This window comes from Triticum aestivum, chromosome 6D (genome assembly GCF_018294505.1).
Source record: "Triticum aestivum cultivar Chinese Spring chromosome 6D, IWGSC CS RefSeq v2.1, whole genome shotgun sequence".
Taxonomy (NCBI): Eukaryota; Viridiplantae; Streptophyta; class Magnoliopsida; order Poales; family Poaceae; genus Triticum; species Triticum aestivum.
In genome coordinates, this window is record NC_057811.1 from 111590184 (window position 1) to 111662272 (window position 72089).

Here is a 72089-nt window from a genome sequence, read left to right on the forward strand (position 1 = left end):
GTTCGGTGACGCTAGAGTTGTTATGGGAAATAGTATGTGGTTACCGAAGGTTTTTCGGAGTCCCGGATGTGACGAGGAACTTCGGAATGGTCCGGAGGTGAAGACCGATATATTGGACGAAGGGTATTGGAGTCCGGAATTGTTCTGGGAGTACCGGGTGACGACCAGCATGACCGAAAGGAGTTTCGGAGGCCCCGACAAGCGTTGGGGGGCCTTATGGGCCAAGGGGAGGGGGCACACCAGCCCACTAAGGGGCTGTGCGCCCCTCCCACCCCATCTCACGTAACCTGGAGAGGTGGGGGTGCCTCCCCTAGGGCACCCACCCCTCCCGGCTTGGGGGGCAAGTTTCCTAGGGGTGGGGGCGCCCAAACCTATCTAGGGTTTCCCCTGTGGCCGTCGCCCCTCCCCTAGGGAGACCCTAGGGCGCCTCCTCCTCCCCCTTCCCCCTATATATAGTGAGGGAGAGAGAGGGCAGCCACACCCCCTTCCCCTGGCACAACCCCTCCCTCCTCCAACACCTCCTCCTCCTCCTCCATAGTGCTTGGCGAAGCCCTGCAGGAGAACCGCAAGCTCCACCACCACGCCATCGTGCTGCCAGAGCTCTCCCTCAACTTCTCCTCTCCCCTTGCTGGATCAAGAAGGAGGAGACGTCCCCGGGCTGTACGTGTGTTGAACGCGGAGGCGTCGTCCGTTCGGCGCTTGGATCGGATCTTCCGCGATTTGAATCGTCGCGAGTACGACTCCATTAACCGCGTTCTTGTAAGGCTTCTGGTTAGCGATCTTCAAGGGTTTGAAGATGCACTCCCTCTCTCTCGTTGCTAGTATCTCCTAAATTGATCTTGGTGACACGTAGGAAACTTTTGAATTATTACTACGTTCCCCAATAGTGGCATCATGAGCTAGGTCTATGCGTAGATTCTATGCACGAGTAGAACACAAAGTAGTTGTGGGCGATGATTTGGTCAACTTGCTTACCGTTAGTAGTCTTATCTTGATTCGACGGCATTGTGGGATGAAGCGGCCCGGACCGACCTTACACGTACGCTTACGTGAGACTGGTTCCACCGACCGACATGCACTTGACGCATAAGGTGCCTAGCGGGTGTCTGTCTCTCCCACTTTAGTCGGATTGGATTCGATGAAAAGGGTCCTTATGAAGGGTAAATAACAATTGGCATATCACCGTTGTGGCTTTTGCGTAGGTAAGAAACGTTCTTGCTAGAAACCCATAGCAGCCACGTAAAACATGCAACAACAATTAGAGGACATCTAACTTGTTTTTGTAGGGTATGCTATGTGATGTGATATGGCCAAAAGGATGTGATGAATGATATATGTGATGCACGAGATTGATCATGTTCTTGTAATAGGAATCACGACTCGCATGTCGATGAGTATGACAACCGGCAGGAGCCATAGGAGTTGTCTTAATTTATTGTATGACTTGGGAGTCAATGTAAACGCCATGTAATTACTTTACTTTATTGCTAACCCTTAGCCATAGTAGTAGAAGTAATAGTTGGCAAGACAACTTCATGAAGACACGATGATGGAGATCATGATGATGGAGATCATGGTGTCATGCCGGTGACGAAGGTGATCATGCCGCGCCTCGAAGATGGAGATCAAAGGCGCAAGATGATATTGGCCATATCATGTCACTTTATGATTTGCATGTGATGTTTGTCATATTTACATCTTATTTGCTTAGAACGACGGTAGCATAAATAAGATGATCCCTCACTAAAATTTCAAGAAATGTGTTCCCCCTAACTGTGCACCGTTGCGAAGGTTCGTTGTTTCGAAGCACCACGTGATGATCGGGTGTGATATATTCTAACGTTCGCATACAACGAGTGTAAGCCAGATTTACACATGCGAAACACATAGGTTGACTTGACGAGCCTAGCATGTACAGACATGGCCTCGGAACACGAGAGACCGAAAGGTCAAACATGAGTCGTATCATAGATGCGATCAACATGGAGATGTTCACCGTTGATGACTAGTCCGTCTCACGTGATGATCGGACATGGCCTAGTCGATTCGGATCATGTATCACTTAGATGACTAGAGGGATGTCTATCTGAGTGGGAGTTCATTAAATAATTTGATTAGATGAACTTAATTATCATGAACCTAGTCTAAATTGTCTTTGGAAATTATGTTGTGGATTAATAGCTCACGCTTTAGCTCATTGTTTTAATACGTTCCTAGAGAAAGACTAAGTTGAAAGATATTGTAAGCAATTGTGCGGACTAGGGCAGTAGTCCGAGGATTGTCCTCACTGCTACACAGAAGGCTTCTGTCCTTGATGCACCGCTCGGTGTGCCATCCCCTCTGGCATCGTATGTGGATGTTGTGAGCATCTGGCAGACACGTTCTGATGACTACCTGATAGTTTAGTGCGCCATGCTTTCCGGCTTAGAGTCGGGGCTCCAAAAGCGTTTGGAACGCCATGGAACATATGAGATGTTCCAAGAGCTGAAATTGGTATTTCAGGCTCATGCCCGTGTTGAGAGGTTTGAGACCTCTGACAAGATCTTTGCCTACAATGTGGAGGAGAATAACTCAACCAGTGAGCATGTGCTCAGAATGTCTGGGTACTTCAATCATTTGAATCAAGTGGGAGTTAATCTTCCAGATAAGAAAGTGATTGACAAGAGTTCTCCAGTCACTATCACCAAGCTGCTAGAGTTTCGTGATGAACTATAACATGCAAGGGAAGATGATCCCTGAGCTGTTCGTCGTGCTTAAGGCCGTAAAGGTAGAAATCAAGAAGGAGCATCAAGTGTTGATGGTTAACAAGACAACTGGTTTCAAAGAAGGGCAAGGGCAAGAAGGGAAACTTCATGAATGGCAAGCCAGTTGCCGCTCTAGTGAAGAAACCCAATAACCCAAACCCGAGACGAAGTGCTTCTATTAGGGGAACGGTCACTGGTAGCGGAACTGCCTCAAATACTTGGTAGATAAGAAGGCTGGCAACTTCAAAAAAAATTATTGATATATGTGTTATTGATGTGTACCTTACTAGTACTCCTAGTAGCACATGGGTATTAGATACCGGTTCAGTTGCTAATATTGGTAACTCGAAACAAAAACTACGGAATAAACAAAGACTAGCTATGGGCGAGGTGACGATATGTGTTGGAAGTGTTTCCAAGGATGATATGATCACCATCGCATGCTCCCTCTACCTTCAGGATTAGTGTTGAACCCAGATAAATGTTGTTTGCATTGGTGTCTGCGTTGAGCATGAACATGATTAGATCATGTTTATTGCAATACGGTTATTCATTTAAGTCAGAGAATAATGGTTATTCTGTTTACATGAATAATACCTTCTATGGTCATGCACCCAATGTGAATGGTTTATTGAATCTCGGTCGTAGTGATACACATGTTCATAACATTGATGCCAAAAGATGTAGAGTTGATAATGATAGTACCACTTTCTTGTGGCACTGCCGCTTAGGTCATATTGGTGTAAAGCGCATGAAGAACCTCCATGCTAATGGACTTTTGGAGTCACTTGATTTTGAATCACCTGACACATGCGAACCATTCCTCATAGGCAAGATGACTAAAACCCCGTTTTCTGGAACAATGGAACATGCAAGTGACTTGTTGGAAATCACACATGCTGATGTGTGCGGTCCGATGAGTGTTGACGCACGCAGTGGATATCGTCTTCATCAACATCACCATCCTCATCTCTTTTACGCGGTCCACTCTCCCACACCCCGCTGTAATCCCTACTTGAACATGGTGCTTTATGCCACATATTATGATCCAATGACGTGTTGCCATCCTATGATGTTTTGAGTAGATATCCTTTGTCTTTGGGTTGATTGATGATCTAGATTGGTATGAGTTGTATGTTTTATTTCGGTGATGTCCTATTGTGCCCTCCGTGTCGCGCAAGCATGAGGGATTCCCGCTGTAGGGTGTTGCAATACGTTCATGATTCGCTTATAGTGGGTTGCTTGAGTGACAGAAGTATAAACCCGAGTAAGGGGGTTGTTGCGTATGGGATAAAGGGGACTTGATGCTTTAATGCTATGGTTGGGCTTTACCTTAATGATCTTTAGTAGTCGCGGATGCTTGCTAGAGTTCCAATCATAAGTGCATATGATCAAAGAAGAGAAAGTATGTTAGCTTATGCCTCTCCCTCATATGAAATTACAATAGTGATTACCGGTCTTGTTAACAATTGCCTAGGATAATTCCGCACACCGACCCATCATTATTCCACACTCGCCATTTATAATATTTAGTAATATATTCTAAGTTTATGATAACATCACCTACTTTTATGTTTTAGCTCTCCGATATCATGCAAAGTTATCCTCTTCATACCCGCAACATAGTTTTCTTTCTCGTTTCTAGTTGGAAGTAAACGTTCGGTGTACGTAGAGTCGTATCAGTGGCAGATAGGACTTGAGAGAATATTGATCTTATCTTTAGCTCCTTGGGGGTTCGACACTCCATACTTATCACTTCCACCTTTGGGAATTGCTACGATGATTCCCTGCACTTGGGGATTATCACCATGCAGGCCGGATTGATAGTATAATCTCTAACTTATAGTTCGTGCCCTCACCTGCAGCTACAAAGCAAACAATATGTCACTTTGTGCTAGATTTCAATGTCGAGCTCATCAATGCGAATCAATATGTTGACACACCGATTCAACCGAAATTCTTCTAATATACCGCAACAACGCGGGGCATTATCTAGTTAATAATATGAATAGCACCAATAGTATAGCAATTATTATCATCACAACTTTCCAAGTTGGTGCCAAAAAGATTTTCAAGATTATAACAATTATCATTACTTTCCCAATCATAATAATCACATTGAGTAATAGGCATAACAATAATAGGAGCAACATCATTTCGAAGAGATACCCTTTTACCTTTGCTTCTCCGTCTTTTCTTTTTCTTCTTCACATCATGAGTGGGTTTTATCACCCTTTTGGAGCTCCTTATTGCTGAGATTGGTTGAATAAAAAGCTCCTCCTTATTACCTGATTCATCATAAGAGAAAATAGGGGGATATTGGGAAACCTCTTCCCCTTCATTAGTATTCTCTTCATCTTCTATTTGTTTTCTTGTCTTTAAGTAATTGGCAATATAAGGATTCTCAATGCAATTCACCGCACAATACATATAAATTTCCTCTAGATCAAAATCAAGAACTCTCTCAAAATAATATTCTGAAATACCCTTAGTTATACGTTTCATTTCTTCATATCCCAGAAGCAAACTAAGTTCATTATGATGCACAAGGGAAATCAAGTCATCACAAATTTTGGACACGATTCGATCATGAAACAATTTGCATTGGAGATTTAAATGACCATGTTCATTGCAAAGTTCACAAGGATGGTGAAAAATATTAAACTTTTCAGCACAAACATCTAGCCTCTCTTGCAACCATTTAGTTTCTAAGTACTTATGCCTCTTGCAAAATCTATCTTCCCTATTTGGTATGTAGCAGCAAACTCTATGCACTCCACAGAAATTGACATGCTTGTAAGAAACATTTTTATCATAACTAGTGCAATCATCATTAGTACCATGGATATTCAAAGAATTCATACTAACAACATTGCAATCATGCTCTTCATTCAAAGATTGTATGCCAAACATTTTATTGAATTCTTCCTCTAGCAATTGAGCACAATTATCGAAATCCTTATTTTCACGAAAGACAAAAAGATGAAGCATATGTGGCAACCTCAGTTCCATTTTTTTGTAGTTTTCTTTTATAGACTAAACTTGTGATAAAACAAGAAACTAAAATATTCGATTGCAAGATCTAAAGATATACCTTCAAGCACTAACCTCCCCGGCAACGGCGCCAGAAAAGAGCTTAGTTGACGGGGTGTTAGTGCCGCTTACCTAGCCTCCCCGGCAACGGCGTCAGAAAAGAGCTTGATGTCTACTACGCAACTTTATCCTTGTAGACGTTGTTGGGCCTCCAAGTGCAGAGTTTTGTAGGACAGTAGCAAATTTCCCTCAAGTGGATGACCTAAGGTTCATCAATCCGTGGGAGGCGTAGGATGAAGATAGTCTCTCTCAAACAACCCTGCAACCAAATAACAAAGAGTCTCTTGTGTCCCCAACACACCCAACACAACGGTATATTGTATAGGTGCACTAGTTCGGCGAAGAGATGGTGATATACGTGTAATATGGATTGTAGATATAGGTTTTTGTAATCTAAAAATATAAGAACAACAAGGTAGCAAGTGGTAAAAGTGAACGAAAACGGTATTGCAATGCCTCGAAACAAGGCCTAGGGCTCATACTTTCACTAGTGCAAGTTCTCTCAACAATGATAACATAATGAGATCATATAACAATCCCTCAACGCGCAACAAAGAGTCACTCCAAAGTCACTATTAGCGGAGAATAAACGAAGAGATTATTGTAGGGTACGAAACCACTTCAAAGTTATTTTTTCTGATCGATCTATTGGGCTATTCCTATAAGTGTCACAAACAGCCATAGAGTTCGTACTAAAATAACACCTTAAGACACACATCAACCAAAACCCTAATGTCACCTAGATACTCCAATGTCACCACAAGTATCCGCGAGTTTGATTATACGATATGCATCACACAATCTCATATTCATCTATTCAAACCAACACAAAGAACTTCAAAGAGTGCCCTAAAGTTTCTACCGGGGAGTCAAAACGAAAACATGTGCCAACCCCTATGCATAAGTTCACAAGGTCACAGAACTCGCAAGTTGATCACCAAAACATACATCAAGTAGATCACGTGAATATCCCATTGTCATCAGAGATAAGCACATGCAAGACATACATCAAGTGTTCTCAAATCCTTAAAGACTCAATCTGATAAGATAACTTCAAAGGGAAAACTCAATCCATTACAAGAAGGCAGAGGGGGAGAAACATCATAAGATCCAACTATAATAGCAAAGCTCGCGATACATCAAGATCGTGCCAAATCAAGAACACGAGAGAGAGAGAGAGAGAGAGATCAAACACATAGCTACTGGTACATACCCTCAGCCCCGAGGGTGAACTACTCCCTCCTCGTCATGGAGACCACCAGGATGATGAAGATGGCCATCGGTGATGATTTCCCCTCCGGCAGGGTGCCGGAACAGGGTCCCGATTGGGTTTTGGTGGCTACAGAGGCTTGCGGCGGCGGAACTCCCGATCTAGGTTCTGTTCTGGAGGTTTGGGGATATATAAGAGGTGTTGGCGTCGAGAACAAGTCAGGGGAGTCCACGAGGGGCCCACAAGGTCGGGGGCGCGCCCTAGGGGGGGTGCCCCCCACCCTTGTGGTGGCCTCGGGACTCCTCTGGTGCATCTCCGGTACTCCGTGGGCTTCTTTTGGTCCAAAAAACAATCGTCATAAAGTTTCAGGTCAATTGGACTCCATTTGATATTCCTTTTCTGCGAAACTCAAAAACAAGGAAAAAACAGAAACTGGCACTGGCACTGGGCTCTAGGTTAATAGGTTAGTCCCAAAAATCATATAAAATAGCATATAAAACATCCAAGATAGATAATATAATAGCATGGAACAATCAAAAGTTATAGATACGTTGGAGACGTATCAATTATCCAAGACCTTCAAGCGTAGCTTATAAATAACACTACATATCGAAATTGGTTTATATCGACTTATATTACCGCGGTTCTTTCCCATCGGGATTAGTAGAGTTACCGTCTTGTTCACAACATCTGACATGTATCCCCCTTGCAGAAACTGTAAGTGCCGTCATAGTTACATCGTCCTCAACCAGTGCCTAGTGACACTGGTAAAAAAACAACGTTGAAGCCATCGACTCCTAGAGCCTTAGACGAGCTCATAGCAGACATGTCTTGCTCTACTTCTAACGTTGTAAAAGCCTCGCCAGGGCCTTGTTCACCTTGGTCACAATCTTGCTAGGTACATGGTGGAGCACCGCGTCCATGTCAGTCTCATTCTGATGAGTGTACAAACTCATATAGATACCCCGCATTTTGGCATGCACATCGTGCTTACTTTCACACATATTGCCACCTGCAATTGTCCTGCGAAATAATTATGTTTGACTTTGTCGCGTCAATGCTCGTGCATGAAAGAACTTGGTATTACAATCTCCCACACATAACCAATCCACCTAAGATCATGCTCCAGCCAACAACTCTTCTTTACACAGCGGGCCGCTCAATTATCTTGCCATCTCCCGCTCTCGACGAGGGACGCCTCTGCAAAACAAACTAGCACGCTTCCGCTCGAACTCCCTTCGCACCCTCTTAAATTTTCACTTGACATCATCATTTTTGGGCTCTTCCAATTTGTTAAGTGCACTTTCATGTTCTAACACATTATTTAGGCCCATAAGGCCTTCGCTACCTGAACTAGTGGTCCATCCCCGCACCACCACGTCATCATATGATTCTTCCCTCTGCCAGCCTTCTTCGTATATGAGTCTTCTTTGCCCACTCTATATGCTAACCTCCACACTTTCGTGACAGTGTAAAGTCACAAATTGCATATTGCGACAGTGCCAAATATGCAATATTTCACTATTGCGGATAAGAAGAGATGGTTTTAAATAGCTGCGGCATATGTTCCAAAATGATCATGGGCTCATTGTGATATCAACTAGAGCATTCATCGCCTATTTCTACACACACGTTGACGATGTAAATCTTGTAAGTGAAAAAATGCAACTTATACATAACCGTTTTGCCCCCGCCATAGGTACAGGTGGACCATGGCCCTCTCCATTGTACACTTAAACTTTCATTTATCATTCTAAAGATCCCAATCATCAATTCCTTATGTTATCTCTTTCTCTGACACTTGCTCTTCTTGATCGCAAGAAGGACTGAATAAATTGTTGTGAAATGCTAGAAGAATAATTTTTTATCGGGAAGGATGTTTATGATGTTGTTGTTGCACCAACCCAATCCTTCAAGGAATGCTGAAGGATTGAAAATTTTGGTTCACAGATAGATTCATATAGTTCAGATGTCGAGAAACCCTTTATGATAGACTAGCGATCTTTCTTTCTTTGTGCTTGAATATTGTTTTTCACCCATTTTCTGATTTCTCGTGCTCGTGGTTAATTGTTTGACACATATTAGAGTTGTAGAACTTTTACTCTCGCATAATCACACACATGATATTCAAAAGCAAACATGTCAAGAGTGCCCCATAGCTATGTGGCTGATACTCTTCACCATTGCTTTAAAGGAGTGGAGTGAGCATGATAAGATGGATGTTAGGTGGCACTAAGGAAGTTATGCAAACACATTTCATATATCAACGAATGATTAGTATTGTCTCTATGCGAATGCATGAAGATGGGCACAATGGAGTCCTCACAAACTTCATCCCTACTACTAGGATATCCGTTGATTGTAGCTTGTGATTAGAGACAAGCTCGAGCACATGTGCAATTTTTTTTACACGAATATAGATGATACGGCTCGCCATATGCCTTTGGTTCAAGATGCAAAGTTCTTAGAGGAAGGTGATTTATTGCGTGGTCTGAGGGGTTTTCGTAATAGTTTTCCGCCTTGCATGACGTTTGCTATATCGAATGATTATAATAATTTTAATTAATTAATATATAGGTGGAGTTTTTCCACTAAAAAAACTCTAAACTCGTCGCTCCAAGCTACGTCCTCCACCTCGACATCAGCAAACTAGGGTCAACTCTCACGAAGCGAATCCAAGAATCCACAGGGTCACCCATGCAAAAGCGCAGAACGCAAGGAAGCCCACTCTGGCTCACCATACTGAGCACTCCCTTTTGCGGAAAAGGCCCTATAGAAATTCACATTTTTATCCAATCGCCCCCATGAGCTCCCCCCCCCCCCCCCCCCCCCCCCCCCCCCGCATCTCCCCGTTGCTTCCTTCCAGAATTAATCCAGATCCCTCTCTCCTCTCGCACTCCTCCTCGATCCGACTAAACCAAAAAAGGCTTCGCACGCACGCTAGAGACCAAAACATTTCCCCGAATTCCGATCCCCCTCACGCGATCTCCCCCCACCTCGTCTCCACTCCTGTCACTACCCGGGGATCGGGGCCGGGCTGGGTTGGATCCGGAGCGAATCCCGCGGGCTCGTCGTCTTCCCCGCGAGCGCGCGCGCAGGCGGAGGTGATGCGCTGCTCGAACTGCTGCTGCTGCTGCTGCTGCTAGCCGCGTCCGATCGGGGGCGATGAACATCGTGAAGGGCGTCGCTGATCTCCTCCGCAAGTCGTCGCCCTCCTCGCCGGCCTCCGGCGGTGGCGGCGCCGGTGCCGGTGGAGGTAGCCCCGGCGGAGGCGGGGGCGGCACCGGCTCCCCCTCCGCCGACAAGTTCGCCGCCGCGCCCTCCCCCAGAGTCCGCTTCAGGTACACAGCCCTACTCCCGAACACTCGCGAATTGCCATTGGCTCGTTTGCGGTGGGGAAACGCGGCTTGCTCGTGTGAACTGCGTGGGTGGATGCTCAAGTTACGTTGCCTAATTTCGAGCTACTGTTGGATGGTGACGGATGGGTTTTTGATTTTCTAGTTTATTACTTCAGTCTGTTAAGTTGTTCGTGCTTTTGTTTGGATGAAGCCTCCAGGTGGGGGTAATGGCTTAGCTAATTGGAAGTAGCTACACCTGTTAATTTGTTAACTGATAGTAGAACGGTAACACTATGATCCTAGAGATTTAAAATATTGATTAATTTGTTCATCCTTTTCCATTTCACTAGGTCTGCTCAGCATTTTGCTGGAGACACACTAAATCATTGGCAATTGGGTAGTTGAATGGATTACCCTGGTTCCTTATACCTAATTTCACCAATTGTAAGCTCATAACGTACCGTGATGTTACAATGTAGAAAAACAACTAAACTCTGTTGCACGTTTTCATTCACCATTACTGTTTCTTAATGAAATGTACCAGAAGCTGGTGCAGTATTGCTAGTTTTGCGATCGAATGTGGGCATTTTATCCTAATCCTGTGTTATATGGTTCCAGTGACACTGGTGAGGAAGGAATCTTAAACACACTCTGGCAGAGGTACGAGAATGCCATCGACAAGGTACTCACCCCTTTACAGAAATTTTCACTACTATATCTAAGATAGTGTCACTGGGTCCTTCAGTTATATCACAAAAAACCTCGCGTAGTGCAGATAGTGTCACTCATTCCTTCGATTAGTAGCGCAAAAAACCTGGCGAAAATGCAGACCGTAGCCTCAAACTTGAAGTTGTCAGCATACATCTCCTGATTTTGGTGCAACATGAAATATTTCCTAATACTTGAGTATCTCTTGTTGAATTTACTGAGTGAGTAATTGGACTAATATCCTCAATAAGAATCCTGTATTATTATGGAACTTGGTTGGGTAAGTCTCTGAGGGCAGAGCCTTGAGAGATTGTCCTCATCTTGCTGCTGGCAAGGCTCTTCACTGTCGTGTAGAGTTGCTTTAAGACTGAAAGAAGGGTATATGGAGAGACTATAGAGAACTTATGCATATTCTTTGTTTATTCAAAAATAGCTGGCAATGCCGTGCCTATACTGACGGTGACCTGAAAAGGATAGCTAGGACAACCAAAACACAAGATCAAATCTGAACTATCTTCTTAACATAAATATACACTTCTAACTAATTAGGATACCTTATGCTGGTCATTCCTATATTTTAACGAACATAACCCCTTCTAAACCAATAGTGCTTCACACTTATGCACTGATTATTGCCCCTTGCACGCACGCCGCTGCACATAAACATAAATGTATAAAGAGAGGAGATGTCCAAGTTCATGAATGAATCAACGTATTTATATTCTAAATCATGTAAATTAGTTTAAGCACACATTTGTATTTTTCCAACTAGATAATAATACCGAGGAGGTACTTATGATTTATAACAGTATTTAAACCCTATAATTTCTCTATAGCACGTTTCCTATTTATTTTATGACAATGTCCATTTCTCATGTCAACAATTTCATAGGCTGAAAAGAAGAAGTCCCTGCAAATATTTGTCCTGCATTTTATACAAGCATTTAAAGACTGGGAGCCACACCGTATTGATCAATCAGTTGACCGGAGATCAGTATCAGATGATACAGTTATAGGATGTTCTGGTGGGCATCCTTCTGAGGTCATCCTTATTCTCGTTCAGGAGATTTCTCATTTAACTTCATTTGTTACTGAGAGTAAGTGGGCCCACTGAAGAAAATATATCTTTCTTTACTGCGGATTCTTGGCCCCTTTATTTACCATTCTTATACCTTAGCATACAATGTTTTTTCAAGTTTCCACTCACTACTGACACCTTCTCAAGCTGCCATATGACTATAAGGACATGGTTGTATGTCATTCTCACTGAATGATCTAAGACCAAGACTGGTGAAAAAGGAGCAAAACAATTGCTAGACCTGGGAATTGAGATAATATATGACTTAGGAAGCAGTTAGTTCACTAATCAAATAATGTTAAACACAGTTCTAAATTTGTAATGTTCGCTAGATGCTCTCAAGCAGGTAGAAATTGTAAGGTTCAATTTAAGTACACCGAAAGGCTGTGTGGCGTAAATTCCTGAGTCAGTTATTTATTCCCTGAACTGTCTCTTGAACATTTTCAGCTTCTTTTATTGTGGAAGTTCATTGTACTACACTAAAATGAGCACTTGCATTCTACATACCAGATTAACAATGACCAATTGTTATACCGTGCCAACTGTTAATTATAGTGGTTTATTAGGTTTAGCAACTGCAGTGATTCGGTGATAATTGGATCGATCTTGTTTCCTGTATTCGCAGGCAGCAGCTGTCCAGAATCCTCGGCTAATCTCTCAGAGCAATCCACAGACCTGGGATTAAGCACTGAAGTATTGCCTGTTTTGGAGTGTTTCACCATTGTTACTCGCTCAGTGCATAACTGTAGAGTATTTAGTTATTATGGAGGTGTGCAAAAGGTTACTGCTCTTTTGAAAGGTAGATTCTTTCTTTAGTTGGGTATTTATTATCCTAGATTCATGTTGATTCTTTACTCCTTTCTCCATGTTATGAATCTCCTTGTAGCATAGGTTATGATAGCGGTGATATATATGTTAATTCTGTAATGAATCTAATTTAACTGGCCTTTCTTTTGTATATTCAGCCGCAGTTGTAAAGCTCAAGACCTTGACAAGTTTGCTTGCCACAGATGAACAACTGTCAAATAGAACTGTAGAAAATATGAGGATGATGCAAAAGATTCTTGTACACATTGTTACGATAATTTCAAACTTCATGGATTTGGAGCCAGCTGCAACAAGAATTTCACGGGTTGTCAATAGCACTGATCATACCCCATCAAACAACTTAGCCACAGTTACTCCCAATGCTATAAGAAGATTTGTTTCTGATAGAAATTGGCAGCAAAAAGCCATTGTTTCAGTTATGGAAGCTGGCGGAGTCAATTGGTTAGTAGGTAAAGTTGGTTTTTCAATGTTTGTACTTTGTATACATTTGATTATATCTTTTATTTTGCTTCATTACTTGCTTAGGACAGGGAATCTTAGTCTCTACATTGCGTAACTCTTACAGTTCTAGCATGGTCCACAACTCCACTTTACTTATAAGAGTTTGCTAGTAGCTTGAAGTGCAATGCGTAATTTCCGCTCTGGAGAAATATTCTGCAGGAAATATCAAAACAAAGATTAGATGGCATGTAGGTTCCACTCTTGATATTAGGCTGTGGATATTATTGATGCAATCAAGACATGTTTTGGTATAACTGTAGATGGAAGTGAGCAACTTGTGGATCATCCCTGAATGTGGGATAAACAAAGTACTACTCCCTCCGATCCATATTACTTGTCGCTCAAATGGATGTATGTAGCACTAAAATATGTCTAGATACATCCGTTTGAGCGACAAGTAATATGGATCGGAGGGAGTACCTTCATTCGGAATAGACTGCATGCAGTCAAACTTCTCTTATTTTGACCATCGATATGTCAAATACTATTTGAATTTCTCATGGGAAAATACTATAACTACATTTTTTATGAAAAAATACACTCATAATTTTATAAATTTTACTAATATATTCATATGGAAAATAATGGTCAACGTTGTGGGCCAGAGACTGTATCAAAACCTGAAATGTCATTTATTATTTTGAGAGAGAGAGAGAGGGAGAGGGAGAGGGAGAGGGAGAGGGAGAGGGAGAGGGAGAGAGAGAGCATAAGCGTTCACATTTTAGCAAATATATCTGTAGTTGTGGTAAAACAGTGCATGTTGATTAGCTTTTCCATACATTGTACTTCCTTTTAGCTCCTGAACTTGAATGAGCTCTCTATTTTGCAAACAATAAAAATACAATTACAAGTTTTGGATTTTTTTCTTTTCTTATGAGTAGATGTAGAATAAGCAACGTTTAACGAAAAATGTTCTTTTTGGCGAACTGCACAGGAAGAACACATGATCTATAATTGTGAATACGCTGTCACTATTTGCTACTCCCTCCGTATCAAAATATAAGACGCTTTTTGACACTGTCATAGTGTAAAAAAACATCTTATATTTTGATACAGAGGGAGTATTTTTTTATCATCATATTTGTCTTTATGCGGGCCCCAAGTTTAGAAATATTTCTCTGTGAAATCTTGCAGACTTAAAGTGCACTCTAACATGTACCCCCTCTGTCCGGAAATACTTGTTGGAGAAATGGATGTATCTAGACGTATTTTAGTTCTAGATACATCCATTTTTATCCATTTTACCGACGAGTATTTCCGAACGGAGGGAGTAGATATTAGTTTCTTTTTTGAAATTAATAACTACACTGTGACTTTTCTAAGACAAGAACTCACTGGAGCTTGGTATATAAAAAAAACCCCGCACTCTTCCGTACATAGGTAGTGTATATGTTGTTTTGTACTCCCTCCGTTTCTAAATATAAGTCTTTTTAGAGATTTCAATGCGGACTACATACAGATGTATATAGACATATTTTAGAGTGTAGATTCACTCATTTTGCTCCATATGTAGTCTGTATTGGAATCCCTAAAAAGACTTATATTTAGGAACGGAGGGAGTACATATCAGCTGGTAGCACATCCATGAATGCATTGTTAATGAACTCTTTCAGAAGCCTCTGATATTATAGTAAGTAACCTATGCTTTTCCATCGTTATTATGTTACTTATCTGAAATTGTTTGTTGCAGAACTCTTAAGGGTCATTCGAAGACTAAATTTGAAAGATCAGTGGACTGACTTGTCACTTCACTTTATAACTTTGTATGCTCTGAGATCAACAATATCTGAGAATACTCGTGCACAGAATCATTTCAGAAGCATCGGAGGACTGGAGGTTCTATTGGATGGACTGGGACTACCATCAAGCAAATTTTCAGTCTCAAAGCATTCTTTTGTCCCCAGTGATGAAAGGTAAGTGTTTCACTGTTTCAGCAGTGGCATATTGCTTTGTTCCGTGCCATAGAATTTAGTTCTGCGACCATTTATTTCATCTGTTCCACCGAGCTTCAATATTAATAAATTGATACATATTCTGTAGCTTGTACTTTACAACAGCTAGTGCTGCCAGCTTTCATGCACTGCCATTGAAGAGCAATATCTTACATCTCCCTTTCTACTAGAGGAGACAGCTTTATAGTAATGTTAGTGTCTTCTTAGCCACTCCCTCAATTCCATAATCAAAGAGATTCTAGTTTTGTCCTAAGTCAAACTTAGAACTTAGACATCTATGACACCAAATTAATACAGTATGGAAATATATTTCATGATGGATCTAATGAAACTAACTTGGTTTTGTAGATGTTGATATATTTTTCTATAGGCTTGGTCAAACTTAAAGAAGTTTAACTTAGGACAAAACTAGACCACTTACATTTTGGAATGTAAGGAGCACCTGCTATCAAGTGTTCAATAGGACCAGTTTTACCATTATAAACTGAAGGCACATTTTAACAACAATCTGCGATAGCAAAGATACATTTATCTGATCGTGTTTTGTGTGTTTGCCGTTCAGTTCCGTTCTTGTGTTCTAACATGACATGCTTTTGCAGGAGTGACATTCTGCAGCTCCAGATACTATCTTTGGAAATTCTGAGGGAAGCGGTGTATCCTGTTGCATAACTTTTCCTGTAGATAGATCATTGCATTCCTTATAATACTTTGTTCTATTTCTAGATTCTGCCTTTCTGGAGCAATGATAACACATAGGTACTTCATATGCTGACCTCTTATGTAGCAAACGAGTTATAGTTAGATCATCGGCATAGATTGATAGTGCTAACTTTACCTATGAGGTCGTTGCTCACCATTTTGGTCAGAATTTTGTTTTCTGTTTCGACTTAGATGACATATAATGTTTGCAGTCTCTCTTGGATCCTTGACTGTTTATTCAGTTTCGGTAATGTTAACAATTTGCAGTTCCTATGTGAAAATGGACGGATACATAAATTTGCGAACAGCATCTGTTGGCCCGCATTTATGTTTCAGGAGTTTCATCAGCAGAAATTTCTTGATCCCGAGGTGCCCAACTGGAAACTTGATAGACAAAGTACCGGGAATTCACCTACATTAGAATCATTCCCAAGTCCTGTTGATATTCTTAATACGACCGAATGGAATGAGTATTCTGTAAAGTTAAGCAAGGCACTTTGTTCTTTCCTTCTTCCTCCTAATGAGATCAGGTACTGTCCTGGTTCAACTGTTACCAAAATTTCTCTACCCATCTCGTTGGCATACTGGGAGCAATGTGCAAGGTGGATCATAAAGATTCTTTCAACTGTTTTCCCATGCATCAAAGCATGTGCTAGTGAAACGGAATTGCCTAACCATATAAGGTAAGTTCTTATTCCCCATTGATTTGGTGTATGTCTTTGTTAATTAGATTAGTTAATTATCACTCACTGTTTCAAAATTTCCAGTCTATGAAGAGTATTGGCAAGAGGGCACCTCCTGCACCCATGGGCATATGCACCCACTTTTCAAAAAATGCACTTTAAGCACGTTTCAAAATGTTGAAAAATTCAAAAGAAAATTTCACGCATACATGTTCGCAAATGTGTGTTTGTGGCACAAAGTTTTGTGAAAAAATGTCTTCTTGTTTTGTCTCCGCAAAAAGGACAAATTTCAGTGCTTCTAAATAGCGTTCCACGACACAATTTTGTCTTTTTTGCACAGGCCACAAAAAAAGTTATTTTTTCGTGAAACTTTATGCACACACATAGAACATGGAGACGTATCCGTGCAACATTTTTCAGATTTTTTTAGCATTTAGAAATGTGTTTTCCGAAGTGGGTTCATATGTACCCGGGTTCATCCATGAACTTCCCATGTATTGGCTTTCATATAAGATACTGTCCAAGCTAAGATTTAGAGGAAAAAAGTTCTGTTACATAGTTAATTCTACCATATTGCATTATTGCCATTTCCAAAAATCTGTTAGATACTATCCAACATATGAGTAATTTTCCGTAGCGCGGCTAGTCTCGTAGTATCTATTGTCGCTCCTTTTTTCATTCTTCTTGCAATTGTTCATTGTTCTGTTTATAATTTTTTCCTTTATGGTCAACACCTTTGTCTGTATCTGTATGCAATACCATGTTTCCTTAGTTCCTTCAGGTGATTGAATTTCTAATTGTCTATGTATTTTAACTGCATTGTTCTGTTCTGTAAATTTCCTTTGTTGATAAATTATTTTGGTGTATTCAGGATTTTATCAAATATCCTACAACATTACATGCTCAGCACATTTAAGAAAGTTCTCATTTCAGCACCAGTTCTACTCAAATCTTTTCGAGAGGAGGGTTTGTGGGATCTGATATTCTCAGAGAAAATTTTCTATTTCGGATCATCCCTGGAGTGCATTCATCAGATTGTTGGTGAGACTGAGACACAAACTGATCATTTCACTGACGCTGCCGAATCAACTGGCTACAAAAGTAATCTACCTGATGTCAACATCCTTCAGTCAGAAGCTATTTCCTTCTTGGAGTTTGCTGCAACACTGAATGAAAACACAAATAACCTGGTATCCAAAATTTCTCCTTCCCCGCATAATATGTTGCTCATTTTACATAATTTTGAATACTGTCATGTTTTTTTGCATTCATGTCTTTAAAATAGTTTTGTTTTGTTTGTAGCCAGAATGCTCAGCATTGTTAAGTGCACTGGAACACTGCACTAATGGTCCTGGATTGGTTGTTACCATTCTTAAGAGCTTTCATGTTATCCTGAAACTTGCCACTGAGCAAACTCTAGTTTCTTTCAAGTCATTGGACGTGCTTACCAGAGTCCTGAAGGTTGCATGCCTTCAAGCACAAGAACTAAGGAAGGCACATCCAAGCGATGACTTCAGGGGAAATGGTTCTCAATCAAACAATGTTCAGATGGATTCTCTAGATGAGAGAATTAAGAATGCTCTTACATGTGTCGAATTGGCTTTCAACCTTTTCAAGGAATATGTCACAATATCTGACCTTGGAAGGATGATAATTTTACATAATGCCAATTGTATTGGGTGCCTATTTGATTTATTCCAAGAAGAGAACCTCCGGAAACATGTACTGGAGCAAGTTCTTGCCTTATATAGGGTATAACCATGTTTACTATTCTCTCGTTTTTATCACACTTGATATTACTTCTAGAATTAACTTTCTCCTCCCTTGTTCGTTGTTCTTTCTTACAATCAGTTGCCTCCATCATCAGCACAAGATCATACAGCAAAGTTGCAACTATGCTCCAAATATTTAGAGACCTTCACTCGTGCAAAAGAGCATGAAAAGAACTTTGCAGAAATGTCGATTGATTTATTAGTTACCTTGAGAGAGATCATTTTGATAGATCGCGCGGTATGTTTTTTTTATAGATGGGAACAGTAATTGCATATTATTGGCTTGTTTCTTCCCAATTTTAGTAGCACTCCATGCCTGATGAATCCCTAATATCTTTTGCTAGTATTACCAAAATCTGTTTCGCAATGGGGAGTGCTTCCTGCATATAGTCTCTTTATTGAATGGAACTTTTGATGAAGCAGTTGGGGAGCAATTGGTCCTTAATGTCCTTCAGACGTTGACCTCATTACTTGCTGAAAATGATGAATCCAAGGTAATCATATACTGCTTTAGTTCGCTTCACATGTTCTCTGTATGAGCTATATGGGGCCAATAATAGTTTTTGGTCTTTTCTGGATGGCCACCTGTGCTGTCCTCTTGTTACAAGGTATTCATCCAAAATTATAAAGGTTTACTTTGTTGTGGAACCAGCTGATTTCTGGTGAAACCAGGTTATCCAGCAATAAAAAAATTCTCCTATTTCTCAATGGTCACACAATTTTTTTTCTTTCATTCTTTGTAAGGATTAATTGGAAACATCAATTAGAATAAAAGTTGCCATAATCAACGAGCGGAGTTACTCTGGTTCATGTAACTTACTCCCTCCGTCCGGAAATACTTGTCATCAAAATAGATAAAAAGAGATGTATCTAGAACTAAAATACATCTAGATACATCCCCTTTTATTGATCTTGATGACAAGTATTTCCGGACGGAGGGAGTACTTGCTTAATGCTCTTTTTTTTTTCCTGATTTATCTTATCCAGGCTGCTTTTAGAATGTTGGTTGGTGTGGGCTACCAAACACTGCAAAGCTTGCTATTGGACTTCTGTAAATGGCTGCCAAGTCGGAAACTCTTGGATGCCCTACTTGGTATGCTTGTCGATGGGACTTTTGAGATAAATGAAAAGACAACAATAAAGGTATGCAATCTTCATGATCTTTGAAGCAATGTGATCCTTGTATATTCAGTTGCTTCACTCAATTGTACCTGCATTGTAACTTGATTCTTTACCCTGATGTTTTCTTTTTCTCCACAGAATGAAGATGTAATTATACTTTTCTTAAATGTTCTACAAAAGGTTCGCCCCTCTCTCTCTCATACACACACACACACACACACACACACACACACACACTGTTGTTTTGCATTCATATGTTTATGTAACAATGGCGCTTCTGATTGGCAGAGCAGTACTTCGCTTCAACATTATGGGCTTGTGGTCTTACAGCAATTGCTCAAAGGGTCCATTACAAATAGAACTTATTGTTTCAAAGCAGGATTACTTAGCTTTCTTCTTGACTGGTTTTCTGTTGAGGAATGGGAGGACACAGTTATAAAAATTGCAGAGTTAATTCAGATTATTGGAGGACATAGTATTTCCGGGAAAGATATCCGGAAAATGTTTGCTCTCTTGCGTGGTGAGAAAATTAGTGTCAAGCAGAAGCATAGCTCATTGCTTTTGACAAGTCTTAGTCATATGCTCAAGGAAAAGGGACCTGAAGCTTTCTTTGAGTTCAGTGGTCATGATTCTGTGAGTTATTTTCATTTCAGTACTTTAATTGTTTTCTATAATCTGTTTCCTGACAAAACTTTAATGATCATTTTAAGTATATTTGCCTCAGTTGCCATTATGGTATACAAGTTTATATTTTGAAGCAATGCCATATTGTTCTCTTCATGGTTCTGAATAAAAGCTGCCGAACAGTTACTTTGTTTTAATCAAGTAATATTTATGTGGTGAATTTCTTCCCCTCAACAGGGTATTGAAGTAAAATCACCTGTTCAATGGCCTTACAGTAAAGGTTTATCTTTCTGCTGTTGGCTTAGAGTGGAAAGCTTCCCTGAGAATGGTATGATGGGCCTTTTCTCCTTTTTCACGGAAAATGGAAAAGGATGTTTAGCTATGCTTGGGAAAAATACTCTAGTCTATGAGGTAATGGTGGTTGCTGCCTTCATCTTTTCCAAGAACTTTTGGTAAATTAGTCTTGTATTTCTTTTTCATTGGTTAAATTATATCCTGTCAAATAAATTCTTTGGTCAGTAAAATTGGGAAATATTTATTCAAGACAAAATTACTTTCTGAAGTTGGTTATTCGATCGCTAAGTTGGCTACATAATTGCGTGAAATCCAACATAGTGGCTGACTTACGTTTTTTTCATGAAAATCCTAGTTTGGTTTTACATATATTTCAATAAATTTCTTTGTTTCCTCAAAAGAAGATTTGTCTCCATTTCACTGACTAATCTTTGATCATGTAATGCTGGTTTCACCATAGATTAATCCACTCTAACAGAAGTATGATTTAATCCATGTTTCTATTTGAGTGAAATACACCATTGTTCCGTAAACTTTGAGGAAATGAGTACTTCAGTCCATGAACTCCAGAGACGCACACATATCACCATAAATTCGTTTAAGTGATGCAGTTTAGTCCAAAAATGGTTTGGTGGGGAAGATGACGCGCAATTGGACCAATTGCGCGCACCCCAGCGAGAATGCGTGACGGTGCTCCTACACCTGCGTCTCCTGCTTGTACTTCCGCCGGGACCTGGCCTCCTGCCGCAAGGGAGACACATGCAAGTAGCGCACAACGTCTTCGAGTCCTGGCTCCACCTGACGGCGATATGGTGTTGAGGTGGAAGGCGCAGTCGGTCTGAGAAATTTGCAGAAAACTCCCTTGCTGAAACTCCCCCTCGGTCGAGGTCCTCCACTCGCACACATGTTGCGTCACCAAATTGTTTTTTGGACTAAAATGACTGAAACAAGTTTATGGTGCTATCTGTGCGTTTGTTGAGTTTGTGGACAGTTGTTTAGTAGCCATTACCAAGATGGTTTTAAAAACTCGGCCATTTTGCTGATAAGAACTCTATATGTTACTTAGTTATACATATAAATCCACATGGCATGAGCTCGTTATTTGACTTCAGTTGTCGAATAACAAAGTTTGATTTTAGTATTAATGTCAAATTTAATCACCCTATCTACCTTATGCAGTCTGTCAGTCAAAAGAATCAGTGTGTTTTGTTGCCTTTAAGCCTCCCAACGAAGCAATGGAAATTCCTTTCTGTTACTCATACAGTAGGGAGAGCTTTTTCTGGAGGAAGCCAGCTGAGATGCTATGTAGATGGCGATTTAGTATCAACTGAGAAATGCAGGTGAGTTAGCACACCATTTGATTGAGCCTGTTCTGTTTCTGTAATAATATCTAAGGATTTCAAATAGTCCCTAGTATTTTCGTGTTTAATATTTGAAATTTCTTTTCTTTGTCCATGGTTTTTATCACTATTAGTTCTTACATGTGTGTGTGTGTGTGTGTGTGTGTGTGTGTGTGTGTATACCTAATAAGGACTCCTAGACCAATACTAATACTCCTTAACACCCCCCTCAAATGCAATGTGTATGCAATAGCATTGCATTTGAAGAAGTGTAACACTAGAAAATAAATGATAACCCAGAATCCGCGTCTTGAGAGTGTAGCATGAAGATTCTTCAAAACCTGTTGAGTCAAGCCAAAGGAGATAAAGAGAAGATGGCGCATTAGAGGAAGACACCGCATCAGTAGAAGATACAAGAGATCAAGTGAAGTTGGGTTGTCAAAAGAAGTTGGCACATCAAGAGGATGAAGCATTGCACACAAAATCATAGCCCAAGAAAACTGGCGGCAAAAGAAGCTCGGCAGCATGAGAATGGACGTAGATTGACAATGCAAAAGAGGCCACAAAAATCCTATAGAAAGGACAAGGTTCAGAAAGAGGCTGACGGATAAAGATATGGTGGACTCGCATGACATGAGAAACACGAAGAAGAGCAACGGACTTGGTGGACACAGCGGAAAACATAGAGCTAGAAGCTAGAAAGCATACACTAGACGAAGATGCAAAAGCCATGTAGTCAGAAGAGGTTGCGGAGGAGACCGTGCAGGTGAGATGCCGGCGAGAAGCAGAAAAGAAGAGCAACTAGTGGAAGAGCACAACGCCGATGAAAGGTGTATGTGCGAGACGGAGTCGACAAAGAACATCGTCGAGAATCACCAAACATCAAGGGAAAGAAGAGATGCTAGATGATATTGTACCCCCCTCCCCCCCCCTTCCCTTTTTTTTACTTGGAAAATCTAATCTGCGAAGAAGGAACACCCGTATGGGCACTTAAGGTAGAAGCAGATCAACAGATGTAGGAGAGCAGCACAAGGAGGACAGTAGCATACAAGCAGCAGCACAAGGAGGACAGCAGCATGTAAGCAGCAAACAGCCAGGCATGCGCGCTAGCAGAGGAGAGCTGCATGCGGGGAAGCAGGCTAGCAGCCCTGCAATGCGAGAGCCAGCCAGCCTGGAGGCGGAGGGCAGACGGGGCTGCTGGAGATGGGCGGCGGAGAGCAGGCCGGCGGGAGTGGCGATCTGAACGGTGCCGCCATGCGGGGATCTGCAGGTGTGGAGGAGATAGTGTCGGCCCGATCCAATTGGGCCCTAGTCGATGCAGGGATGGAACGAGGCGGGGGGCCGAAAAAAAATTGATTGAGGAGGACGAGTTGTGGCGTTCAGGGAAGAAATCCCTAAACCTGGGCTCATGATGCCATGTCATGGATGCAACTTATCTCTATTGCATAGCCAAGGGGCGTATATATATTAGTACGTAAGAGCAACTCCAACGCGGCGACCCATTTCGTCCGCGCACGTCTGTTTGGGTCGGTGCAGACAGAAAAGTCGGCTCAACGCGCTGACCCAAACGGACGCGCGTCCGCTTTACGTCCGCATGCCGACCCATTCCTGGCCCATTTTTGAGCCTCATTTGTGTCGGCGCGGACATGAGACGAACGCGTGCGGTGCCCGCCTACTCCTTCCCCTGGCCCGCTAGCCGGTGGCACATTGGCCATCCTCTCCCATTCCAACAACAAACACTCACCTGCCTCCTTCGTCGACGCCGCTGCCGTCCATTTTCCAGTGCCTCTGCCAGCTGTTGGTGCCGCAACATCCTCCCACCCCCCTCCACCGCCGCCACCTCCCACGTCGCCGCCATCGCCGTCGGGGCTCCGAAAGCTTCCCACCCCCACCTCGCCGACACAGCCGCGACCAAGAAGCCGCCTCGCCGCCCCGCCAGCTCCTTCGTCCTGACAATGGCACGCCCGTCAGACGCCGCCAGGGCAGCTAGCTGGTCCGAGGGCGGCGCGACTCCCTTCGCCGGCCGGCTCCTTCGTTGATGCCCGCAAGCTTTTCGACAGTTTGCCAAGGTACAAAATGGACTCCGCCGACTAGTTCTTTTTTCATAATTTCCTTTGCGACTCCAACGATTCCTCGTCCGATGATGAGGAGATCTTGGCTGCCGTGTTGGTCCATCACCACCTCAATAGCCAGCGGCCGTTGTTTCGTGGCTCCATTTCGGGGCACCTTCCGGCGTTGAGTCGCAACCGAGAGAGCGGGCATTTCCTTCTTTGGAAGGACTACTTTGACACAACGAAACCGCTGTTCAAACATCAGAAATTCCGGCGCCGTTTCCGTATGGGTAGGCATCTTTTCAACCGTATTAGAGAGGGGGTGGTCGGATATGATGACTATTTCGAGTGCAAAGAGGATGCCCTTGGAAAGATTGGCTTCTCCTCTTATCAGAAATGCACTGCAGCTGTTCGGATGCTTGCATACAGAGTGCCCGGTGATCTCATTGACGAGTACGTCCGTATGAGCGAGTCTACATGCCTAGACTCCATGTACAAGTTCTGCAAGGCTGTGATTGTTGTGTTTGGCCCTGAGTACTTGAGAGAGCCGACTCCTCAAGATACAGCCCGCTTGTTGGCGATGAATGCCAGCAGGGGCTTCCCAGGGATGCTTGGCAGCATAGACTGCATGCACCGGGAGTGGAAGAACCGCCCTTCTGCTTGGCAAGGGCCATGTCAGGGCTTGCACTGTCATACTTGAGGCCGTGGCATCACAAGATCTTTGGATCTGGCACTCTTTCTTCGGCATGGCCGGATCACACAATGATATCAACGTGCTTCAACGCTCGCCGGTGTTCGCAAGGCTTGCCGAAGGCAACAGCCCACCGGTGAATGTTACTATCAATGGCCACAACTACGACAAAGGATACTACCTAGGTGACGGTATCTATCCTCAGTGGACCACTATTGTGAAGACAATCCCCAACCCTGTCGGATAGAAGAGGAAAAGATTCGCCCAAGAGCAAGAGAGTGCTAGGAAGGACGTCGAGCGTGCCTTTGGTGTTTTGCAATCTTGATGGGGCATCGTTCGGTATCCTGCTAGGACTTGGAGCACAAAGAAGCTGTGGGAGGTGACGACTGCTTGTGTGATCATGCACAATATGATCGTAGAAGATGAGCGTCCGGAACGTATACGATCAAGGGTTTCAGTTTCAAGGTGAGAATGTTGTGCCTGAGCATGGAGGAGCGGCAACGTTTGAACGGTTCACCCAATTTCATCATGAAATGCGTGATTGGGAAACTCACATGCAGCTGCAAAATGATTTGGTCGAGCATATGTGGGCTCATGTTGGCAACCAATAGATGTATCCTTTTTATTTGGCTTGTAAAACTATGTGAGAACAATTTAATTTATATTCGGGCTTGTAAAATTATGCTTTATATTTGGTTGTGAAAACTATGCTTCCTTGTGAAACTATATATTTGCTTGTGAAATATGCAAAGTGTTCATTGAAAATGGAGGCCAGCCGGCCATGCCGGCAAATATGGGTCGGCGCGTTGGGCGCACTGCTGACCCAAATAAAAAAGAGGGCGGACACCGAGCGGGGGCCGACACAAACGGAGCGTGTTGGAGTTGCTCTAAGACTTGGGGTACAAGGAAAGAGACATAGCCTAATAAGGACTCATAGACCAATACTAATACTCCTTAACAGGTGCAAATTTGCTAAAACTTCGAATAGAAAACTGACATCTACATGCCCTAACTGCAAAAGATAGCAATTGGATCCTGTGAGCTCATATATGGTTAAGAGATCAAGGATTTTTTGTCTGTTGTTTTGATTTGCAGTATATTAGTTAAGATGTTTTATACCACTTTTTTTTTCTGTTCTCAGGTATGCAAAAGTCAATGAAGTGATGACTCGCTGCAGTCTTGGAACAGAATTAATGCCCATTGGTGAAGAACCAACTTCTCTTGGTTTTGAGGGCACTTTTGCTTTTACTGGTCAAATGGGCCCAGTTTATGCATTTTCTGATGCTCTCTCTGCCGAACAAATAAGAGGCATATACAATCTTGGACCAAGTTACATGTACTCTTTCCTTGGTGATCAAAACTTGCTTATGAATAATGACTCACTTTACAAGGGAATTTTGGATGCAAGGGATGGTATTTCATCGAAGATGATTTTTGGCTTGAACGCACAGGTACGAACTGGCCTCCAAACAACATGTTATATTTTCTTGATCAATTGCTGGAACCAGAGAATTGAATATTTTGTTCTTTTTTTCCTCCTAGGCTAGCAATAATAGGACTTTGTTCAATGTGTCTTCTGTACTTGATAGTCTTGACAAGAGCAAGCTTGAGGCAACCATCATGGGTGGTACAAAGTTATGCTCGAGGCGCTTGCTGCAGGACATAATTTATTGCGTTGGAGGTGTCTCTGTGTTGTTTCCTCTTCTGATACATTTTGATGATGCCATCACTCATAGTGGAGAATCTCCCACTGGTGATCAGTTGGCAGGTCAAGTCATTGAGCTTGTTGCATCTGTTCTGGATGGAAATGTAGCAAATCAGCAACAGATGCATCTTCTTTCTGGATTCTCTATTTTAGGCTTCTTGTTTCAATCTGTTTCACCACAGCTGCTAAATTTCAAGACTCTTTCAGCACTGAAGCACTTGTTTAATATTTTGACAAACAGTGGTGACGTCTCTCTCTCTCTCTCTCTGTCTCTCTCTTTGTCTCTCTCCCCACACAGTCGGCCACATTTTTCTGCCTGCTTGAAACTATGTATATCACTAACATATCTGTTCTTTCAGGTATGTCAGAAATTCTATTGAAAGATGCTCTTCAACAAATATATCTGAACCCGCATATCTGGGCATATTCAAGTTATGAAGTACAAAGAGAACTTTATCTGTTTCTGATACAGTATTTTGAAACTGACGGGAAATTGTTACCAATGTTATGTGGACTCCCTAGGATCATTGATATTGTACGCCAGTTTTATTCAGAAAAGTTAGATGCTAGGTCTTCTAAGCCTTTGCTGCATTTGATTACTGAACAAGTGATTGGAGAGAGACCACATATAGAAGAAATTCGCAAGATTCGTCTTCTCCTCTTGAGTCTGGCAGAAATGAGCTTAAAGTAAGCACTTTCAACTTTACATTCAGAGATGCAATGTTGTGTTTTTTTCTCAATCCGTACTTCCATATTTTTCTTTGTTCTGCTATCATTGTTTTATTATCATTCAATGCTGCCATATACTCAAGTCTAAAAGATATATTCCTTGGATTCATATGCTAACAATTCAACTAACTTCTGTTGTAGGCTGAAGGTCTCTTCACATGATATAAGAGCTCTTGTGTCCTTTTTCGAGAAAAGTCAAGATGTTGCATGTATCGAGGATGTACTTTACATGATTATCCGTGCTCTTTCACAGAATTCACTTCTATCATCTTTTCTGGAGCAAGTAAATTCTGTTGGAGGTTGTTACATTTTCATCAATCTTCTTAAGAGGTAATGCACATCTAGTTATTTATGAGTCATATTTTGGACCCAAGTCATGCAGTGCTTGTGTTTTGTGCACTTTACTGAGTGATAGACTGATAGGGGCTGTTTGGATTAGAGCCCCGAGCTGCCGTGCCAAAAAATAGGCGTTGACTGAGGGGTTAGTTGCTTGTTTGGTTGGCCACCGATAAATTGGCGTGCCCACGTTCGCTTTGGTTCCTCAGTTCATTTCACGCGAACATTTTGGCGAGAAGCAGGCGCCCGATTCCTTCGCCAATTTTTTGGCGCACCCGCAAATTGGCAGGGCTAGCCCTGGCGGCATCCAAACAGCCCCGTAGTCTCCGAGTGTAAAGTTACTATGGATCAAATTCCACTTTGACAGGGAGCTTGAGCTTTAGCCACCCGTTTAGTCAGTGATAATGCTATTTTTTGTGCATATTGCATTTTGATCTTTGAAATAGGTTCTGTGCCCATTTTTTCCGGACTAATTCTTCTGAGAATGATAGGTCTATGCTACCATAGTTTTGCCTCATTTCCTGACATTCCTTGTTTATATGTGTAAATCATGGGCATTATGTAGTGTGGAAGATGACTGTTCTGATTCTGTATTACACTTGGCAATCCGTGTTTCTTTTAACTTCTCAATCAGTATTATTGAGGATGTGTATTTATAACATCACCTGCTGTTCAGGGAATTCGAACCAATTCGTCTACTGGGTCTTCAACTTCTTGGAAAGCTTCTGGTTGGAGTTCCATCTGAGAAAAAAGGACCAAAACTTTTTGGCCTTCCTGTAGGACGACCTAGATCTATGTCCGAAAATATACGGAAAGGAATCGCAGCAACACCCCAACTGTTTTTCTATTCAATATCTGAGAGACTTTTCAAATTTCCACTTTCAGATCATTTATGTGCTACTTTTTTTGATGTTCTTCTTGGTGGAGCCAGCCCTAAGCAGGTAAATTTTGTCAAACTTCACATTGAATATGGTGATACTATGCTGTTTATCCTCTGATGTTAAACTTCTGTAAACAAATGATCTGATTTGTTCGTTATATTTTTTGTTCAGGTCTTACAGAAACGGTCCCAATCTAATGAGCTAAATGATAGAAGCAGTACGTCAGTAGTGAGCTTGGCTCCTTTTTATGTTCCTCAGATTTTGGTCTGCATTTTTAAATATATGCACTCTTGCCAAGATGCTTCAGCACGTGCAAAGATCTTGAGTGATCTTCTTGATTTGCTTGATTCAAACCCCTCAAATGTTGAAGCCATCATGGTAATTACCACTTGCTGTATTTCTAGGCCTATATAAATTACTTCTATGTTATCATAATTCATAAATCAATTTCATCAGGAGTATGGTTGGAGCTCTTGGCTTGAGACATCTGTGAAGCTTGATGTCTTCAGGGACTACAGACCAATTTCGAAAGCTAATTATGCCAGTTTGGAGACCAATGAGCTAATTCTTGTGAGGAACATGTATTCATTAGTCCTTTCTTATTTTTTGTGCTACGTGAAAGGTGGCTGGCATCAGCTGGAGGACACAACAAATTTTCTTCTCTTAAAAATTGAGGAGGTTGGAATGCTAACTCGTTTGTTTGTGTTACAGCAATCTAGTAGCCTTTTCCATGCCCTAGTAACTCTTTGAGTATTGCTTAATCCACAGGGACAGTTAACAAATTTCTGTCTGCTGCGAGACATTTTTGAAGATATCATTGGAAGCCTGCTCGAGACTTCTCCTGATGAGGACATATTCATTTCACAGCCATGCCGTGATAATATCTTGTACCTTTTGAAGCTGAGTGATGAATTGCTTGTTGATCAAATTGGAATTAAGCTCCTGGTATCCTCTGAGCAACATGTCCTATAGAACAGAAAAACATGCTACACTTTTCTTTTTGTATAGTGTGTCGTTCACTCATTCTGTCCCTTTTCTCTCACAGTTTCATCCACCTGATATGTGTGCCTCTTCATCCGATGGCTCACAGAAAGATGACATTGGCTCTGCATTTGTGGAAATTATAAATGCTGAGAGCAATAGCCAATCTGCAAGGTAATATATACTCCCTCCGTCCCATAATATAAACGCGTATTATGGGACGGAGGGAGTACCATACAAAGCTCGTACCTCATGATGTGTACCATCAATAGGATCCTGACTATTGTAGAGGAGGGGGGGGGGGGGGTGGGGGGGGTGGGGTGGCTTTGGCTAAAACAGGTTTTGAGCCAATTGAGGAAAATAGGTTTTGCACAAATCAGGATGTAGATGCAATCCTTAGGGTATTCCCTTATTGAGCAATGTGGTGAGCAAGCAATCAGTATGGTGAGCAAGCAATCAGTATTCCTCTAAGAAAAGTAAACGCACAAGTATAAGATCAAGAGAAGAAAACCACAGATGGGGTGGCTTTGGCTAAAACAGGTTTTGAGCCAATTGAGGAAATAAGGTTTTGCACAAATCAGGATGTAGATGCAATCCTTAGGGTGAGCAAGCAATCAGTATTTCTCTAAGAAAAGTAAACGCACAAGTATAAGATCAAGAGGAGAAAACCACAGATGGCCTCGATGAATGTATAGAGCTTTAGATGCAAACCACGGAATCAACATATATTAGCAAGGGATGATAAATGCATTGTAACCCTTATTGAGCAATGTGGTATTTGATAGGTATCAAGCTACTAGGCAACACTAAAAGTAAGCTTAGCAACCTGGTCTTCAACCTAACGACAAAGATCACGCATTGCTACAAAAATGCCCTCAGTCTTTATTTTTAACTTTGCCTTGAGACACTTTACTCAAATCCGGGATTATTTCTCCTTCATTAATCACAATGAAAATGTTCATACAATAGGATTGTTTAATCATCAAAACTAATTTATGAGATTAGATATGCTTTCGCAATGCAACCATATGGAAAAATATCTCTAATAGGTAATGACGTAATGTGCTGCACATGTTAAAGATCAAAAGGTGCTGAAAATATCCACTACTTGTACTGAATTGCACACTGGAGGCCATCATGTATTCCTGTGCAGAACCTTATCCTGATGTCGTGAGTGCCTGATGTGTCACATCATGGTTCTTTTTTTACAGCTCATTTAATCATTTATATTTTACTCAGTTTAGTAGAGATTGTTTCACAATCACCACACACAGGCAGGACACAGAGACAAGCTTAGAGAAGAACAAAGATCTGTTTGGTTCATTGGGGGAACATGCTATAATAAAGCATGATTGGGATTTTGCTGCTTAAGTTGCTGATATTACCATTTCTTCTTATATGCCTGTTAGAGATATATAGTTGTGTTATAGTAGAACTCTTTGTATTTCCTGTTGTATGTCCGTTTCCTACTCTTTCTTATACATGTATTTGTATATTATGGGCCTAAGGCCACGGAGTAGAACAAGTTGCTTCCCTCGTATGATAGAATAAGGTTTCCAAACCTTTTTTTTCCTCCACATGTCTGGCTGCTGACAAGGTTGCTGCTCTGTATTTTATATTTCCTTTTTGTATGTACATTTCCTACTCTATCCCATGCATTTGTATATATTTGATCCTTGGGCCATGGGAATGGAACAAGTTGCTTCCCTCATGACAATGTTAAGTGGCATACCTTAGGATTAGTGACTGCTGCTGCATTACAAGTTACATTTTTGTGGTATCTGGTAGTTAGGCAATTCAGTATCGGTAATTTGACACCGAACTTCCTCTAGTAACTCTTGTTCCCATTTCTGTTCACTTGCTTACCTTCTGTTTGATGATATGTAAGAGTAGAACTTCTGATAAATTTATATTTACCATCTGTAAATATGTTCATTTTGCACTTTTGCAGTCTTCCTTGGAGTAGCAACATATTTACTGATGGTGAAAAACTGAGCGATGACTGGTGGAGCTTTTATGACAAAATCTGGACTCTTGTTTGGAACTTGAATGGCAAGGGACAAAGCAGATTGACACCAAAGGGTTCAAGTGCCTCTGTTCCATCTATTGGGCAAAGGGCACGTGGGTTGGTAGAATCGCTAAATATCCCGGCTGCAGAAATGGCTGCTGTAGTTGTAACTGGAGGCATTGGTACGGCATTAAGTGCAAAGACGAACAAAATTACTGACAAAGCCATGATGCTACGAGGAGAAAGGTTCCCAAGAATCATCTTCCACCTTGTAATTATGTATCTCTGCAAAGCTGGCTTAGAAAATGCATCCAAGTGTGTCCAGCAATTTATAACAATGCTTCCTAATCTTATTTCCGAAGAAGATCAATGCAAAAACAGCCTGCATTTCATAATTTGGTATGGCTATCACCCTTAAGACCCATGGGAATATCCCCTTGATTATCGTGGCTGTTCTAGTAAATTCCTTTTTGCTGCAGGTCTTTACTAAGGGTTAGATCCCACTACGGGGAACTTGATGATGGTGCACGTTTCCATGTTATTTCACATTTGATTCTTGAGACTGTCATATATGGAAAGTCCATGCTAGCCACTAGCATCTTGGGCAAAGATGATTCTGCTGAAGCAAATAGCAATAAAGAGTCCGGCTTCATTCTTAATCTTGTACAGAAGGATCGTGTTCTTGCTGCGGTTTGTCTCTCTTCATTTTTAGTTTAATTCAAAAGTATTGTGCTTTGGCATGAAAAAATTAGATGCGTTACATTGTCACTCCCATTTTTTTTTCTTTTTACCATGCTCTTATGATTTTTTTTCCAAACACCACCAGCAAGAAATAAACAGTTTGTTACTTGCCAGGCTTCTGATGAAGTAAAATACATGAAGGACGCAAAGGCTGATCGCCTGAGGCAACTCCAGGACCTAAATTCTAAACTTGACGAGCGCTTGATTGAAGATATAGAACAACTCCAAAGCTTGGAAGATGATATACAGTTTGCAAAGACTGCCGCAATTTCTGGGGATGACAATAGGAAAGCAGCTTTCAAGCTTGCATTTGATGAGGATCAGCAAATTGTTGCAGTAAGTTGTGGTCACAGTAAATTTTACCAAATATTTCAATGTTTAGTAGTTTGAATTGCATATAAAACTGACATGTTTTATATCAGGATAAATGGATACATATTTTCCGCGCTTTGAGTGACGAAAGAGGACCATGGTCTGCTAGTCCCTTTCCAAATAATTTGGTGACATACTGGAAACATGACAAGACAGAGGATAAATGGCGGCGGCGAATGAAGCTGAAGCGTAATTATAAGTTTGATGAACGCATTTGTCAACCACTGTCCACCAAATCTACTAATGAAAATACCGCCCCGTCTGTTGATCCTTTCGTTAGTGCCAAGATTCCAGAAAAAATGAAGCGCTTCCTTCTGAAAGGAGTGCGTGGAATCACAGGGGATGTTGGTTCTGAATCATGCGAGGATAACAATGATACAAGTGAGCCTTCCCAAAATAAACCATCAGAGAATCAGGTGTCAAGTGATGCTGCAAATTCTGCAGACTCTTCAGATTATCCTACTAGTAGTGTGCAAAATAGGAAAGAACAATCATCTACTGGTGGAGATAATGATTATGCTGAGGTAAACAGGCTTCATTATATGCGTTTAACATTTTGGCGGATTTATTGTTGTATCCTCAGACCCTTGGTTTTCCTTTCCAATTCCCAGGTGCTATCTTCTGTTCACTGTGTTCTTGTTACACCAAAAAGAAAACTAGCTGGACAATTTACTATCACTCGAAATGCCCTGCATTTTTCTTTTGAGTTTTTGGTCGAAGGCACAGGGGGCTCATCTGTTTTCAACAAGTTTCAAGATAATAAAGAATCAGATGCCAAGAGTGAGCTGGGAAGTGTGGAAAAGCTGAAGGGTAAATCTGATGTAGGACGAGGCAATGAGGCTGGATCTGGTGATGCTCTGATGAAAAGTCAGTCTAGCAAGATAAAACACCATAGAAGGTGGAAAATAACCAGGGTATGTTGTCCCTCCCTCCTCCCCCCCCTTCCCCGCCCTCTCTCATTGTGTCTGCATTCGTGCATGTGTGTCAAAAATCTGACTCCACTTTTCTTTGTTGACAGATAAGAGCAGTTTACTGGACACGTTACCTACTACAATATACTGCAACGGAGATATTTTTTGATGATGCAAATGCACCTATATTTCTTAATTTTTCCTCCCAAAATGATGCTAAAAATGTTGGGTCTCTTTTAGTTTCCTTGAGGAATGATGCTTTGTTCCCCAAAGGAAGTACAAAAGACAAAAATAGTGTAATTTCGTTTGTTGACAGAAAAGTTGCCCTTGAAATGGCTGAGAGTGCCAGGGAGAGTTGGAGAAAAAGGGAGATCAGCAACTTTGAGTATCTAATGATTCTGAATACTCTTTCTGGACGATCTTACAACGATTTAACTCAATACCCTATATTTCCTTGGATATTGGCTGACTATTCATCAGAAAAACTTGATTTCAACAAGTCATCTACTTTCAGGGACCTGTCAAAGCCAGTTGGTGCATTGGATGCAAAACGCTTTAAGGTATTTCCCGTAGCTATGGGGTATGGCGTACTGTCTCTCCCAGTTATCATCTCTGATAAATAATAAACAATGTGCAGGTTTTCGAAGATAGATATCTTAATTTCTGTGATCCTGATATACCAAGGTTTGACCTAAATATTTTTGAATTGCATTCCTAAACTTTTCTTGTGTCCCAAGTTTTCTCTAGACGCTCATTGCATCAAAATTGTGTATTTTCCTCCTGCAGCTTTTATTATGGATCGCACTACTCTAGCATGGGAATTGTTCTTTACTACCTTCTAAGGCTCGAGCCTTTTACTGCTCTGCACCGCAATCTTCAGGTACTTTATCTGAGTAATTCTGTACTAGCTTGAATATTAGTCTCTTACTCCCTGCGATCCATAATAAGTGCTGCAGTTTTATACAAGGTTGAACTAACCTTTGTTCAAACCTGTGACACTTATTTTGGATCGGAGGGAGTCCTAAATAAGTGAATTTGTTTAGGATGTGTATATATTCTTTCATGGCATATCTTTTCACTGAACAGCGGAGGGAGTACTAAATAAGTGAATTTGTTTAGGATGTGTATATATTCTTTCATGGCATATCTTTTCACTGAACAGCAAATAGTACTATAGCTAATTAGCTAATACTACATTACTTTATATGTTTATTTATGCAGGGTGGTAAATTTGACCATGCAGACCGTCTCTTTCAGAGCATTGAAAGCACATATAGGAACTGCCTATCAAATACAAGTGATGTCAAGGAGCTTACACCTGAATTCTTTTACATGCCTGAGTTTCTTGAAAATTTGAATTCATATCACTTTGGGGTAAAGCAGGACGGTGAACCTTTAGGCCATGTAGGTCTCCCTCCATGGGCAAAGGTAATGATTGATAATTTCTGCAGTTTTTTAGATTAACTTTGTGCGAATGTACTCATATGACCAATCTAAATATTTGAAAGAGTTACCAATCTAAATGTTTGGAAGAGTTATTATTGGTTAAAGGTACAAAATATTTAGTGCACACGAGGGCAGAAGAATTCATGATCAAAGGAAATATGTCTTGTGCAGGGTTCACCAGAAGAATTCATTCATATCAATCGTGAGGCCCTTGAAAGTGAATATGTAAGCTCTAATCTTCATCACTGGATTGACCTCATATTTGGTTATAAGCAGCGTGGCAAGCCTGCCGTTGAGGTACATGATTTATCACCCTTTTGCAGCATACTTGAGTTAGTAGATCACACAATTTGACTTTACTAATCAAATACCAATTATCTGGAGCAGGCAGCAAATATATTCTACTATTTGACATATGAGGGTGCTGTTGATTTGGAAAACATGGATGATATGTTGCAGAAGTCTGCTATCGAAGACCAGATTGCAAATTTTGGACAGACACCCATTCAAATTTTTCGGAAGAAACACCCAAGAAGAGGACCTCCTATACCAATTGCGCACCCACTATATTTTGCTCCACAGTCGATAACAGTGACTTCTGTTGTTCCTAGTGCAATCAGCTCTTCATCATCTGTATTGTTCATTGGCTTGTTGGATTCAAACATTGTCTTGATGGGCGAGGAGCTCATACTGTCAGTAAAACTTTGGCTAACAACGCAATTACAGTCTGGTGGAAACTTCACATTTTCTGGATCACTGGTCTCTTCCTGATGAAAACTATATCTAATAGGGTAAAATTATTAGTCCATAAGTGTATGTACTTTTATTTATTATGTATGTTCTTTTCTTGTAGGAGCCTTTCTTTGGAATTGGTTCTGATGTTATTTCTCCCCGAAAAGTTGCCACTTCCTTGGCTGAAAATGTTGAGTTCGGAAGACAATGCCTGGCAGCTGTCCAAATTCATGGTGACAATTATTTAATTTTATGTGGTAATTGGGAGAACAGTTTCCAGATTATTTCCCTTAGTGATGGAAGAATTGTGCAGAGCATCCGACAGCATAAAGATGTTGTCAGCTGTGTTGCAGGTAGTTAATCCTTTCTGATGTGTATGGTATTACATTTACTCTTTAAGATCCAGCATTAAGCAATTATAGTTGAATAAACTGCAATAATATACTCCCTCCGTTCCTAAATATAAGTCTTTTACAGATTCCAATGTGGACTACATACGGAGCAAAATGAGTGAATCTACACTTTAAACTCTGTCTATATACATCCGTATGTAGTTCATATTGAAATCTCTAAAAAGACTTATATTTAGGAACTGAGGGAGTATAATGGAATCTAACTTGCTTGCTTCCATTAATTAATTTGATTAGTTGTAGTCTTAATTAATTTGGTCAAACATGGTGTAATTCTATCAAATACTCCCTACGTCCCAGAATAAGTGTCGTTGATTTAATACAACTTTTTACTAAATCAGCTACACTTATTTTGGGACGGAGGGAGTATTACTTGAGTTCTGAGCCATCTTGACCTGAGGGAGAGATCAGTTAGTGCTAGCAACTAAGCAGACCTCATAGATGCTTTCTTCCATTCAATTTTGCCTTAACATCTTGGGAGCACACTTTTTGTGCAGTTTCATCTGATGGAAGTGTAATTGCAACTGGAAGTTATGACACGACTATTATGATTTGGCATGCATTCCGAGGAAGATCAAATGACAAAAGATCAAAGAATGCAAGTAATGACCTATCAACTAAGGACCATGTTATCATCGAAAACCCTTCTCACATCTTGTGTGGTCATGATGATATTATCACATGCTTATTTGTTAGTAAGGAACTTGATATTGTTATCAGTGGATCAAAGGATGGAACTTGTATATTTCATACGTTGCGTGAGGGGACTTATGTTCGATCCATTCGACATCCATCAGGTGCTGGCCTGTCAAAGCTGGTGGCATCACAGCATGGTAGGATAGTATTTTATTCTGACAGTGATCTCTCCTTGCATATGTATTCCATAAATGGAAAACATATCGCTTCATCAGAATCCAATGGCCGCCTGAATTGCATGGAACTAAGTTGTTGTGGAGAGTTTATGGTATGTGCTGGTGATCATGGACAAATTGTTCTGCGGTCTATGGATTCTCTCGGAGTTGTTTGGAGGTATGATGGATCTGGGAAGACAATAACTTCTTTAGCTGTGACTCCCGAGGAGTGCTTTTTGGCTGGAACCAAGGATGGCAGCTTGATTGTATTTTCAATAGAAAACCCATTACTTCGCAAAGGCGGCATACAACGAAACAAAGTAAAATCTTCTGTAGGTTAGTGGTGTGTGATTAAGCAGCGCTCCTTGCTGCAAGTTCTGAACAAAGGTGAGTCAGTGGCCACAGTCAATGCCGCTTGTCATGTCATTGTTTTCTTGTTTATACCTTTTTTTATCACTCCATCCTTAATGTCTTTGTGCTGATGCCTTGGACCATTTTGTTTGTTCTCATCTCCAAGCTTGCAGAATGCTCAAATTGCGTAGTCAATCTGCCCTTCGGGATCTTTCCAGGGGAGGAGATTGTTGTGATGCTCGTCAATGGGGGTATTTTACTGTACCTAGTCATTTATGCTTCTCATTGTACCTACAATATTCACTGTAGTTGGACACGCTACTAGGTTTTTACTTATCATAGGATTGATGGAAGAGGAATACTCCCTCCGTTTCTAAATATAAGCCTTTTTAGAGATTTCAATACGGATTACATACAGATGTATATAGACATATTTTAGAGTGTAGATTCACTCATTTTGCTCCGTATGTAGTCCATATTGAAATATCTAAAAAGCCTTATATTTAGGAATGGAGGGATTAGATTTTGTTTTAGTTAGCCTGCATACCTTTCTAGGTTTCCAGTTGCATGCATTGGCTAATAATTAAACATTCTAGTGCACTTTCTGTGTTCTTCAGGATATTTTTAGGGTAGGATGCTACTTACTTTGACCTGTCCATGCTTCAAGGAAGAAGACTATTTTTAAATTGTAGTTGGCCTACTGTTATGTTTTTTCTCTGGTTTTACAAATTGCATGCCTACCGTATTTTTTTTCCAGGAATATTGATGTTTCTATTTTGAACTCTGCAGGTCACCGGCAGTAAATGTAAAAGAGAACAGTTTGTTGCTCTTCTGTACATACAGCTTTAGATTGAGGAGTTAGGATTCTACAGGATGCCTGAGCTGATCAAGGTCCACAAGCAGATAATTCTTCTAACTGCAAAATGGATACGTGGTAACTAATACCACAGTAGTTTCTCCTTTTGATTTTCGAGATGAGCTCGGATACCGTGGTGCTGGACTGCTAGTTGCATAGCTAGTGCATGCGAGTGTAACATAATCTCGTGCGGTGTTCTTACAAGTTAGGGCGAGCAACTTCCTCTCCCAATAGAATTTATCTGTATGTATTAGATGCCAGTATCCTGTAGTTACGAAATCATACATTGTACATGAAGCTCATCTTCTGAGTGGGAAAGTAAGCGGCACGTGGTTGTGCCATTAGTCTCTTGAGACCCAGAAACCTTTTTTTTTATCAACTTCGGGGCTAGCTCTTCTTTTTAATGATTTTTTTTTAGAACAAGAGTAATGGCCACGATTACTCTAGGGGTGGATTACATTCAGATTTGAGCCGAGAACGCATGCACTCTGGCACACGCGAGGTACAGGCGACCCAGCTACGTCCGGAGGCCGAGCCGTTCACCCCAAAGCGCGGGCGGCCAAGTGCTCGACGCAAAACCCTTTGAAGGCCACGCCAGCTGAGAATGTTCTCTCCCCAAGCGTTGGGTATCGTCGCGGGTATAACTTTTACTAAATGACCTCTGGGCCGCCTTATATTGCCCATTGACCCCCCCCCCCCACCCCCCCCCCCAGGTATAGGCGACCAAGCTATGTTCGGAGGCCGAGTCGTTCACCCCAAAGCGCGGGCGGCCAAGCGCTCGGCGCAAAACCCTTCGAAGGCCACGCCAGCTGAGAATGTTCTCCTCCAAGTGTTGGGTATCGTCGCGGGTATAACTTTTACTAAATGACCTCTGGGCCGCCTTATATTGCCCATTGACACCCCCCCCCCCCTAGGTACAGGCGACCAAGCTACGTCCGGAGGCCGAGCCGTTCACCCCAAAGCGCGGGCGGCCAAGCGCTCGGCGCAAAACCCTTCGAAGGCCACGCCAGCTGAGAATGTTCTCCTCCAAGCGTTGGGTATCGTTGCGGGTATAACTTTTACTAAATGACCTCTGGGCCGCCTTATATTGCCCATTGAACCCCCCCTCCCCCTCCCAAAAAAACTTATTTCGTCGTCTGACACCACCACCCCCATTCGCGCCGGACCTCAAGGTGTCACACTTGCACGTCGCCGAGGCGCCGTTGACCGACGACGGCCATCGGCCGCTAGCATGGCAGACGTCAAACGCGCCTGGCCCGAAGGCGTCGCCGCTTCTCTCACTTGCAGGCAGACGTCAAACACTTGCATGGAGACGCGCCTGTCAAGTACGTCGTGTAACCACAATTGGAGAAACGCCTATCAATATGGCGTGCACATGGTAACGGTGGTCACGTGTTTTTGTGTTGCGTGTATCCAACCACAGGTGAGACGCCTAGGCGTCAGGCGTGTTCCGTCGTTATACCGCCCATGCGTTTGTCGCTTTTGACTGCCATGTAAAATGAAAATATCACCGCTGCGTCTTTAGGGCGGTCGGTCTGGGAAACCCGCTGATGTGAAAGGGCATGGATTGGGGAAAACAAAAGATTTAGATCGATCTTCGCTGCTGCAGACCTCCATCTTCATCCGTTCCCTTCATCCTTTCCGCCACCTCCTCCATCTTCATCCTTTCCGCCCCCTCCTCTTGCTTGCCCCCCATTCCTTGTACCGGTTTCCATGGGTGCCCATGATATCACGGTGTCAGAGGTGAGGCGCCTCAGAGAGGAGCTCGTGGCCAAGGATGCGCAGCTCCTTGCCAAGGATGTGGAGCTCCGTCAGCTCCGAGAGGAGAAGAGTGACTTGCTCCTCCGTCATGAGCGTCAGCTGACGGAGCTTCATGAGCGTCAGGAGTCAAAGACTAAGATGCTTGTGGCGTTGTCGACGTTGTTGCAGGAAGCGGCAGCTGCGCTGGTGCGCGAGCGCTCCGATCGTGAGGATCTCCAGGGTCGCCTGGACCGCTTGCTGGATCATGTCACCACGCAGGTGGTGAGGCTTCACGGCACATATCGTCGTGCAACCACGACCATGCCGGCCGTCGAGCTAAACCCGTTCGGTCACCCCATCGACTTCCATGAGCTCCGGCTTCCTGACCTGGTCTCCTTCTTCAGTTATCTCCCCAAGGAGGTGAACCGTCCCCGTGCGGCGGTGGGTGAGGCGCTGGACAAGGAGGGGGTTCGTGATGCCGTTGCCGTTGGCGGTCGAATCCTGTGCGGACTTCATCACCGCATTCCATTCGTGTCATTCGACGAGCTGGCTCCCCTGGACCGGGAGCAGGCTCTGCGGGCAGTGGCTCCCAGCCACTCCAACCCTTGCGAGCAAGAACATCATCGGTATCTAAACCCGCCAAAAGGTGTGGCGTAGTAAATCCTACATCCGCAGCTGCTTAAACCCTCCCACCCAGAACATCCGCGGTTTTGAAGCATGCCAAACTGTGTGACGTGACCCGCTCAAATACATAAGCTTACTGCTAATGAGTAAATTGCACAAGACATGCTGCACAACCATAAATTGATACATCAGGACACAAGCAGCAAATTGAGTACCCTAAACCCATCCATTCAATCATGCATGAAGACGTTACTTCGTTCGTACTACAGACCATACCAAAAGATCGCGCCACACTAATGTTAAGCAAACCGAAAACCTTCGTTCGTACAACATGTAACATCACAAAAGGTCCAGAGCATAAGCAAGCACACTCCCTTAGAGCCTAACGCACTGTCCTTGACTTTGTCCTTTTCTCCGTCTTGTAGAAGATCTTGCAGGCGTCCAGCACTCCCGTCTTCTCTTCGGGTTGCTCTCCGAGGTGGTATTGGTGCATGACCCAGTTGGTGTTGTACCTGGTGTCGCCGTACCTGGTATGAAGCACCAACACCTTCTTCCAGCCTGCGTACCGGCCGTTGACCTTAATCCCCAAACTTCTGCCAGTCTTGTGCCACGTAGTTCCTTCCAGGCACTCACTCTGTATCATCCGACGCTTCCTCGATCCCTTGATGTACGCATTGGAGGGACGGTAGAAGAAATGTTTGCTCACACCGTCCATTCTCAAACTTGGTAAATTTACAATCAAAGGCAGCTCATCTCATCGGCAGAATTGACATGCCCGTGAAGGAGGACCGCATCACCTGGGAGCTTGTCGGGATGGGTCGAGCATACGCCCTCATTCAAGGTGGGGATGAAGTGATGAATAAGAGGGTGAGATCCGACGCCGTCGTCATCACACATGGCCTGGAGATGCTACATGATTTCACGGTCTGAGGGATCGAACCTGAACCCGGCCGGCAGCAACGACCACAGCGTTTCCAGGTTCAAAAAAGCCACACGGGACAACAATCCTCATCAGTACATCCAATGATACAACATTTGAAGTAAGTTATTCCATCTAACAACGTCCACAAGAAAGCAGATCTGCGTGGGTGGAATACTTACAAAATCAAATCAGCCGCGGTAGTAGCCTCATTCACTGCATCCATAAGCACCATGTCGCCTAGGAATACGGGGTGGGGGGGGGGGGGGGGGGGGGGGGGGGGGGACGAAAGCGGGTGGAGGTGCCAAGGGTGCCTGCTGTTATGTTAGACCATCCAACGTCTCGGAAAAAGGCTGACATTTCCATGACCTTGACACACCAAATCAAAAGGCGAGTACGGTGGGTATATTTATGCGTTTCCCCTACCTCCAGCCCACATCTCCCCACTGTCCATGGCATCCTCCTCTCAGTTGATTCCTACCATATCCGTATGGCACGTCCGCGAAAGCACGTCCGCGAAAGCCAGCCGGTACACTTGCCTCAGCCAGCACCGTCTTGAACTCCTCCCACCTCCTCCGACGAATCTCAATGCACCGCAGAAACTACATCCCCTCCCACAGACACCTTGGCAGCCCCTACTCCAAGGAGACCCAGGACAAAAAGGAGGTACCGCCGCGTCAAGTATTGCCTATCCGTGCACGAAGCGGCGTCAGTTCTTGCTTCCATGAGGGACCGGGCGATGCTAGAGGCAGAGATGATCCAGGCACAAGACGATCAGCTGAGACACCTGGCCGATGAGGTCAGGCGCCTGTCAGCATGCATCGTCGAGCTCTGCCGTCACCAGGAGGAGGGTCTGGAACTGCGTCGTGTGCGTCCAAGAGGCTGCGCACGTAGCAGACGAGGCCGAGTTCAACGCTAAGCACCGTATATCGGCGTGCACTCCCGGTGTCCGAGACTCCAGCGGCCCCAACGTGGATGCGATAATGCCGGTTACGATGAAGACGTACACGCGCCGAAGGCATCGATGAGCTCGTCCAACACTCCTTGATATCTTTTCTGTTAGTGCTACCTGTCCGACCTCAGCACCGTAGTCCTAGTAAGCTTTTGGTCGTAATTCGTTTCTTTTCTGTACGTAGTTCTCTTATGCATGTTTCTTCAGTTCCGAACCACTAATTTGCAATCGTAAACACACCAAATGTTCTCTCTGCGATAAATTTGTCGTGCTGTCCAAAGTTAACTGTACTTTTCAGCTAACTGAAATTCTCCGGGTGTTCTAACACAACTGAATTTATTATCCTGTACAACGTTAACTGAATTTGTGAGTTAACTGAAGTATGCACACGTTTCTAAAATAAACTGTATCGTTAACTGAATTTGTTATCCTGTCCAACCTTAACTGAATTTTAGAAAGTGGTGTGACATAACCGAATTTATTATGCTGTCCAACGTTGAATGAATTTGTCAGTTAACTGAAGTATGTACGGGTGTCTAAAATAAACTCTATCCTTAACTGAATTTATGATCCTGTCCAACCTTAACTGAATTTCTCCACGTGTTGTAACATAACTGATTTTAATATGCTCTCCAAGTTGACTGAATTAGTCAGTTAACTGAAGTATGCACGGGTGTCTAAAATAAAGTCTGTCCTTAACTGAATTTCTCCAAGTGTTGTAACGTTACTGAATTTCTCCAAGTGTCTTACTGAATTGTTCAAACCTAACTGAATTTGTTATCCTGTGAAACGTTAACTGAACCACACATTTTCCAGTTTTCTTAATTTGTGACCTTACTGACTTTCTTTTGTAAAGTAAACTTATTTTTTTAGCTCACTGAAGTTTTTGTGGAGTTCAAATTGAGGTGGATCGTTGCAGTTTACTAATTTGAACTGCTATCCATGTTAACTCAATTTGTTCTACAAACATAACCGATTTTTTGAGTAATCTCAAATATGCATGGGAGTACAAATTTAGGGGAATCATTGCATTTTACGTAAAGGGTTTTTTATTTCTGTGCCCCTGGTTCCTTAGCTCTACTCATTCTTCCCCACTCTGTTAACTTTTGCTCATTTTTCCCCACTCCCTTGCCCAAAACCCTCAGAACAGGTTACAATGGACGTTGCCGTCGGGTCAATGCCTTTGACCGTTAACTCTGACGAGTGGGGCCGCATAGGGCCGAGTACACCTTTGACCGTTACCCGTATAGTTGTTTCGTATGCTGACCGCACATGTATTCGTATACATGGGCGCATGCAACGGACCGCAGTCGTGGGGTAGCACGTGTCCATGGGATATGCCTGAAATGTCCCATCGTATAAAGAGGGGCAACCACCTCCATTGCCCCTACCATTTTCCCCCAAATCCCCTCCCTGCCGCATCGTCTTCCTCTCCCCCACCGCATCTCTTCCTCACCTTCATCGCCTTCACCCGGAGATGGCCGAAGCCCGTGGTGACGCCGGCGCAGCGGCCAGAGATGTGGTCGAGCTGCAGGGCGCGGTGACCGCGGATGTCGGTGGTGTCCACGGTGGTGCGGGGAAACTCGCAATCGCTGCAGATGTGGAGAAGTAGGTGGCGGGCTCCGCCTCAGCGCTGCAGAAGGTGACGGCGTCGAGCGGCGCAGTCAATCCCGATACCCCCCATGCGCAGCCTGGCGAGGAGCAGGAGGTATTTGCACTTGCTTTGCTTTAGGATATTAGCTTGTAGAGTTAGTTGGATTGGTTAGATTGTGGATTCATACCGTAGTTCAGATGGTTAGAGTAGTTGGTTTGACGCATGGGCCGGGGGTTTCTGTATTGGGGGGATGGGGGTTTTTGTACTAGGGTTTGTCACAAAAATTCGTTGCAAAAATGCTAGATAGATCTGTTTATTAGATGTGCTTCAATGCTACACAGATGTATGCTTATTAGATTTGTTTTTAATGCTCACAGATTGGGGTTTTTAATGCTACATACATGTATGCTTATTAGATTGGGAGATTGGGTCCCTATTAGTTGTTTTTGAATGCTACTCAGATTGGGGTTTTGAATGTCATATGCCCAAATGGAATCCATTGATTAAGAAGTTATTTGATACATTAGTTGATACGTCTCCAACGTATCTCCTTTTCCAAACACTTTTGCCCTTGTTTTGGACTCTAACTTGCATGTTTTGAATGGACCCGGACTGACGTTGTTTTCAGTAGAATTGCCATGGTGTTATTTTTGTGCAGAAATAAAAGTTCTCGGAATGAACTGAAACTTCACGGAGAATATTTTTGGAATAAATAAAAAATACTGGCGAAAGAATCAGCATCAGGAGGCCCACACCCTGTCCACAAGGGTGCGGGGCGCGCACCCCTGCCTCGTGGGCCCCCTGGGACTCCACCGACCTCAACCGCGACTCCATATATTCACTTTCGGGGAGAAAAAATCATAGAGAAGGATTCATCGCATTTTACGATACAGAGCCACCGCCAAGCCCTAATCTTCCCCGGGAGGGCTGATCTGGAGTCCGTTCGGGGCTCCGGAGAGGAGAATCCGTCGCCATCGTCATCATCAACCATCCTCCGTCACCAATTTCATGATGCTCACCGTCGTGCGTGAGTAATTCCATCGTAGGCTTGCTGGACGGTGATGGGTTGGATGAGATTTACCATGTAATCGAGTTAGTTTTGTTAGGGTTTGATCCCTAGTATCCATTATGTTCTGAGATTGATGTTGCTATGACTTTGCTATGCTTAATGCTTGTCACTAGGGCCCGAGTACCATGATTTCAGATCTGAACCTATTATGTTTTCATGAATATATGTGAGTTCTTGATCCTATCTTGCAAGTCAATAGTCACCTACTATGTGTTATGATCCGGCAACCCCGAAGTGACAATAATCGAGACCACTCCCGGTGATGACCGTAGTTTGAGGAGTTCATGTATTCACTAAGTGTTAATGCTTTGGTACGGTACTCTATTAAAAGGAGGCCTTAATATCCCTTAGTTTCCAATAGGACCCCGCTACCACGGGAGGGTAGGACAAAAGATGTCATGCAAGTTCTTTTCCATAAGCACGTATGACTATATTCGGAATACATGCCTACATTACATTGATGAACTGGAGCTAGTTCTGTGTCACCCTATGTTATAACTGTTGCATGAGGAATCGCATTCGACATAATTATCCATCATTGTTCCATTGCCTACGAGCTTTTCACATATTGATCTTTGCTTAGTTAGTTTTTCGTTGCCACTGTTACGGTTGCTACAAGAACTGCTACTGTTACTTTTGCCACCGTTACCGTTACTTCCATACTACTTTGCTGCAGATATTAAGTCTTTCAGGTGTGGTTGAATTGACAACTCAACTGCTAATACTTGAGAATATTCTTTGGCTCCCCTTGTGCCGAATCAATAAATTTGGGTTGAATAGTCTACCCTCGAAAACTGTTGCGATCCCCTATACTTGTGGGTTATCAAGACTATTTTCTGGCGCTGTTGCCGGGGAGCATAGCTCTATTCTTTGAGTCACTTGGGATTTATATCTGTTGATCACTATGAGGAACTTGAAAGATGAAAGAACAAAGATTTTTCCCTCAACTACGAGGGGAGGTAAAAATCTGCCATCTAGCTCTGCACTTGATTCACCTTCTGTTATGAGTAAATTTGCGACACCTACACCTGTTATTGATTCTGATATGTCGCATGTTATTGATGATGCCACTTCTGCTATGTATGATGCTTATGATGAAACTACTTCTATGATTGATAATACTGTGCCATTACGTGAATTTCTTGATGAACAACTCGCTAGGGTTAGAGAGAATGAAAATATTGAAACAGATAATATTGATGAAAGTGATGATGAAGATTCTCCCCCTAGATATGAATTGCCTGATGTGCCTGAGGGTTATGTTATGGATGAAGAAACTGCTAGAGACCTTTCTGCTTGCAAAGATAGATATGATCTTAAGAAACTGTTAGCTAAGCTGAAAGAAAAGTCTTTGAATGCTAGAACTAAATATGACCCTGCTTTTGCCACTTCACCTATCTGTATTTCTGATAAGGATTATGATTTCTCTATCGATCCTGAGTTAATTACTTTGGTTGAATCTGATCCTTTTTATGGCTATGAATCTGAAACTGTTGTGGCACATCTTACTAAATTGAATGATATAGCCACCCTGTTCACTCATGAGGAAAAAATTCGTTACTACTATATCCTTAAGTTATTTGCGTTCTCATTAAAGGGTGATGCTAAAACATGGTTTAATTCTCTTGCTCCTGGTTGTGTGCGTAGTCCCCAGGATATGATTTATTACTTCTCTGCTAAATATTTCCCCGCTCATAAGAAACAAGCTGCCTTAAGGGAAATATATAATTTTGTGCAAATTGAAGAAGAGAGTCTCCCACAAGCTTGGGGGAGGCTTCTCCGATTACTTAATGCTTTGCCTGATCATCCTCTCAAGAAAAATGAAATACTTGATATCTTTTATAATGGACTAACCGATGCTTCCAGAGACCACCTGGATAGTTGTGCTGGTTGTGTTTTCAGGGAAAGAACTGTTGAGCAAGCTGAATTGCTATTGAATAATATATTGAGTAATGATAATGATTGGACACTTCCTGAACCAACTCCTAAGCCAACTCCGAAGAAAAGGGGTATTCTATTTCTCAGTCCTGAAGATATGCAAGAGGCAAAGAAATCTATGAAAGAAAAGGGTATTAAAGCTGAAGATGTTAAGAATTTACCACCTATTGAAGAAATACATGGTCTTAATAACCCGACACAGGTAGTAAAGGTAAATTCTCTCTATAGATTTCATGAAGGTGATATTCCTCGTAATAAGTCTGCTAGCCAATGCTTGGATGAGTTTGATAATTTTATTGTTAAACAAGAAAACTTCAATGCTTATGTTGGTAGACAATTGAAACGTAATGCTTATATGGTTGAACACTTGAGTGATTATATGTCTAGAGTTAAAGGTGACCTTAAACTTATTAGTAAACATGCTTCTATGGTTACCACTCAGGTAGAACAAGTGCTTAAAGCTCAAGATGATTTGCTCAATGAATTAAATAATAAGAATAATGATAATGTTGTTAGAGTTATGACTAGAGGGGGTAGAATGACTCAGGAACCTTTGTATCCTGAGGGCCACCCTAAGAGAGTTGAGCAAGATTCTCAGAAAACTAATGTTGACACACCTAGTCCTTCTAAGAATAAGAAAAATAAAAATGATAGGACTTTGCATGCTTCTAGTGAACCTGTTGTTGACACACCTGAGAATCCCAATGATATTTCTATTTCTGATGCTGAAACACAATCTGGTAATGAACATGAACCTAGTGATAATGTTAATGATGATGTTCATGTTGATGCTCAACGTAGCAATAACAATGATGTAGAGATTGAACCTACTGTTGATCTTGATAACCCACAATCAAAGAATCAACGTTATGATAAGAGAGACTTCATTGCTAGGAAGCACGGTAAAGAAAGAGAACCATTGGTTCAGAAACCCATGCCATTTCCTCCTAAACCATCCAAGAAAAAGGATGATGAGGATTTTGAGCGCTTTGCTGAAATGATTAGACCTATCTTTTTGCGTATGCGTTTGACTGATATGCTTAAAATGAATCCTTATGCTAAGTATATGAAAGATATTGTAACAAATAAAAGAAAGATACCGGAAGCTGAAATCTCCACCATGCTTGCCAATTATACTTTTAAAGGTGGAATACCTAAGAAACTAGGAGATCCAGGAGTACCAACTATACCATGCTCCATTAAAAGAAACTATGTTAAAACTGCTTTATGTGATCTTGGAGCCGGTGTTAGTGTTATGCCTCTCTCTTTATATCGTAGACTTGATTTGAATAAGTTGACACCTACTGAAATATCTTTGCAAATGGCCGATAAATCAACTGCTATACCTGTCGGTATTTGTGAGGATGTGCCTGTTGTGGTTGCAAACGTTACTATTTTAACGGACTTTGTTATTCTTGATATTCCCGAGGACGATAGTATGTCTATTATCCTTGGTAGACCCTTTTTGAATACTGCAGGGGCTGTTATTGATTGCAACAAAGGCAATGCCACTTTTCATGTTAATGGTAATGAGCATACGGTACACTTTACGAGGAAACAACCTCAAGTCCACAATATCAATTCTATTGGAAAATTTTCAACGATTACTATTGGAGGTTTTGAATTTTCTCTTCCTACTGTCAAGAAGAAATATGTTATTCTTATTTTTGGGGACATACATATCCCCTTTGAGGTAACCTAGTGTTATTCGAAAATTCTCCGGTTTCATGCTATTCGGAAAGAGTTTGTTAACAAGACTTGATCAACCTTGTTAGTGGATTCCTTTTGATGAGCACGAGATGGATGAAGTTAGAAAGCACAACTCTCTGTACCCTCCTTTTACTTTCTGTTATTTAGATTAAATAAAGAAAAAAAATAGTATTTTCTGTCTGTTTTCTGAATTATCCTTGCAATAAAAATACCCCAAAAATAAAAGTTCTCCAAACGTCCTGAAAATGAAATATGATTTTTTGTAGAATATTTAAGAATTTCTGGCACTGAGAACACACCAGGGAGGCCCACCATTTGGCCACGAGGGCACAGAGCGTGCCCACCCCCCTGCCTCATGGGCCCCACGTGGACCCCCTCCACTTATTCCAGCACCCACTCACTTCGTCTTCCTCCAGAAAAAATCCTCCCATAGCTCAAACCCGTGTTCTAGCTCATCTTGCTGCCATTTTCGATCTCTTTGCTCAAAGCTCCATTCACAAAACTGTTTGGGGGAGATTGTTCTTCGGTATGCGACTCCTCCAATGGTCCAATTAGTTTTTGTTCTAGTGCTTTATTTATTGCAAATTTTTGCTGCTAAGGTGACCCTATTCTTGAGCTTGCATTTCAAATTTATATGGTCCAAAGTAGTTTTAATGCATGATATAGCCTCTAGACACTTGTGGGAGTAGTTGCTATCAATCTTGTTGAGTTTGGTTCACTTTTATTTTGAGTCACTAAAATTTCAGAAATTTTCAGAGAAAGAAAACTGCATAGGAAAATGTACCAAGGTGGTTCCTCAAGGAAGCAAGGACCAAGGCTCGCGATACGTGAGCCGGACGATGAACCACCGAGGGAAGCTCAAGTGCGGCCTTGTGAATGGCCGTCAGAGGAGTTTATGGCCTAGGCAGGCATCAAGGATGAATTTGACGCGTATGTGCGTAATGCTGATCTTGAGGACTTCGTGTCAGATAAGTGCCTACAGTACCACTACCTAACTGATTCCTTTGTGAGGAGGTTTAAATTTACATCCTCGCGCAATTCTCACACGGTTTTATTTGATCTTTATGATAAATCATATACCATGGACTTAGAAGATTTTAATACTGCTTGTAAACTCCCGCAGTGGGTCAATGTTAGTGAACCTCGCAAATCTGAATATAAAGACTTTCTTGCTAGTATCACTGTGGGGGAATATAGAGAAATCACAGAAGCTACCATAGTGAGCATTCATTTCCCTTCCATACACTATTTCTCTCTCTTTATAGGTAGATGCATTAACGGTAAAGATGAGGCTGGTCACATGTGCGTTCTAGATCTTTGTGTCCTCAAGAGTGCGGTATTAGGCAATAAACAATATAACTTGGGGGCCATTGTGGCACGAAGGTTGCATCTTAACGGTATAAGTGGAGATTTTTTGGGTGGAATTTATGCAATTCGTGTAGCTAATTATCTTGGTGTACCCATACATGGAAATGATATGGAGTTACCTCCTGCTTATCTAGATTATAGTGCTATGGTTCGCCATCAGTTTCTTGAGAGGAATGAACAGTTCCTCCAGTACCGACTAATCTTTGACAGACAGCGCACTATCCATGTTGCCCTCCCTGCTCCTACTTTCTTTAACTTTCAGGCAAAAAGGAGATATGTTATAACCAGGGAGGAGGCGAACGAGTACGAGAGGAGGACGGAGGCAGCTCGCCTCCAAGCTGCTACTATTCAAGTAGTAGCTGCTGCATCTTAGTACGACCCCAGCTACGACTTTGGATATCCACCAGGCGAGCAGTGGCCATGGACCAACTTAGGCCAAAAGCCTAAGCTTGGGGGAGTACATATTTCTCACCGACACTACATTCATGTTCACACACTCATGGCAGTTGTCGGTGCTCATACTTTTTCATTGTACTATCCATGCTAGTTTATTTTCTTTTCTAAGCCTTCTTCTTGTGTGTCTGAAAAACCTTAAGAAAAACCCAAAAAAATTAGTTGTAGCTTTTAGCTAGTTTACTTTCCATGCCTGTAGTAGTAGTAATTAAAAGAAAACCCAAAAAGATTTCTCGTTCTTCTTTTGCTTGTTGGGAGCTTTCCCGTGTAAATAGTTTTATTTCTTTTCTTTTCTTTGGGGGTCGAGAGGAGAAGACCATGATGAAAATGTTGAGTGGCTCTCATATGCATTATTGTTGATTTAACCAAGAGCCCATATTACCTTGTCTTCTCCCTTGTATTAAATGCTTGCAGATTCCAGCTTAGTCCAATGCACGTGCACTATTATTATTATCCACACCGTTCGGTCGTGCGAGTGAAAGGCAATAATGACGATATATGATGGACTGATTGAGATGAGAGAAGCTGGTATGAACTCGACCTATCTTGTTTTTGTAAATATGATTAGTTCATCGTTCCTGATTCAGCCTATTATGAATGAAACATGTTTGCAATGACAATTAGAGATTATAGTTGCTCATGCCATGCTTAATTTGCTAGGAGTTTATAATGGTTTACCTTGCGTGCCAACATGCTATTAAAATGGTTGTGATGTGGTATGATAGGGTGGTATCCTCCTTTGAACGATTCGAGTGGCTTGACTTGGCACATGTTCACGCATGTAGTTGAAACAAAATCAACATAGCCTCCACGATATTTATGTTCATGGTGATTTATATCCTACTCATGCTTGCACTCATTGTTGATTAATCTTAATGCATGTTCATGACTGTTGTCGCTCTCTAGTTGGTCGCTTCCCAGTCTCTTTCTAGCCTTCACTTGTACTAAGCGGGAATACTGCTTGTGCATCCACTTCCATAAACCCCAAAGTTATTCCATATGAGTCCACCATACCTTCCTATATGCGGTATTTACCTGCCGTTCCAAGTAAATTTGTATGTGCCAAACTCTAAACCTTCAAATGAAATTCTGTTTTGTATGCTCGAATAGCTCATGTATCAACTAGGGCTGTCTATATCTTCCATGCTAGGTGGGTTATTCTCACGATGAGTGGACTCCGCTCATCACTCACGAGAAAATGGCTGGTAACCTAGATGCCCAGTCCCATGCTCAAATCAAAATAATTGCAAACCAAACTCCCCCAGGATTGTTGTTAGTTGGAGGCACCCGTTGTTTTGGACAAGCCATGGATTGATGTTTGTTGGTGGTGGGGGAGTATAAACTTTACCATTCTGTTTGGGAACCGCCTATAATGTGTGTAGCATGGAAGATATCGAGATCTCTTGGTTGTTATGTTGACAATGAAACTATGCCACCCAAAATATTATTTATCTCTATTTCAAAACTCGAGCTCTAGCACCTCTGCAAATCCCTGCTTCCCTCTGCGAAGGGCCTATCTATTTACTTTTATGTTGAGTCATCATTCTCTTATTAAAAAGCACTAGTTGGAGAGCACCGCTGTCATTTGCATGCATTGCTATTAATTTACATTGAGTATGACTGTGACTGGATCTCTTTTACCATGAATTACAATGTCTAGTCAGTCCTTGATCTTCAGGGGTGCTCTGCATTTATGTTTTGCAGTCTCAGAAAGGGCTAGCGAGATACCATCTTGTTATATCATGTTATGGTTGTTTTGAGAAAGTGTTGTCATCCGAGATTTATTATTATTGCTCACTAGTTGGTTATGCCATTGATATGAGTAAACATGAGACCTAAATGTTATTGTGAATATGGTTAGTTCATAATCTTTGCTGAAAACTTGAATGCTGGCTTTACATATTTTCAACAACAAGATCAAACAGAGTTTGTAAAAGTTTTTCTTTATCACTTTCAGTTTGTCAACTGAATTGCTTGAGGACAAGCAAAGGTTTAAGCTTGGGGGAGTTGATACGTCTCAAACGTATCTACTTTTCCAAACACTTTTGCCCTTGTTTTGGACTCTAACTTGCATGATTTGAATGGAACTAACCCGGACTGATGCTATTTTCAGCAAAACTGCCATGGTGTTATTTTTGTGCAGAAATAAAAGTTCTCGGAATGACCTGAAACTTCATGGAGAATATTTTTGGAATAAATAAAAATACTGGCGAAAGAATCAACATCAGGGGGCCCACACCCTGTCCACGAGGGTGCAGGGCGCGCCCGCGCCCCCTGCCTCGTGGGCCCCCTGGGACTCCACCGACCTCAACCCCGACTCCATATATTCACTTTCGGGGAGAAAAAAATCATAGATAAGGATTCATCACGTTTTATGATACGGAGCCGCCGCCAAGCCCTAATCTTCCTCGGGAGGGCTGATCTGGAGTCCGTTCGGGGCTCCGGAGAGGGGAATCCATCGCCATCGTCATCATCAACCATCCTCCATCCCCAATTTCATGATGCTCACCGCCGTGCATGAGTAATTACATCGTAGGCTTGCTAGACGGTGATGGGTTGGATGAGATTTACCATGTAATCGAGTTAGTTTTGTTAGAGTTTGATCCCTGATATCGATTATGTTCTAAGATTGATGTTGTTATGACTTTGCTATGCTTAATGCTTGTCACTAGGGCCCAAGTGCCATGATTTCAGATCTGAACCTATTATGTTTTCATGAATATATGTGAGTTCTTGATCCTATCTTGCAAGTCAATAGTCACCTACTATGTGTTATGATCCGGCAACCCCGAAGTGACAATAATCGGGACCACTCCCGGTGATGACCGTAGTTTGAGGAGTTCATGTATTCACTAAGTGTTAATGCTTTGGTCCAGTACTCTATTAAAAGGAGGCATTAATATCCCTTAGTTTCCAATAGGACCCCGCTGCCACGAGAGGGTAGGACAAAAGATGTCATGCAAGTTCTTTTCCATAAGCATGTATGACTATATTCAGAATACATGCCTACATTACATTGATGAACTGGAGCTAGTTCTGTGTCACCATATGTTATAACTGTTGCATGAGGAATCGCATCCGACATAATTATCCATCGTTGATCCATTGCATACGACCTTTTCACATATTGATATTTGCTTAGTTACTTTTCTGTTGCCACTGTTACGATTGCTACAAAAACTGCTACTGTTACTTTTGCCACCGTTACCGTTACTTCCATACTACTTTGCTACTAAATACTTTGCTGCAGATATTAAGTCTTTCAGTGTGGTTGAATTGACAACTCAACTGCTAATACTTGAGAATATTCTTTGGCTCCCGTTGTGTCGAATCAATAAATTTGAGGTGAATACTCTACCCTCGAAAACCGTTGCGATCCCCTATACTTGTGGGTTATCATTAGTATATAAATTCGTCCACAATATGTAGTTATATTAGCTCTGTTCTCCAATGTGTGTGCATGACCAATGATCAATGTGTTATTTGAATGTCATATTGGAGCTTTTGATCAATGTGTGTACAAATCTAATACATTGATATACTAGTGATGGATGTGGTTTTTGAATGCATAGAGCTAAGGGGCACAGAAATAAAAAAAACCCCACTTCTAAAACAGTTCTGATATTGGGAGTATATTAGCCCTATGATCAATGTGTCATGTGTTCATATCTAAATTTTCAATTGGCTACTAGTGATGGATGTAATTGTATATTCAGGAGGATGATGGTTGGGGGGGGGGGAGGAAGCTGGCCGACGATGACCCGTACGAGGGGACATTTAGTGACGATTCTGAATATGAGGTAAGACTATCCCTTGTTCATTTAGTTCCTTTGACATGGTGTATATGAATCTATAATGTATTAATGCAATTCATTCATGTGTGCAGTATGATTCTGGAGATGATGTGTACAAGGGCAACGTCGCGTCCTTCACAGCCAAGGAGGTGGAGAAGATCAAGGCTAAGGGAGTTGCTTCCTTCTACAACCGCAAGTTCAAGAAGTGGCACTGCCCCTACTGCACCACCAAGCCAAAGCCCAAGGATTGCCGCTTTGATCACCTTCTGTCTCATGCAGAGGATGTAGCGATCCGTAGGGAGGACTACATGATCAGGGGGCAACATGTTGCGCTCGCGAAGGCCCTGACTCCGGCGTGAAGTGATGTGATGATGTGATGCTGTGAACTGAATCTTAATCTTTTGGGTACTTGGGGTCCGGTTACTTATGGTAAACTTAATGTGGTTGTTTATGGTGTGAACTTAATCTATGGTGATGCTAGTAACGTATTATTCTATCTATATTTGTCTGTCCTTATATTTGCCTGTGGTGTATGGTTAGTTTTGTTTAGATGTTGTGAACTATGAGTTTAGGTGCTGCAATGATCAAACATGTTGTTTTAGTGTTGCTTCACTGATCAGACATGTTATTTCAGTGTTGCTTCACTGATCACACATGTTGTTTCATTGTTGCATCACTGATCACACATGTTATTGGTCTCATGTTTATTAATCAAATCAAATGCATGCTTTTTCCCACCAGCAAATTATCTATGTATGTTTGTGTAAATTCAAGAAAATGCAAAAAAAATTAAAACCTTGGCAAACTATCTATGTTTGTGTGGGAGATCATGTGTGCAAAATTTGAGGTGATTTAGAGGAGGTCAAAGAAATTTGAATTTGAGAAATGTGCTCCAAATTAGCTCCCAGGCTAGGGTAAACAACCCATTTGTAATCAAGTTTTTTTGGACCTACTCTAAATGGGCCAAATGTTTTTTATTAACACCTATTCAATCTATATAGTGTAGATTCGGAGTCTCACTTTTTTTGAATTAATCTTCATATTTTTACATTTTCTTTTGAAAAATAAGCTTTAATATTTTTCTTCATATTTTTTTCTGAATTAATCTTGATCTATGCCAACTCAACAAACACCATCGGAGACACCTGTAGAGCATCTTTATAATCACCCAGTTACGTTGTGACGTTTGATAGCACACTAAGTGTTCCTCCGGTATTCGGGAGTTGCATAATCTCATAGTCATAGGAACATGTATAAGTCATGAAGAAAGCAATAGCAATAAACTAAACGATCATAGTGCTAAGCTAATGGATGGGTCTTGTCCATCACATCATTCTCTAATGATGTGATCCCGTTCATCAAATGACAACACATGTCTATGGCTAGGAAACTTAACCATCTTTGATTAACGAGCTAGTCTAGTAGAGGCATACTAGGGACACTCTGTTTGTCTATGTATTCACACATGTACTAAGTTTCCGGTTAATACAATTCTAGCATGAATAATAAACATTTATCATGATATAAGGAAATATAAATAACAACTTTATTATTGCCTTTAGGGCATATTTCCTTCAGTACTAACTTCACATTTGACCCCATTATTGCCACGGCCAAATAACACATAGCACTACGGCTATTTAAGCCACACTCTGCCTCTGCCATCTCCACCCTCTGCCTCTGCCATCCCTCATCCATCTGCCCTTCTTGCTCTTCGACCCCTTCTCCTTCTTCTACACATCCCTCAGCCATGCAGTACACCAGAACAACCTACCGCTTCCCACCCACCGTGCCGAAGAGGCTCTACCATACCGGCATGTACGCTGATCGCACACTACATGTGTGGGCGATATCAAGGCTGAGGACCGCAAGGAACTTCACCGAGTTCTTCCTCGCGTCCGGCTACCACCACCTCCCGAGGGGATCTCCAACGATGTTCCGCGTCGAGGAGGTCATCCAAAACCGGGTGGTGGTTCCTCTCCTTGCCCACTTCACCAACACATTCGATGCCTTCTACCTCCTCGGCCGGGTGTTTTGGTGTGGCTCTGAGTTCATCGCTTTCACCACCCACAACAGGTTCACGGAGTACACCAACATCTTCCCCACCGCGACGCGCATGCACACTCTTCCGTACCCCATCGACAACGCCCCGGAGGAGCAGTGAAAAGGGCGCCCGGAGGAGGAGCGAGGTGGAGAAGGCGGCGGCTAGGGTTCTAAACCCTCTATCATTTTTTAGTCCATGTTATGTTAAGTTGTAATTGAACTATGTTGGAGTTGCCATGGGCTTGTTGGCTTAAGTTTTCTATCTATTATATTATTAAGTTCTTCCTAGTTTGAACTATGTGATCGTGCTATGGGCTTGTTGGCCCTATCTACATATTGGGACTACATATTTGTTGATTGTTTTCTTAGAGAGCTCGGCTTGTTAGTAGGGTTCCCATGTTAGTAACCACCTAGTGCATGCAAGCAAGCTTTGTTAGTAGGGATGAATGAGTAGAGCTAAGCAAGGGAGTGGCTCTTTTTTTTTACACAAGCCACAAATATGTAGCCACCTAGCTAGAAGAGAGGAACCAGCGGCAGTGACCGTCGCTGCATCCGTGGCGGCTGGCGTGCAAGAAAGCTGCTCGGTCAGTGCATCATGGCAGACACATCGACGCATGCAGGCTCGGTCGGCGCATCGTGGGATCGTGGCATCGGTGCATGCAGGCTCGATCGATGCATGCAGGCAGGCTTTGCTGGGTGCATGCATAGCAGGCTTTTGTCTTGGCGGCGCGTGCAGACGTTTAATGCAAGGGATGGCCCAACGAAACCACGGCCCAACGGTCGAACAGCGACACCACCCAACGCGGCCCCACTTGTCAGGTCAAACGGACGACACCGTCTAGCGTGGCCCCACTAGTCAGAGTTAACGGTCAAGCCTTTGACCCGACGGCAACGTCCGTTGTGCGCAGTTATGAGCGTTTCTGGCAACGGAGTGGGGAAAATTGAGCAAAAGTTAAGAGCGCGGGGATGAATGAGTAAAACTAAGGAACCAGGGGCACATATGTAAAAATCCCTTACGTAAATCAGAACATCCAGGTTTTTTCGAGCCTTGTATACTGCATGTATGTACTTCCAAACAGGTAGGCGTGACATACAAGCCGGTATACTGCAGGACGCTCGGTCTGCACTGTAGCGATGGTGTATGTTGCGCCAAACAGGTAGGCGTGACATGGCAGGCAACACACGCCTCTGTGTGTGTAGCGCCAAAAAGGTAGGCACTAACAGATGCCGATGGGACGGGATGGTGCTATACTGCCTACACAGCTAGCGTGTGTGATGGGCAAAGTTGAACACCAAAATATTTTCGTCCGTGCAAAATTGTCATGCCTTCTTTCTAACTAAGCATGTTTGAAGGAACAGGTTGTGCTATGGAAAATGATTAGCAGGTAGTATGAAACAAGATGTAGGCTTAAAGATTTGACCAAAGATGAGAACATATAGTTAGACTCTTAAATAGATTTAGGGACAGGCTCATGATACAAACAAAAGGTAAGGTAGCAGACCAACATAGTTCATGATAAAACCTAAAGGTATGGTAACAAACAAACATAGTTCTAAAGATCACTGAATCACTGCAGGTGGTGAACGCAAAAGACCATTTTATCACTGCTGACAGTAAACTTCACTTCACCATGTACGAGGCGAGATAGCAAACTATTTGTGCTCACGATACTCCATATTCTTCTGCATCGAGTCCGCTGTGCTGTAGATCTTCACATCTAGCTTGTTCGCATCAACCACGGTGAAGGTGAGGATGTCACCATTCCTGAGATCATGGTGATCTGCAAACTTCCGCCAACCAGCTTTGACATCATTGAAGACTAGTTTCTCCTCATAGCGGCTCAAATGTACGTTCCAGTGGCAATGATGGCTTGTGCGCAAATTTATGCACCGATGGACTATGCCCTTGAAGAATTTCTCGACTCCTTTCGGCAACACGAACAATTGAAGATTCTGATCTAAATCTATCTGAACCGTAAAACGGCTAGGAGTATGAACATCAGGAACATGCCAAGTTTTCAGGGGAAGGCCCTACCCCTGTACTCACTCTTGCGTGCCCCGAGAATATCCACAATCACTGTCTTGTCTGAATATAGGTTCTTCAGCAGCTTGTTGTGAGGTCGTTCTGGGAGTTCTGGTGAAGCAGGACGAGCTGAAGCAGAATGATGAAGCACTGCAGCAGGAGCAACATGAGCAGCAGGAGAACGTGCAAGTCCATGGAGAGATGAATCCTTCAAGGAGGAAATTAAGCTTTGAATGTAGGTTGAAGCGACAAATAAGCTGCATCTGTACTTAACGCGGTGCGAGCTACTTACAACAGCGGGCGTAGCGGCACTTGCTTGCTTGGTACAACCTGCCAAAACATCTCTCTGTCTTTTCTTCTCACATTCAGCTGCTAGCAACGATCCCTGTACAGTCGTCTTCGCCAGCGTTGAAACGCGCGGTGCTGCCAACACATGGTTTGGTTCTTCCATTTCCATTTTAACCTCCTGTATTCATTTAGCAATCCGCAAGAACATGGGACTAGTTAGAGTACAAACCATACAACTTAGTACATTATGATCGAATCTTTAGGCAGTGACTGGCTATTAGAAATCCCCATTATAATATCGTAATCATGCATTTCTGTGGTTACGGTAGTTCCTTATTGGGGATTATGCCTCATTTCAAATAGTACATCAGAGTGCAGTGGCTAAGAATTTGGCGGTTCTATGTGCTTGGGGGCGAATCTAAAGGTTCCGTTCCAAAGGTAAGAAGATCCGTATCAATTGTTGATGAGGATTAAGCGTAGCTTTAAAATTAATCTACTGTGACCAATTCCATGCGGTTTTGAAAGGAACAACTGCATAAAAAACCTCGCATGCAAATCAGCCTAGATTGGAACAGCCACCTTAAATCTACCTATTTGAATACGGCAATGACGGAAGATTTGAGAAAACCTAGCATGCAAATCAGTTGTACCAACAATGACGGGGCGGATTACTTATAGTACGAGGCACATTGGTGCTACTGGACTGAACATCTCGCTGCCGACTGCCGCCGGCTATCTCCGCCGCCAATCTCTCACTCCGTGCGTACTACCCATCCCAGAAGCTTCTGATAGAACTCCCCAAATCTTCTTCTTCTTTGATCTTTGCCGAGTCCATGGCCGACGGGACGGAGGTGGGTGTGGGAGCGGTGGAGAGGAGGAGAGTGATGATGAGAAAGGGGTTTCGGATGAGTGGAGAGTGGAGAGCGGAACCGCATAAATAATGAGAGAAGGGCAGTGTGGCCCACATAGTCAGGACTATGGAGAGTTGGCCCGACCAACTTTCCAAAGCGCCCATTAAAATGACAAATTAAGAGGCGGGTATCGGAAACATGCACGCTCTGCATGGTGAAAAAGTTGGCCCTGGTCATCCGGCTTTTATTTTACTGTACTTGTAGCGCCTGGCACAAAGGCATGGCAGCACGCCTACCCAGCCAGACCAGCAGATAAGGATGACACGCCAACTGATTAGACGGCTCATAGCCACGGACCTGTCCAATATTACCGTGCACCTCCTAAAGCGCCAACCGAGTAGGCGCGTACAACATTCCGTTAACAATTCCCACAAGTGCAAATCCAGTTATCTCAACACCAAGACAAATTGACACCCAGACAATTTGGGCCAGCCCGAAACATTTAGTATCAATTGACACCAGGACAATTTTAGGTTACCCAAAAAAATCCAATTACCTTTCAACTTCAGTGGGCACATGAAAGATTCAGATAACAATTGACACCATGACAAATTCACTATTTTTTTTACACAAGGGCCGATTCAACATGGATGACATAGGGCACGGGCTGGCCAGCCCTCCTTTCAGTAATAAGATGAGTAGGAAAATAATTATTACAGGGCACAACCACACGATTAAGCTTAAATTCTGTAGAAACAGACCTTAAATCAACCATAAGCAGTCACATTACTTAGTTTCTGCAGACAGACACCTTAAATGAACCATAAGGAGTTCACGAAAGACACACAACTAAAATCATCTTGTTCTACGCATTGACAAGGCAAACCTTATCGCGAGCACGACACAAGTACTACCAGCCTAAGTTAACATGACGAAGGCTCACTTATCCGACGTAAAGAAATTCACATCGCCACACAGCGTGTATGCCACCTCAATTCCTGCCTGGTTGTAGATGTTCACCTTCATGAGATCAGGGTTTACAACCTCAAATTCAGCCACGCATCCAACCCTCAGTCCATGGAACTTGGGAAAGGCACACCACAACGCACCCAACTCCAGCATTCCATCTTCTCCTTGCTTCAACTGAACACGCCAACTGTTGGGGAACGTAGTATTTCAAAATTTTCATACGATCACGCAAGATCTATCCAGGAGAAGCATAGCAACGAGCGGGGAGAGTGTGTCCATGTACCCTCATAGACCGAAAGCGGAAGCGTTAAGTAACACGGTTGATGTAGTCGAACGTGTTCGCGATCCAACCGATCAAGTACCGAACGCACGACACCTCCGCGATCTGCACACGTTCAGCTCGATGACGTCCCTCGAACTCTTGATCTAGCTGAGGCCGAGGGAGAGTTTCGTCAGCACGATGGCGTGATGATGGTGATGATGAAGTTATCGATGCACGGCTTCGCCTAAGCACTACAACGATATGACCGAGGTGGAAATATGTGAAGGGGGCACCGCACACGGCTAAACAATCAACTTGTTTGTCTATGGGGTGCCCCCCTCCCCCGTATATAAAGGAGTGGAGGAGGGGGCCGGCCGGCCTCCTAGGGCGCGCCCCAAAGGGGGAATCCTACTCCTACTAGGAGTAGGTTCCCCCCTTTCCTAGTCCTACTAGGAGGGGGAAGGAAGGGAAGAGGGAGAGGAAGGAAAGGGGGCCGGCCCCCTCCCAATTCGGATTGGGCTTGGGGGCGCGCCCCACCTCTTGGCCGCCTCCTCTCTCTTCCACTAAAGCCCATGTAGGCCCATTAAGCCCCCGGGGGGGTTCCGGTAACCCCCCGGTACTCTGGTAAATGCCCGAACTCATCCGAAACCATTCCCGTGTCCAAACATAACTTTCCAATATATGAATCTTCGTGTCTCGACCATTTCGAGACTCCTCGTCATGTCCGTGATCACATCCAGGACTCTGAACTACCTTCGGTATATCAAAACACATAAACTCATAATACCGATCGTCATCGAACATTAAGCGTGCGGACCCAATGGGTTCCAGAACTATGTAGATATGACCGAGACTCACTTCCGGTCAATAACCAATAGCGGAACCTGGATGCTCATATTGGTTCCTACATATTCTACGAAGATCTTTATCGGTCAAACCGCATAACAACATACGTTGTTCCCTTTGTCATCGGTATGTTACTTGCCCGAGATTCGATCGTCGGTATCATCATACCTAGTTCAATATCGTTACCGACAAGTCTCTTTACTCGTTCCGTAATGCATCATCCCGTAACTAACACATTAGTCACATTGCTTGCAAGGCTTATAGTGATGTGCATTACCGAGAGGGCCCAGAGATACCTTTCCGATACACGGAGTGACAAATCCTAATCTCGATCTATGCCAACCCAACAAACACCTTCGGAGACACCTGTAGAGCATCTTTATAATCACCCAGTTACGTTGTGACGTTTGATAGCACACAAGGTGTTCCTCCGATAAACGGGAGTTGCATAATCTCATAGTCAGAGGAACATGTATAAGTCATGAAGAAAGCAATAGCAATAAAACTTAACGATCATAATGCTAAGCTAACCGATGGGTCTTGTCCATCACATCATTCTCTAATGATGTGATCCCGTTCATCAAATGACAACACATGTCTATGGTCAGGAAACTTAACCATCTTTGATTAACGAGCTAGTCAAGTAGAGGCATACTAGGGACACTTTGTTTTGTCTATGTATTCACACATGTATCAAGTTCCGGTTAATACAATTCTAGCATGAATAATAAACATTTATCGTGATATAAGGAAATAAAATAATAACTTTATTATTGCCTCTAGGGCATATTTCCTTTAGTCTCCCACTTGCACTAGAGTCAATAATCTAGTTCACATCGCCATGTGATTTAACACCAGTAGTTCACATCGTCATGTGATTTAACACTCTATAGTTCACATAGCCATGTGACCAATCCCCAAAGGGTTTACTAGATTCAACAATCTAGTTCACATCGCCATGTGGTTAACACCCAAAGAGTACTAAGGTGTGATCATGTTTTGCTTGTGAGAGAGGTTTAATCAATGGATCTGCCACATTCAGATCCGTATGTATTTTGCAAATTTCTATGTCTACAATGCTCTGCACGGAGCTACTCTAGCTAAATGCTCCCACTTTCAATATGTATCCAGATCGAGACTTAGAGTCATCCAGATCGGTGTCAAAGCGTGCATCGACGTAACTCTCTACGACGAACTCTTTATCACCTCCATAACCGAAAAATATTTCCTTATTCCACTAAGGATAATTTTGACCGTTGTCCAGTGATCCACTCCTGGATCACTATTGTACCCTCTTGCCAAACTCATGGTGAGGTTCACAATAGATTTGGTACACAACATAGCATACTTCATAGAACCTATGACTGAGGCATAGGGAATGAATTTTTCATTCTCTTTCTATTTTCTGTCATGGTCGGGTTTTGAGTCCTTACTCAATTTCACACCTTGCAACACAGGAAAACTCCTTCTTTGATTGTTCCATTTTGAACTACTTCAAAATCTTGTCAAGGTATGTACTCATTGAAAAAACTCATCAAGCGTCTTGTTCTATCTCTATAGATCTTGATGCTTAATATGTAAGCAGCTTCACCGAGGTCTTTCTTTGAAAAACTCCTTTCAAACACTCCTTTATGCTTTCCAGAAAATTCTACATCATTTCCGATCAACAATATGTCATTCACATATACTTATCAGAAAGGCTGTAGTGCTCCCACTCACTTTCTTGTAAATACAGGCTTCACCGCAAGTCTGTATAAAACTATATGCTTTGATCAACTTATCAAAGCGTATATTCCAACTCCGAGATGCTTGCACCACTCCATAGATGGATCGCTGGAGCTTGCCCATTTTGTTAGCACCTTTAGGATTGACAAAACCTTCTGGTTGTATCATATACAACTCTTCTTTAATAAATCCATTAAGGAATGCGGTTTTGATATCCATTTGTCAGATTTCAAAAAATGTGACAATTGCTAACATGATTCAGACAGACTTTAAGCATTGATACGAGTGAGAAAATCTCATCGTAGTCAACATCATGAGCTTGTCAAAAACCCTTTTCGACAAGTCGAGCTTTGTAGATAGTAACACTACTATCAGCATCCGTCTTCCTCTTGAAGATCCATTTATTCTCAATGGCTTGCCGATCATCGGGCAAGTCCACCAAAGTCCACACTTTGTTCTCATACATGGATTCTATCTCAGATTTCATGGCTTCAAGCCATCTGTCGGAATCTGGGCTCATCATCGCTTCCTCATAGTTCGTAGGTTCATCATGGTCTAGTAACATGACTTCCAGAACAGGATTACCGTACCACTCTGGTGCGGATCTTACTCTGGTTGACCTACGAGGTTCGGTAGTAACTTGATTAGAAGTTTCATGATCATCATCATTAGCTTCCTCACTAATTGGTGTAGGAATCACTGGAACTGATTTCTGTGATGAACTACTTTCCAATAAGGGAGCAGGTACAATTACCTCATCAAGTTCTACTTTCCTCCCACTCACTTCTTTTGAGAGAAACTCCTTATCTAGAAAGGAACCATTCTTAGCAACGGATATCTTGCCTTCAGATTTGTGATAGAAGGTGTACCCAACAGTTTCTTTTGGGTATCCTATGAAGACGCACTTCTCCAATTTGGGTTTGAGCTTATCAGGTTGAAACTTTTTTTTTTCACATAAGCATCGCAACCCCAAACTTTAAGAAACGACAACTTAGGTTTCTTGCTAAACCACAGTTCATACGGTGTCGTCTCAACGGATTTTTAGACGGTGCCCTATTTAACGTGAATGCAGCTGTATCTAATGCATAACCCCAAAACGATAGTGGTAATTCGGTAAGAGACATCATAGATTGCACCATATCTAATAAAGTACGGTTATGACGTTCGGACACACCATTACGCTGTGGTGTTCCAGGTGGCGTGAGTTGCGGAACTATTCCACATTGTTTCAAATGAAGGCCAAACTCGTAACTCAAATATTCGTCTCCGGGATCAGATCGCAGAAACTTTATTTTCTTGTTTACGATGATTTTCCACTTCACTCTGAAATTCTTTGAACTTTTCAAATGTTTCAGACTTATGTTTCATCAAGTAGATATACCCATATCTACTCAAATCATCTGTGAAGGTCAGAAAATAACGATACCCGCCGCGAGCCTCAACACTCATCGGATCGCATACATCAGTATGTATTATTTCCAATAAGTCAGTTGCTCGCTCAATTGTTCCGAAGAACGGAGTCTTAGTCATCTTGCCCATGAGGCATGGTTCGCAAGCATCAAGTGATTCTAAAAGTCCATCAGCATGGAGTTTCTTCATGCGCTTTACACCAATATGACCTAAACGGCCGTGCCACAAATGTGGTGCACTATCATTATCAACTTTGCATCTTTTGGCGTCAATATTATGAATATGTGTATCACTACGATCGAGATTCAATAAACCATTCACCTTGGGTGTATGACCACAGAAGCTTTTATTCATGTAAATAGAATAACAATTATTCTTTGACTTAAATGAATAACGTTTTGCAATAAACATGATCCAATCATATTATGCTGAACGCAAACACCAAATAACATTTATTTTAGGTTCAACACTAATCCCGAAGGTAAAGGGAGTGTGTGATGGTGATCTTATCAACCTTGGAATCACTTCCAACGCACATCGTCACCTTGCCCTCAACTAGTCTTTGTTCATTTTGTAACTCATGTTTCGAGTTACTCATCATAGCAGCTGAACTAGTATCAAATACCCAGGGGCTACTATGAACACTAGCAAAGTACACATCAATAATATGTATATCATATATACTTTTGTTCACTTTGCCATCCTTCTTATCCGCCAAGTATTTGGGGAAGTTCCGCTTCCAGTGACCATTTCCTTCGCAGTAGAAGCACTCAGTTTCAGGCTTGGGTCTAGCTTTGGGCTTCTTCATGGGAGTGGCAACTTGCTTGCCATTCTTCTTGAAGTTCCCTTTCTTTCCCTTGCCCTTTTACTTGAAACTACTGGTCTTGTCAACCATCAACATTTGAGCTTTTCTTGATTTCTACCTTCGTCGATTTCAGCATCACGAAGAGCTCGGGAATCGTTTTCGTCATCCCTTGCATATTATAGTTCATCACGAAGTTCCAGTAACTTGGTGATAGTGACTAGAGAACTATGTCAATCACTATTTTATCTGGAAGATTAACTCCCACTTGATTCAAGCGATTGTAGTACTCAGACAATCTGAGCACATGCTCACTGGTTGAGCTATTCTCCTCCATCTTGTAGGCAAAGTACTTGTCAGAGGTCTCATACCTCTTGACTCGGGCATGAGTCTGAAATACCAATTTCAGCTCTTGGAACATCTTATATGCTCCGTGGCGTTCAAAACGTTTTTTGAAGTCCCGGTTCTAAGCCGTAAAGCATGGCGCACTAAACTATCAAGTAGTTATCATACCGAGCTTGCCAAACGTTCATAACGTTTGCATATGCTCCTGCAATAGGTCTGTCACCTAGCGGTGCATCAAGGACATAATTCTTCTGTGCAGCAATGATGATAATCCTCAGATCATGGACCTAGTCCGCATCATTGCTACTATCATCTTTCAACATAGTTTTTCTCTAGGAACATATCCAAAATAAACGGGGCGCTACATCGCGAGCTATTTATCTACAACATAGTTATGCAAATACTATCAGGACTAAGTTCATGATAAATTGAAGTTCAATTAATCATATTACTTAAGAACTCCCACTTAGATAGACATCCCTATAATCATCTAAGTGATCACGTGATCCACATCTACTAAACCATATCCGATCATCACGTGAGATGGAGTAGTTTTCAATGGTGAACGTCACTATGTTGATCATATCTGCTATATGATTCATGCTCGACCTTTCGGTTTCAGTGTTCCGAGGCCATATCTGCATATGCTAGGCTCGTCAAGTTTAACCCGAGTATTCTGCGTGTGCAAAACTGGCTTGCACCATTGTATGTGAACGTAGAGCTTATCACACCCGATCATCATGTGGTGTCTCAGCACGAAGAACTGTCGCAACGGTGCATACTTAGGGAGAACACTTGCACCTTGAAATTTTAGTAAGGGATCATCTCATAATGCTACCGTCGTACTAAGCAAAATAAGATGCATAAAAGTTAAACATCACATGCAATCAAAAATATGTGACATGATATGGCCATCATCATCTTGTGCCTTTGATCTCGATCTCCAAAGTACCGTCATGATCTCAATCGTCACCGGCATGACACCATGATCTCCATCATCTTGATCTTTATCAACGTGTCGTCACATGGTCGTGTCGCCAACTATTGCTTTTGCAACTATTGCTATCACATAGCGATAAAGTAAAGCAATTATATGGCGCTTGCATCTTATGCAATAAACAGACAACCATAAGGCTCCTGCCAGCTGCCGATAACTTTAACAAAACATGATCATCTCATACAACAATTTATATCTCATCACGTCTTGACCATATCACATCACAGCAAGCCCTGCAAAAACAAGTTAGACGTCCTCTACTTTGCTGTTGCAAGTTTTACGTGGCTGCTACGGGCTTCTAGCAGGAACCGTTCTTACCTACGCATCAAAACCACAACGATTTTTCGTCAAGTGTGCCGTTTTAACCTTCAACAAGGACCGAGCGTAGTCACACTTGATTCAACTAAAGTTGGAGAAGCAGACACCCACTAGCCACCTGTGTGCGAAGCACGGCGGTAGAACCAGTCTCATGAACGTGGTCATGTAATGTCGGTCTGGGCCGCTTCATCCAACAATACCGCCGAATCAAAGTATGACATGTTGGTAAGCAGTATGACTATTATTGCCCACAACTCTTTGTGTTCTACTCGTGCATATAACATCTACGCATGGACCTGGCTCGGATGCCACTATTGGGGAACGTAGTATTTAAATTTTTTACTACGATCACACAAGATCTATCTAGGAGAAGCATAGCAACGAGCGGGGAGAGTGTGTCCACGTACCCTCGTAGACCGAAAGCGGAAGCATTAAGTAACGCGGTTGATGTAGTCGAACGTCTTCGCGATCCAACCGATCAAGTACCGAACGGACGACACCTCCACAATCTGCACACGTTCAGCTCGGTGGCGTCCCTCGAACTCTTGATCCAGCTGAGGCTGAGGGAGAGTTTCGTCAGCACGATGGCGTGATGACGGTGATGATGAAGTTACCGACACAGGGCTTCGCCTAAGCACTACAACGATATGACCGAGGTGGAAATATGTGGAGGGGGGCACCGCACATGGCTAAACAATCAACTTGTGTGTCTATGGGGTGCCCCCCTCCCCCGTATACAAAGGAGTGGAGGAGGGGGCCGGCCGGCCTCCTAGGACGCGCCCCAAGGGGGGAATCCTACTCCTACTAGGAGTAGGTTCCCCCCTTTCCTAGTCCTACTAGGAGGGGGAAGGAAGGGAAGAGGGAGAGGAAGGAAAGGGGGGCCGGACCCCCTCCCAATTCAGATTGGGCTTGGGGGGGGGGCGCCCCACCTCTTGGCCGCCTCCTCTCTCTTCCACTAAAGCCCATGTAGGCCCATTAAGCCCCCGGGGGGTTCCGGTAACCCCCCAGTACTCCGGTAAATGCCCGAACTCATCAGAAACCATTCCGGTGTCCAAACATAACCTTCCAATATATCAATCTTCATGTCTCGACCATTTCGAGACTCCTCGTCATGTCCGTGATCACATCCGGGACTCTGAACTACCTTCAGTACATCAATACACATAAACTCATAATACCGATCGTCATCGAACGTTAAGCGTGCGGACCCTACGGGTTCGAGAACTATGTAGACATGACCGAGACTCACTTTTGGTCAATAACCAATAGCGGAACCTAGATGCTCAGATTGGTTCCTACATATTCTACAAAGATCTTTATCGGTCAAACCGCATAACAACATACGTTGTTCCCTTTGTCATCGGTATGTTACTTGCCCGAGATTCGATCGTTGGTGTCATCATACCTAGTTCAATCTCGTTACCGGCAAGTCTCTTTACTCGTTCTTAATGCATCATCCCGTAACTAACACATTAGTCACATTGCTTGCAAGGCTTATAGTGATGTGCATTACCGAGAGGGCCCAGAGATACCTCTGCGACAATTGGAGTGACAAGTCCTAATCGCGATCTATGCCATCTCAACAAACACCATCGGAGACACCTATAGAGCATCTTTATAATCACCTAGTTGCATTGTGATGTTCGATAGCACACAAGGTGTTCCGCCAGTATTCGGGAGTTGCATAATCTCATAGTCAGAGGAACATGTATAAGTCATGAAGAAAGCAATAGCAATAAAACTCAACGATCATAATGCTAAGCTAACGGATGGGTCTTGTCCATCACATCATTCTCTAATGATGTGATCCCGTTCATCAAATGACAACACATGTCTATGGCTAGGAAACTTAACCATCTTTGATTAACGAGCTAGTCAAGTAGAGGCGTACTAGGGACACTCTGTTTGTCTATGTATTCACACATGTACTAAGTTTTCGGTTAATACAATTCTAGCATGAATAATAAACATTTATCATGGTATAAGGAAATATAAATAACAACTTTATTATTTCCTCTAGGGCATATTTCCTTCAGTCTCCCACTTGCACTAGAGTCAATAATCTAGTTCACATCGCCATGTGATTTAACACCAATAGTTCACATTACCATGTGATTAGTGCACATCGCCATGTGACTAATACCCAAAGGGTTTTACTAGAGTCAATAATCTAGTTCACATAGCTATGTGATAATCACCCAAAGAGTACTAAGGTGTGATCATGTTTTGCTTGTGAGAGAAGGTTAGTCAATGGGTCTGTCACATTCAGAGCCGTATGTATTTTGCAAATTTTTTATGTCTACAATGCTCTGCATGGCGCTACTCTAGCTAATTGCTCCCACTTTCAATATGTATCCAGATTGAGACTCAGAGTCATCCGGATCGGTGTAAAAGCTTGCATCAGCGTAACTCTTTACGACGAACTCTTTATCACCTCCATAACCGAGAAACATTTCCTTATTCCACTAAGGATAATTTTGACCGTTGTTCAGTGATCCACTCCTGGATCACTATTGTACCCTCTTGTCAAACTCATGGTGAGGTACACAATAGGTCTGGTACACATCATAGCATACTTTATAGAACCTATGATCGAGGCATAGGGAATGAATTTTCATTCTCTTTCTATTTTCTGCCGTGGTCGGGTTTCGAGTCTTTACTCAACTTCACACCTTTCAACACAGGCAAGAACTCCTTCTTTGACTGTTCCATTTTGAACTTCTTCAAAAACTTGTCAAGGTATGTACTCATTGAAAAAATTTATCAAGCGTCTTGATCTATCTCTATAGATCTTGATGCTCAATATGTAAGCAGCTTCACCGAGGTCTTTCTTTGAAAAACTCCTTTCAAACAATCCTTTATGCTTTCTAGAAAATTCTACATTATTTCCGATCAACAATATGTCATTCACATATACTTATCAGAAATGTTGTAGTGCTCCCACTCACTTTCTTGTAAATACAGGCTTCACCGCAAGTCTGTATAAAACTATATATGCTTTGATCAACTCATCAAATCGTATATTCCAACTGCGAGATGCTTGCACCAGTCCATAGATGGATCGCTGGAGCTTGCACACTTTGTTAGCACCTTTTGGATCGACAAAACCTTCTGGTTGCATCATATACAACTCTTCTTTGAGATATCCATTAAGGAATGCAGTTTTGACATCCATTTGCCAAATTTCATAATCATAAAATGCGGCAATTGCTAACATGATTCGGACGGACTTAAGCATCGGTACTTGTGAGAAGGTCTCATCGTAGTCAACTCCTTGAACTTGTCGAAACCTTTCGCAACAAGTTGAGCTTTGTAGACAGTAACATTACCGTCAGCGTCAGTCTTCTTCTTGAAGATCCATTTATTCTCTATGGCTTGCTGATCATCAGGTAAGTCAACCAAAGTCCACACTTTGTTCTCATACATGGATCCCTTCTCAGATTTCATGGCCTCAAGCCATTTCGCGGAATCTGGGCTCATCATCGCTTCCTCATAGTTCGTAGGTTCGTCATGGTCAAGTAACATGACCTTCAGAACAGGATTACCGTACCACTCTGGTGTGGATCTTACTCTGGTTGACCTCCGAGGTTCGGTAGTAACTTGATCAGAAGTTTCATGATCATCATCATTAGCTTCCTCACTAATTGGTGTAGGAATCACTAGAACTGATTTCTGTGATGAACTACTTTCCAATAAGGGAGCAGGTACAATTACCTCATCAAGTTCTACTTTCCTCCCACTCACTTCTTTCGAGAGTAACTCCTTCTCTAGAAAGGACCCATTCTTAGGAACGAATATCTTGCCTTCGGATCTGTGATAGAAGGTGTACCCAACAGTTTCTTTTGGGTATCCTATGAAGACGCACTTCTCCAATTTGGGTTTGAGCTTATCAGGTTGAAACTTTTTCACATAAGCATCGCAACCCCAAACTTTAAGAAACGACATCTTAGGTTTCTTGTTAAACCACAGTTTATACGGTGTCGTCTCAATGGATTTTTAGACGGTGCCCTATTTAACGTGAATGCAACTGTCTCTAATGCATAACCCCAAAACGATAGTGGTAATTCGGTAAGAGACATCATAGATTGCACCATATCTAATAAAGTACGGTTATGACGTTCGGACACCATTACACTGTGGTGTTCCAGGTGGCGTGAGTTGCGAAACTATTCCACATTCTTTCAAATGAAGGCCAAACTCGTAACTCAAATATTCGTCTGCGATCAGATCGTAGAAACTTTATTTTCTTGTTACGATGATTTTCCACTTCACTCTGAAATTCTTTGAATTTTTCAAATGTTTCAGACTTATGTTTCATCAAGTAGATATACCCGTATCTGCTCAAATCGTCTGTGAAGGTCAGAAAATAACGATACCGCCGCGAGCCTCAACATTCATCGGATCACATACATCAGTATGTATTATTTCCAATAATTCAGTTGCTCGCTCCATTGTTCCGGAGAAAGGAGTCTTAGTCATCTTGCCCATGAGGCATGGTTCGCAAGCATCAAGTGATTCATAATCAAGTGATTCCAAAAGTCCAATAGCATGGAGTTTCTTCATGCGCTTTACACCAATATGACCTAAACGGTAGTGCCACAAATATGTTGCACTATCATTATCAACTTTGCATCTTTTGGCATCAATATTATGAATATGTGTATCACTACGATCGAGATTCAATAAACCATTCACCTTGGGTGTATGACCACAGAAGGTTTTATTCATGTAAACAGAATAACAATTATTCCTTGACTTAAATGAATAACCATATTGCAATAAACATGATCCAATCATATTATGCTCAACGCAAACACCAAAAAAACATTTATTTTAGGTTCAACACTAATCCCGAAGGTAAAGGGAGTGTGCGATGGTGATCTTATCAACCTTGGAATCACTTCCAACACACATCGTCACCTTGCCCTCAACTAATCTTTGTTCATTTTGTAACTCCTGTTTCGAGTTACTCATCATAGCAACTGAACTAGTATCAAATACCCAGGGGCTA

General features: G+C 42.4%; 1 protein-coding gene and 1 pseudogene across 3 annotated transcripts; one reads left to right on the top strand and one right to left on the bottom strand.

The window, feature by feature from the left end:
- Positions 1-9923: 9923 nt before the first annotated feature.
- Positions 9924-38387, top strand: LOC123143952 (BEACH domain-containing protein B). Of its 3 annotated transcripts, none has more exons than XM_044562943.1 (41): positions 9924-10388; positions 11004-11067; positions 11986-12190; positions 12797-12970; positions 13137-13448; positions 15191-15413; positions 16052-16105; positions 16394-16834; positions 17706-18024; positions 18137-18586; positions 18686-18844; positions 18951-19100; positions 19594-19749; positions 19867-19908; positions 20017-20361; positions 20590-20763; positions 21826-21986; positions 25870-26179; positions 26271-26676; positions 26793-27120; positions 27304-27492; positions 28175-28439; positions 28551-28757; positions 28836-29057; positions 29148-29324; positions 29425-29534; positions 31312-31767; positions 31848-32058; positions 32224-32445; positions 32532-33005; positions 33093-33395; positions 33500-33952; positions 34030-34076; positions 34179-34272; positions 34614-34820; positions 35010-35135; positions 35226-35597; positions 35692-35923; positions 36478-37218; positions 37349-37433; positions 37972-38387. In XM_044562943.1, exons 1-39 carry the CDS (start codon positions 10213-10215, stop codon positions 37170-37172), a joined length of 9711 nt encoding a protein of 3236 aa, XP_044418878.1. In that variant the 5' UTR covers positions 9924-10212; the 3' UTR covers positions 37173-37218; positions 37349-37433; positions 37972-38387. The 3 variants fall into 3 exon arrangements, with proteins under 3 accessions (XP_044418878.1, XP_044418879.1, XP_044418880.1); XM_044562944.1 differs by having other exon boundaries at positions 37356-37433; XM_044562945.1 differs by lacking the exons at positions 9924-10388; positions 11004-11067; positions 11986-12190; ... (3 more) ...; positions 16052-16105; positions 16394-16834 and having other exon boundaries at positions 17819-18024; positions 18141-18586.
- A 2397-nt stretch (positions 38388-40784) lies between these two features.
- Positions 40785-41775, bottom strand: LOC123142516 (NAC domain-containing protein 75-like; annotated as a pseudogene).
- Between the last annotated feature and the right edge of the window lie 30314 nt (positions 41776-72089).

Bases quoted from the DNA above. Each gene is read 5' to 3' on its own strand.
- LOC123143952 (XM_044562943.1), top strand. From the start codon at position 10,213: ATGAACATCGTGAAGGGCGTCGCTGATCTCCTCCGCAAGTCGTCGCCC. The intron at 29,058-29,147 runs GTTGGAATGCTA...CTTAATCCACAG, and splicing joins TTCTCTTAAAAATTGAGGAG to GGACAGTTAACAAATTTCTG. The intron at 34,077-34,178 runs GTTTGACCTAAA...TTCCTCCTGCAG, and splicing joins TGTGATCCTGATATACCAAG to CTTTTATTATGGATCGCACT.